General features: G+C 49.0%; 1 protein-coding gene and 1 pseudogene across 1 annotated transcript; both read left to right on the plus strand.

Annotated features, from left to right (window-relative positions):
• The first annotated feature begins 14,792 nt into the window (after positions 1–14,792).
• LOC116969221 lies at positions 14,793–37,111 on the plus strand (annotated as a pseudogene).
• Positions 37,112–39,398: 2,287 nt separating this feature from the next.
• On the plus strand, positions 39,399–40,370 carry LOC116969219 (zinc finger protein 239-like). The gene has a single exon (XM_033016120.1). The coding sequence runs from the start codon at positions 39,457–39,459 to the stop codon at positions 40,270–40,272; it is 816 nt and encodes a 271-aa protein (XP_032872011.1). The 5' UTR covers positions 39,399–39,456; the 3' UTR covers positions 40,273–40,370.
• The last annotated feature ends 31,719 nt before the right edge of the window (positions 40,371–72,089 follow it).

Consider the following 72,089-nt stretch of genomic DNA (forward strand, 5'->3'; position numbering starts at 1 on the left):
CTTTTTAAAATGGTTCAAATGGAAATAATGAATGTAATAAAAATAAACTGATTTCTACACAAACAACAACAAAAGGCGGTGTTTTTGTGTCCCAATGTTGTGATAGTGGGTGTAGATTGGTGACTTATTGCCGTTAGTTAGATAGAAACTTAGACAACAGGTGCAGGAGTAGAGGCCATTCGGCCCTTCGAGCTGCACCGCCATTCAATATGATCATGGTGATCATCCAACTCAGTATAAGAAGGTAGTTGAGGCCAGTTCATTAGCTATATTTAAGAGGGAGTTAGATGTGGCCGTTGTGGCTAAAGGGATCAGGGGGTATGGAGAGACGGCAGGTACAGGATACTGAGTTGGATGATCAGCCATGATCATATTGAATGGCGGTGCAGGCTTCGAAGGGCCGAATGGCCTACTCCTGCACCTATTTTCTATGTTTCTATGATAGTTGATATAGGTGAGAGAGACACAAGAAACTGCAGATGCTGGAATCTTGCATAGAACATAAGTTAGTTAGATGCACAGAATCTCTTGCCCAGAGTAGGGGAATCGTGGACCAGAGGACATGGGTTTAAGGTGAAGGGGAAAAGATATAATAGCAATCTGAGGGGTAACTTTTCAACACAATGGTGGTGGGTGTGTGGACCAAGCTGCCAGAGGAGGTATTTGAGGCTGGGACTATCCCAACGTTTAAGAAACAGTTACTGACAGGTACATGGATAGGACAAGTTTGGAGGGATATGGGCCAAACGCAGGCAGGTGGACTAGTGTAGCCAGGACATGTTGGTCAATGTGCGTAAGTTGGGCCAAAGGTCCTGTTTCCACACTGTTTCACTCTATGACTTTAACATGAAGTGTTGCATTAACTCAGCGGGTCAGGCAGAATCTGTGGAGAACATGGATAGGTGACGTTTCACAGAGTGCTGCATTAACTCAGCGTGTCCGGCAGAATCTGTGTAGAACATGGATAGGTGACATTTCACAGAGTGCTGGAGTAACGCAGCAGGTCAGGCAGCATCTGTGAAGAACATGGAAATGTGACATTTCATAGAGTACTGGAGTAACTCAGCGGGTCAGGCAGCACCTGTGGAGAACATGGATATGTGACAGTTCGGGACGGGACCCTTCTTTAGACTGACACTATGTAACAGTACGAGGGGATGATGAGCAGAGTGAAGTAAGTGACAGAACAATGGAAATTAAGGAGATAAAACGATGTGAGATAAGGAGAGAGGAATGTATATGTGCAGCTTTAAAGGACATTGGTCAGGTAGCATTTGGAGTATTGCATACAGTTCTGGTCACTCCACTGCAGGACTGATGTGGAGGCTTTGGGGAAGGTGCAGAGATGGTTAACCAGAATGTTTTTTTTTTTAAAGGAACTGCAGGAACTGGTTTACAAAAGAGGACACAAAATGCTGGAGTAACTCAGCGGGACAGGTAGCATCTGTGGGGAGCAGGTACTGGATAGACTCGGCTTAGAAGATTGAGGGGTGAACTTATAGAAACGTACAAAATTCTTAAGGGTTTGGGCAGGCTAGATGCAGGAAATTTATTCCCGATGTTGGAGAAGTCCAGAACAAAGGGTCACAGTTTAAGGATAAGAGGGAAGTCTATTAGGAACGAGATGAGAAAATCATTTTTTACACAGAGAGTGGTGAATCTGTGGAATTCTCTGCCACAGAAGGTAGTTGAGGCCAGTTCATTGGCTATATTTAAGAGGGAGTTAGATGTGGCCCTTGTGGCTAAAGGGATCAGGGGGTATGGAGACAAGGCAGATACAGGATACTGAGTTGGATGATCAGCCATTATCATATTGAATGGCGGTGCAGGCTCGAAGGGCCGAATGGCCTACTCCAGCACCTATTTTCTATGTTTCTATGTGCCAAAAATCAGCAATTAGACGACAAAATGCATTAATAAAGGCAAAATATCGCATGATTGTGTTAAATGTCCCTCTCTCTCTCCCCCCTTCCTCTCCCCCTCTTTCTCCCACCCTCTCTCTGTCTCTCCCTCTTTCTCTCAGTTCCCCCTCTCTCCCCTCTCTACACTGTGCCAAACGCTCTAAATCCACACTCTACAAGATAATGCTGCTCTCTCTCTCTTCCCCCCTCACTCCCATTCATTTCTCTTGCCTCTTTCTACCTCCCTCTCTATTTATCTCTCCCCTCACGTGTCCCCACTGTCCCTTTCTCTCTTTCTCACCCCTCTATCTCAGTCTCCCCCTCTCTCCACCCCCTCGCTCTGCCCCCTTTCTCTCTCCACCCACTCTCTCTCCCCCACCTACGGTGATCTCTCCAATATCTCCAACGACGTAACAGAATAGCCAAACCAGCAACTGTAAGTTTTCCTGAATTATGACCACTATTCGAGTTACGATGAGAGAATGGTTTGACAAGTCCATAGGTCTCGTTCGAGGGAGGACATTCTTGCTATTGAGTGAGTGCAGCGTAGGTTCACCAGGTTAATTCCCGGGATGGAGGGACTGACAGACAATGAATGAATGGGTCGACTGGGCTTGTATTCACTTCAATTTAGAAGGTTGAGAGGGTATCTTATAGAAACATATAAAATTATTAAGGGATTGGACAGTGTGAGGAAAGAGTTAATAGACATGGTTGATTTAGACTAGGGATAGTAATATAACTTAGAAAGAAATAAGGTGTCAGCAGAAGCCAGACTGCTGGTAGAATAGAAAGTAACAATATAAAGAACAGAGAGAAATTCTAGATAATAGCAGCAAATACAGATGGTGACATTTCAAGGCTGAGAGTCAAGATAACCACAGTCAGACAAGAACATAACGGGAACTGGGGGAAGGGGGCATGAACTACTCTGTACTGCACTTGCTTGAAAATGTACTCACACCCACTATGACAAGATGCCTAATTTAAATGCACATGCGATGCATGATAGGGGAGGTGCCTTTGACGTTGGGTGGGCGTTCCACGACGTTCTCGTGGGAATCTGGGCTTTATGTTATGATTGGAAGAAGCTCAATGGGGAGAGATGAGAATGTGATAATAATGAAAAGAAATGTATAAAGATAGAAGACATCCCGATCCTCGGTGTGCCTCTAGGGGACATCAGTGGAGAGGCACCTATTCTGCAGAATATGAAATTAATAAAAACACTTCTTTGTCTGAATTTGTCTCAAGAGCATTTGTGATTTTTGAATCTCACAACTTGGGGGCTCGTTTCCGAGATCCAATACTCTAGACAGCTGACGGGAGTATACGGACGAAGGGAAGGTGCACCCTGCTGAGTTCAGCGGTATCAGACTCCTTGCTTGCTGTCAGCTGTTTAAGCAGTAGTATCCGGACCAAACAGAGACTCGGCAAAGAAGTGAGAGTGATAGGAGATCGCGAAAATCGAGTGATTTTGTGCAGAGACCCCGGTAAGAAACTTTTACTATTATAGTATTACCTGTGCAATTTGATAAGAGATCGGAGAGGAATTCCGATCAAGAGAATGGGAAATGTAAATAAAAAACCTAAAAGGGAGGGGAAAGGCCGTAAGCCAAATCCCCGCATTCTGCCCAATAGTCTGTTGGGGCGAATGCTGAACCGCTGGGGGACAGGAAATACCCAGGGGTTGGAGAAGACAACAATCATAAGGTATTGTTATATTGAATGGCCAAAACACCCGATAAAAGGAGCTTCGGTCTGGTGGCCAGAGGATGGGTCAGATGAGTCAGATGAGGATTGGGTACAGCAGGCATTGAATGTATATGTGAAAAATAAACCCAATCCAATGATAGAAGAAACCATGTATGTATGGGAAACAGGATGTAATTTGTTGAAATTAAAAGAAGAGGTTGAAGAGTTAAATTCCTCTGCACCCTCATGGAATTTACTGGAGAACCTAGCTCCTCCCTATGTACATCAATTACCCGCAGTAGCGCCGTCAATTCAACCCCCGCCCCCACTCGTGGCGATGGGAGTGGAAGAGGTGACACCCGAGTCCGCTCTGGTGGTAAAGAGAAAGGTCAGGGTAAAACAAGAATTTAATGATGATGTTACTGACAGTGATGACACCAACAGTGACCTACCGGACCCCAGGAGTGAGAAAGAAAAGGGAATAAAGAGACAGGAGGCGGTCGGGGTAGATGAATTAAATCCCCTGTCACCAGGAGAGGGAGTCAGAAGGTCAGACAGAGTAAAAAGATCGGTAAAAATTAGACCTCTAAGAGAGGTACCCATGGGAGGACCCCAAGGGGGAATGGGGTTTGTTAATGTCCCCTTAACTAGTACTGAAGTGAGGAATTTCAAGAGAGAAATGAAAAGCCTCCTAGGGGATCCTTTAGGTCTGGCAGAACAGTTAGATCAATTCCTTGGGCCAAACTTATACATGGGAGGAGTTGATGGCCATTATGGGGAATCTCTTCACACCAGAGGAGAGGCAAATGATTAGGGCAGCAGCAATGAAAAAGTGGGAACAGGAGAACCCTCCAGGGCAGCAGAATGCAGCGGCAGCAGATAAATTCCCAGTACAAGAGCCAGATTGGGACAAGGGAACAGAAGCAGGACGAAGGAATATGAAGGACCCGCGGGATATAATTATAAAAGGGATAAGAGAGGCAGTACCCAAAGGACAGAATTTCGAACGAGCATTTGAGAATGGACAGCAGAAAGATGAGGCCCTGACAGTGTTCCTTCAGAGACTCAGGAAGAACATGCAACAGTATTCTGGAATAGACCCGGACTCAGGGGCAGGACAACAATTGCTTAGGGCCAATTTCGTGACCAAATCCTGGCCTGATGTAAGGAAGAAATTAGAAAAGATGGCTGACTGGAATGAGAAACCACTACCTCAGTTGCTTACAGAGGCCCAGAATGTGTACGTGCGGAGAGATGAGATAAAACAGAAGGGGAAGGCAATGATTATGTTGCAGGCAGTAGAAAAACAGCAAATAAGGAACAGATAGAGACAGGAAAGTTCCTGAGACAGGATGATAAGGGAGTTAACCCGAAAGTAGCAGATAAGAAGACGGCAGAGGCCGCGAAAGGGGGAAGTGATAGAAAACGGCAAAGGCCGGGGACAACAGTGCAGGCAGGGAGAAAATATAAATTGAATAATCTATTTGAAGTAAGAATGAAACAAAGTGATTTGTTTGAAAACCGGTTGTAAAATTGAACACAGACGCCCCCATGGCGGAGGTGGGAATTCCCACTGTGTTTGGGCCGTAGGGGATTGCGAACAAGCTGCAAAAATTAACTGTTTGTATCCTGGTAACCTGAAAAAGAGAAGTTGTAAAAATCGTTTCTTGATGTTCTTTTAGATTTCTTGTCAGTAAAGTTAACTGGAAATAAGTTAATTGATGAAACATGACCAGCTTTTATGCTGTTTTATGGTAGACATACAAGTTGAGAAACACAGACAGAGAGAGAGAGAGAGACACAGACACAGTACGAATAAGACAGTACCCCATTTCAACCGAGTGACGAAAAGGCTTACAACCAATCATTGAGAATTTATTAGAGGACGGGTTATTGGAACCATGTATGTCCCCCTACAATACTCCGATCCTACCAGTCAGAAAGACCGACAGGACGTTTAGACTCGTACAGGACTTGAGGGAACTGAACAAGGTGGTCCAAGCCCGACACCCGGCAGTGCCTAACCCTTGCACCATCATGGGACGGATACCCCCAAGCCAGAAATGGTTTAGTGTGGTAGATTTAAAGGATGCCTTCTGGAGCTGTCCGCTGGCAAAAGAGAGTAGAGACTTATTCGCCTTCGTCAGGAGGGATAGAGAGAACGGAAAAGGAGGTGGGGTAGCGTTGCTGATTAGAGAGGAGATTAACGCAATGGAAAGGAAGGACATTAGTTTGCAGGATGTGGAATCGGTATGGGTAGAGCTGCGAAACACTAAGGGGCAGAAAACGCTGGTGGGTGTTGTGTACAGGCCACCTAACAGTAGTAGTGAAGTTGGAGATGGTATCAAACAGGAAATTAGAAATGCGTGCGACAAAGGCAAAACCGTTATAATGGGTGACTTCAATCTACATATAGATTGGGTGAATCAAATTGGCAGGGGTGCTGAGGAAGAGGATTTTTTGGAATGTATGCGGGATAGTTATCTAAATCAACATGTAGAGGAACCAATGAGAGAGCAGGCTATTTTAGACTGGGTATTGAGTAATGAGGAAGGGTTAGTTAGCAGTCTTGTTGTACGTGCCCCCTTGGGCAAGAGTGACCATAATATGGTTGAGTTCTTCATTAGGATGGAGAGTGACATTGTTAATTCAGAAACAATGGTTCTGAACTTAAAGAAATGTAACTTTGAGGGTATGAGACGTGAATTGGCCAAGATTGACTGGCAATTAATTCTAAAAGGGTTGACGGTGGATATGCAATGGAAGACATTTAAAGACTGCATGGATGAACTGCAAAAATTGTTCATCCCAGTTTGGCAAAAGAATAAATCAGGGAAGGTGGTGCATCCGTGGATAACAAGGGAAATCAGGGATAGTATCAAAGCGAAGGATGATGCGCACAAATTAGCCAGAAAAAGCAGCATACCGGAGGACTGGGAGAAATTCAGAGACCAGCAGAGGAGGACAAAGGGCTTAATTAGGAAAGGAAAAATAGATTATGAAAGAAAACTGGCAGGGAACATAAAAACTGACTGCAAAAGTTTTTATAGATATGTGAAAAGAAAGAGATTAGTTAAAACAAATGTAGGTCCCTTGCAGTCAGAAACGGGTGAGTTGATCATGGGGAACAAGGATATGGCGGACCAATTGAATAACTACTTTGGTTCCGTCTTCACTAAGGAAGACATAAATAATCTGCCGGAAATAGCAGGGGACCGCGGGTCAAAGGAGTTGGAGGAATTGAGTGAAATGCAGGTTAGCCGGGAAGTGGTGTTGGGTAAATTGAATGGATTAAAGGCCGATAAATCCCCAGGGCCAGATAGGCTGCATCCCAGAGTACTTAAGGAAGTAGCTCCAGAAATAGTGGATGCATTAGTCTTTCAATAATCTTTCAAAACTCTTTAGATTCTGGAGTAGTTCCTGAGGGTTGGCGGGTAGCAAACGTAACCCCACTTTTTAAGAAGGGAGGGAGAGAGAAAACGGGGAATTACAGACCAGTTAGTCTAACATCGGTAGTGGGGAAACTGCTAGAGTCAGTTATTAAAGATGGGATAGCAGCACATTTGGAAAGTGGTGAAATCATTGGACAAAGTCAGCATGGATTTACAAAAGGTAAATCATGTCTGACGAATCTTATAGAATTTTTCGAGGATGTAACTAGTAGTGTGGATAGGGGAGAACCAGTGGATGTGGTGTATCTGGACTTCCAGAAGGCTTTCGACAAGGTCCCACATAAGAGATTAGTTTACAAACTTAAAGCACACGGCATTGAAGGTTCAGTATTGATGTGGATAGAGAACTGGCTGGCAAACAGGAAGCAAAGAGTAGGAGTAAACGGGTCCTTTTCACAATGGCAGGCAGTGACTAGTGGGGTACCGCAAGGCTCAGTGCTGGGACCCCAGCTATTTACAATATATATTAATGATCTGGATGAGGGAATTGAAGGCAATATCTCCAAGTTTGCGGATGACACTAAGCTGGGGGGCAGTGTTAGCTGTGAGGAGGATGCTAGGAGACTGCAAGGTGACTTGGATAGGCTGGGTGAGTGGGCAAATGTTTGGCAGATGCAGTATAATGTGGATAAATGTAAGGTTATCCATTTTGGTGGCAAAAACAGGAAAGCAGACTATTATCTAAATGGTGGCCGACTAGGAAAAGGGGAGATGCAGCGAGACCTGGGTGTCATGGTACACCAGTCATTGAAAGTGGGCATGCAGGTGCAGCAGGCAGTGAAGAAAGCGAATGGTATGTTAGCTTTCATAGCAAAAGGATTTGAGTATAGGAGCAGGGAGGTTCTACTGCAGTTGTACAGGGTCTTGGTGAGACCACACCTGGAGTATTGCGTACAGTTTTGGTCTCCAAATCTGAGGAAGGACATTATTGCCATAGAGGGAGTGCAGAGAAGGTTCACCAGACTGATTCCTGGGATGTCAGGACTGTCTTATGAAGAAAGACTGGATAGACTTGGTTTATACTCTCTAGAATTTAGGAGATTGAGAGGGGATCTTATAGAAACTTACAAAATTCTTAAGGGGTTGGACAGGCTAGGATGCAGGAAGATTGCTCCCGATGTTGGGGAAGTCCAGGACAAGGGGTCACAGCTTAAGGATAAGGGGGAAATCCTTTAAAACCGAGATGAGAAGAACTTTTTTCACACTGAGAGTGGTGAATCTCTGGAACTCCCTGCCACAGAGGGTAGTCGAGGCCAGTTCATTGGCTATATTTAAGAGGGAGTTAGATGTGGCCCTGGTGGCTAAGGGGATCAGAGGGTATGGAGAGAAGGCAGGTACGGGATACTGAGTTGGATGATCAGCCATGATCATATTGAATGGCGGTGCAGGCTCGAAGGGCCGAATGGCCTACTCCTGCACCTAATTTCTATGTTTCTATGTTTCTATGAGTGGGAAAACCTAAAAACCGGGCGAAAGCAACAATTCCGGTGGGCGGTGCTCCCTCAAGGTTTTACAGAATCACCAAATTTATTCGGCCAAATTTTAGAGCAGGTATTGGAGGATTTGCTAGGACACGGGGAAACGCAACTATTACAGTATGTGGATGACCTCCTTTTGTCAGGAGAGAGAGAAGATGAAGTAAGGGACGCCACAATAAGCCTGTTAAACTTCTTGGGAAGGAAGGGGTTAAGAGTGTCCCGTAACAAGCTTCAATTTGTGAAACAAGAGGTAAAATATCTGGGACATCTGATAAGTGGAGGAAAGAGACGAATCAACCCTGAAAGGATAGCTGGGATCACGGGAGTACCACTACCAAAGAATAAGAAAGAGAACCGAAAATTCCTGGGATTGATAGGATACTGTCGACTGTGGATAGATGGATCCTCCAGGTGCATAGATGGAAAAAGACATAGTGGGTACGGTATAGTGAACGGGGAAACTACGGAGGAAATTGAAAGCGGCAGGCTGCCTGGTAGTTGGTCAGCTCAATCTTGTGAATTATATGCATTAATGAGAGCTTTAGAACTATTGGAGGGGAAGGAAGGAACAGTATATACCGATTCAAAATACGCTTTTGAAGTAGTACACACCTTTGGGAAGATCTGGAAAGAGCGAGGAATTATAACAACTCGAGGTAAAGAATTAGCGCATGAGCAATTGGTAGGACAGACACTGGAAGCCTTGCAAAAACCAGAACGAATAGCCATAGCATATGTGGCAGGGCATCAGAAGGGTAACACCCTGGAGGCCAGAGGAAATAGGGCAGTGGATGGGGTTGCAAAAAGAGCAGCCACAGAACAGATGGTAGAAATGAAGTCACTAATACCTTTAAGGGAACCAGAGGAAAAGATACCTATCTTTAGTGAGAAAGAACAGGAAAACATGAAAGAAATGGGGGCTCAGCTTACTTCAAATGGGAAATGGTGGACACCAAATGGAAAGCAGCTATTGAACAAAGAAATAATGAGGGAGTTATTAGGGAGATTACATAGACAAAGCCATTGGGGAACACAAGCCCTCTGTGACACCCTCCTCAGAACCTACGCTTGCTGTGGGATGTTTACCATGGCCAAACAAGTCATAAGGGGCTGTGTAATATGTCAGCGAATTAATAAGAAAATCATGAGAGCAGTCCCAGGAGGAGGACAACCATTAGCAGTTAGGCCCTTCCAAAGAATACAGATAGATTTTACCGAGCTGCCCCGGGTACGAACATGGAAGTACCCGTTAGTGGTAGTGGACCATTTCACCAGATGGGTAGAGGCATTCCCCACGGCAACTGCCACCTCACAGGCGGTAGCCAAGATATTATTAGAACAAATTATACCCAGATATGGGATTGTGGAAACAATAGACTCAGATAGAGGGACCCATTTTGCCTCCAAAACACATGAAATGATATGTGAAGCACTGGGAATAGAATGGAAATTGCATACACCATGGCATCCCCAGAGCTCAGGAAAGGTGGAAAGAATGAATGGCACCTTAAAGACCCAAATCACCAAGTTGATAGAGGAAACGGGTACTCCCCTGGACTAAGTGCCTCCCGATAGCCCTGTTGAGAATCCGAACAGCACCTCGAAAAGACATAGGGATATCACCATATGAAATGTTATTCGGGCTCCCATACTTAGGGAAGATAGAAGGAGTCCCAACAATACAAGGGAACGATGTGTTCCTGAGGAACTATTTACTGGCAGTGTCCCAATCTCTTACAGAACTAAAAATTAAATGATTGCTGGCCCAGAGCCCACCACTGGACTTCCCGATTCACTCAGTCAAGGCTGGAGACTGGGTATTAATAAAAACGTGGAAAGAAGAAAAGCTGCAAGCTAAGTGGACTGGACCCTACCTGGTGTTACTAAACACGGAGACAGCAGTACGATCAAAAGAGAAAGGGTGGACACACGCAAGTCGAGTTAAGGGTCCTGTGGAGGCCCCACCAGACGATATCAGCCCGTGGACTGTGCGCAAAGGAAAAGAACCATTGACTTTAATATTTACCAAGAACCCGCAGGAAAAATGAAGATTTCGTGTTGGTGGGTCGTGTGTTGGGTGGTTACACAACTTGTAAGTAATGTAACATGCATAAAAATCACAATACCACAGAATAGAAGGTCCACCACCATCCCATTTAATGTATGTAAAGGAAAATGGTGGTGCGGCTATAGAATGTATGTATGCACCCATCCCTGTAAAGATTGGCACGCGGTGTTTACTTCATCAAAATATGGGTGGCATCTCAAACCCATATTTGAGAGTATATCAAAACCCGAACGAGAAATTGCCAGGACGCGTATATGTGAGCATACAGAGTGTCCAAATACAGGAAAGTGGTAGGTATTGGATATGTGCAGATACAACAGGGAAGGACGCAGGTCTGAAGTTTGAGATAGAAGTAAAGTGAGATGGGAAGATGGGAAGATACGAGAATAGGGGAGAGGTGTTCAAGATAGATGACAGTCAGAATAGGGATCCCGGGGCAACACCAGCACCACCAGTAGTCAGCAATGTCACCAGGGAAGATGAGTCTAAGGATCTGAAGATAATGATAGTAGCAGGAGAAACAGGATTAAGGCAGTAATATAAGAAAGGAATACCAACAGGGGGAAAAGGAGCCAACACCTGGCTTGCCTGGATGATGTACACAGCCAGAAGTATGCAACGAACCAATGGTTACGCCTGCGCTGGAGCTAGGCCTCAGGTGGTCCCAGTACCATTTCCCCTGAATTGGGATAGAACACCTAGGGCTATGACATGTATACTACAGCTATTCACGAATCCCCTCTTACCAAAGAATGTGATATGCCAGAGTTATCATTACCTATTTCCGGCCAGCAACAACAATACAAAGGGCCGAAGGGAAGACCCTTGACCTCCTCCATTTACCATTCCTTTTGGGGAGGAGTGGTTTGAGTGCTATACAAGAAATAACCCAGAGGGACAGGACATGGGGGAGGTGCTCAACTGCAATAAGACGTATAATATAACGGCTGAGGAACAGGGGCCGCTGTTCAATAGCTCCTGGCTGAAAAAGCAGATAGTCAGTAGAGCCGATGTCTGGTGGTGGTGAGGGGAGAATACCCTGTGGCCCCGGTTACCAGGGTCATGGACGGGAACCTGTACCCTCATACAACTGATGATGCCCTTCACCATAGCAGTAGAACATGCTGTAGAACTCGATAAAGGAAGCCGACGACAAAAGAGAAAGGTGAGAGGATCATTCGACACACACATCTATATAGATGCGATAGGGGTGCCAAGAGGGGTACCTGATGAATTTAAAACCAGAAATCAGATAGCTGTGGGCTTTGAGTCCATACTCTCCTGGTGGTCCACAATTAATAAAAATGTGGACTGGATCAACTACTTATACTACAATCAACAACGCTTTATAAATTACACTCGAGATGCAGTTGAAGGATTAGCGGAACAACTGACAGCTACCAGCCAAATGGCCTGGCAAAATCGCATGGCCTTGGACATGCTACTGGCTGAGAAGGGAGGGGGTGTGTGTAATGTTTGGCGAACAATGTTGCACATACATCCCCAACAACACTGCTCCGGATGGGTCAGTATCAAGAGCCCTAGCAGGTCTCACCTCTCTGTCTATCGAATTGGCTGAGAACTCTGGAGTAGACACCTCCTGGACCGGGTTTCTAGACTCCTGGTTTGGGAAATGGAAGCACATCTTTACCTCAGCCCTAACATCAGTAATAGTCATGGCAGGGTTATTGTGTTTGTTCGGATGTTGTATAATTCCCTGCGTACGGGGATTGGCTCAGCGATTGATAGAAACAGCCCTGACGAAGAACAGTGCTGCCACCATAATGGCCTCCAGAACACAGTATGACCAACGAGAGGAGGATAGGGTGGTGAAGAATCTTCTGCTAGCATTAGAAAAGGAGGAGATAGTATAAATCAAGGGTGCGTAGCAAAAAGAAAAGGATGGATTGTGAGGAAAGAGTTAATAGACATGGTTGATTTAGACTAGGGATGGAAATATAACTTAGAAAGAAATAAGGTGTCAGCAGAAGCCAGACTGCTGGTAGAATAGAAAGTAACAATATAAAGAACAGAGAGAAATTCTAGATAATAGCAGCAAGTACAGATGGTGACATTTCAAGGATGAGAGTCAGAAGATAACCACAGTCAGACAAGAACATAACGGGAACTGGGGGAAGGGGGCATGAACTACTCTGTACTGCTCTTGCTTGAAAATGTACTCACACCCACTATGACAAGATGCCTAATTTAAATGCACATGCGATGCATGATAGGGGAGGTGCCTTTGACGTTGGGTGGGCGTTCCACGACGTACTCGTGGGAATCTGGGCTTTATGTTATGATTGGAAGAAGCTCAATGGGGAGAGATGAGAATGTGATAATAATGAAAAGAAATGTATAAATATAGAAGACATCCCGATCCTCGGTGTGCCTCTAGGGGACATCAGTGGAGAGGCACCTATTCTGCAGAATATGAAATTAATAAAAACACTTCTTTGTCTGAATTTGTCTCAAGAGCATTTGTGATTTTTGAATCTCACAGACAGCCTAGATGCAAGAAACATGTTCCCCATGATGGGGGAGTCCAGAACCAGGGGCCACAGTTTAAGAATAAGGGGTTGGCCATTAAGGATTGAGATGAGGAAAAACATTTTCACCCAGAGAGTTGTGAATCTGTGGGATTCTCGGCCACAGAAGGCGGTGGAGGCCAATTCACTGGATGTTTTCAAGAGAGAGTTGGATTTAGCTCTTGGGGCTAATGGAATCAGGGGATATGGGGAGAAGGCAGGAACGGGGCAATGATTGTGGATGATCAGCCATGATCACATTGAATGGCGGTGCTGGCTCGAAGGGCCGAATGGCAACTCCTGCACCTATTGTCTATGTTTCTATGTAAATGCTTTTCACTCCACATCACCGTCTACATCTCTCCTGCGACTCTCAGCCTGAGGAAGGGTCTCGACCTGGAAACGTCGCCCATTCCTTCTCTCCCGCTGAGTTCCTGCAGCATCTTGTTGTCTGGCCCGGCCGCGTCCTGGCAACTGTTGCTAGGGCGGGATGGGCGGCTCCGATTGGCGGCGGGGGCTGTCCATCCGAGGGGCGGGGCTACGGCCCGACCTATAGGATAAAGGGGCGGGGACACGGCTCCGATTGGTTGGAAACGAGGAGGGGGCGGGAGCTGGTGCTTTGTGACGCCGGCCCTGGATCCGCTCCCATTGGTCGCTGGCGCTGCCCGTCAGTGGTTGGGACAGAGGGAGGGGGCGGGACCTGGTGCCGGTCACGTGAGGCGGGGCCTCCTCTCAGCGCCGGGAGCTCAGGTGGGAAAAGCAGCCGCCGCCGCTGCCGCTCGGCCCCGCGTCCTTTCCCCACCCACCCCCTCCTCCCTCCGTTCCCCAGGGCGATCCCACGGCTTGTGTTAACCTGGCGGCGCCGTCTTTGTGTCTCTGTGGCAGCGCCTCTGGTCCTCCCAGTGCAGCGCCCCCTGGCGGCGGGAGGCCACTCTGCACCTGTCCACGTTCCCCGCTGAGTGACTCCAGCACTCTGTGACCTTCTTCCCATGATGCATGCGGCCTCCCACGTGACTGGAAGCCAATCACTGGCGGGGAGGTGCCTGCAGCCCCCCCTCGGTTTGGGGGTGACGTCGAGGTCGACGGTCGTGCGCGCCGTGCGTGTTGCAGACGTCACAGCGCAGGGCGTCTGGCTGGCGCACGGGCTGGCGGCTCGACTGCGGTGCCACGTTGCTCAGCGCCCCCCCTTTCTCCCACTTGCTTCCTCATCCCCTCCCTCACCCCCTCCCCTCACTTACACCGTCCTCATCCCCCTTCACCACTTCCGCCCTTCCCTCCATACCATCTCTTCCCCATCCCTTCTCCCGCTCCCCCCTCATCCTCACCGCCTCATCTCTCCCCCCTCACTTCCCCCCTCTTCATCCCCTCCTCACCCCCATCTCCCCCCCCCCCCCCGGTCTCCCCCCTGCCCCCTCCCCCCTTCAAGCACGAGTAATGTTCACGCGTTAGTAATGTCCTGTTTGCCAGCTTGTTGACCCTCTGTGTTCCCCTCCTGCAGGGTTTAGGAGTCGTTGCTGTGGACATAGAGACGGGGACGTGAGCGGCCATTGAGGGGCGGCCAGGGTGCCGGTGAGCCCCTGCCCCCATCTGCTGGGTGTGCGGGCTGAGCTTCGAGGGGCTGAGCTTCGATACAGGACTACATGACGGGGCACAACAAGCAGAAGCATTATGAGTGCGACGTGTGTGGCAAGGTCTATCGGAGCCCTTGCCTGCTAGAGACCCACCGGCGGGTGCATACGGGAGAACGCCACTTTGACTGCACAGAGTGCTGCAAGAGCTTCAACCGCTATGACACCCTGCTGCGGCACAACCTCATACACTCCGGTGAGAGGCCATTCGGCTGCTCCACCTGCGGCAAGAGCTTTGCCCAGTTGTGGGGGCTGCGGGAGCACCAGCGGGTGCACAGTAGTGAGCGGCCCTTCACCTGCGCCGACTGTGGCAAAGGCTTCAAGTTGTCCTCGAACCTGAAGGTGCACAGGCGCGTGCACACCGGGGAGCAGCCCTACACCTGCAGCTACTGCTGCAAGAGCTTCACCCACTCCAAGAGCCTGCTGTCCCACGAGCGCACCCACACCGGTGAGCGCCCCTTCACCTGCACCAAGTGCGGCAAGGGCTTCTCCCTGTTCCGACAACCTGCTGGATCACCAGCGGACCCACACCGGCGAGCGCCCCTACACCTGCGCCCAGTGCGGCAAGGGCTTCACCCGCTCCAACAGCCTGCTGGAGCATCAGCGCACCCACACCGGCGAGCGCCCCTACACCTGCGCCCAGTGCGGCAAGGGCTTCATCCGCTCCAAGAGCCTGCTGGAGCACCAGCACACCCACACCGGTGAGCGCCCCTTCACCTGCGTCCAGTGCGGCAAGGGCTTCACCCGCTCCGACAACCTGCTGAAGCACCAGCACACCCACACCGGCGAGCGCCCCTTCACCTGCGCCCATTGCGGCAAGGGCTTCACCCGCTCCAAAAACTTGCTGGAGCACCAGCGGGTGTACACCGGCGAGAGGTCCTTTGGTTGCTCCGACTGCGGCAAGAGCTTCAATACGACATAAAAGCTAAAGATCCATTGGCGGGTGCACACGGGCGAGATGCTCTTCGGCTGCTCCACCTGCGGCAAGAGCTTTGCCGAGTTGTCAGGGCTAAGGCGGCTCCGGCAGGCGCACAACAGTGAGCGGCCCTTCACCTTCTCCGACTGCGGTAAAAGCTTCAAGTCGACGCTGGAACTCAAGGTACACAGGTGCCTGCACTCCGGGGAGCAGCCCTACACATGCAGCGACTGCGGCAAGGGCTTCACCAGTTCTAAAAAGCTGTTGGAGCACCGGCGCACCCACACTGGCGAGCGCCCATTCACCTGCGACCAGAGCGGCAAGGGCTACACCCACTCCAACAGCCTACTGTCCCACGAGAGGGTGCACGCCGTGACCGTCCCTTCCCCAGCGCGGTGTGTGGAGAGCGCTTTGCCATGGCCAACCACACCCTGTCTCACCAGCATGTGCACACCAGTGACCAGCCCTACGACTGCCCGTACTGCGGGGGTTACGGCAACACCAGCGGATATACAGACTATGATGGAGAAGGTGAGGACAGACTCTACGATGGCAGTATAAAACTGGACCACCATTGCCTGTGGCAGATTGTGTTTCCTCAGCTGCCGCAGGAAGTACATCGTCAGTTGGGCCTTTTGAGACATAGAAAACATAGAAAATAGGTGCAGGAGTAGGCCATTCGGCCCTTCGAGCCTGCACCGCCATTCAATATGATGATGGCTGATCATCCAACTCAGTATCCTGTACCTGCCTTCTCTCCATACCCCCTGATCCCTTTAGCCACAAGGGCCACATCTAACTCCCTCTTAAATATAGCCAATGAACTGGCCTCAACTACCTTCTGTGGCCGAGAATTCCAGAGGTTCACCACTCTCTGTGTGAATTTTTTTTTTCTCATCTCGGTTCTAAAAGCTTTCCCCCTTATCCTTAAACTGTGACCCCTTGTTCTGGACTTCCCCAACATCGGGACCAATCTTCCTGCATCTACCCTGTCCAACCCCTTAAGAATTTTGTAAGTTTCTATAAGATCCCCCCTCAATTTTCTAAATTCTAGCGAGTACAAGCCAAGTCTATCCAGTCTTTATTCATATGAAAGTCCTGACACCCCAGTAATCAGTCTGGTGAACCTTCTCTGCACTCCCTCTATGGCAAGAATGTATTTCCTCAGATTAGGAGACCAAAACTGTACGCAATACTCTAGGTGTGGTCTCACCAAGACCCTGTACAACTGCAGTAGAACCTCCCTGCTCCTATACTCAAATCCTTTTGGTGAACCTTCTCTGTACTCCCTCTGCGGCTTTTTGACTGTGGTGTCGATGGTGACCTCCCATTGATGTATCTAACAATGATCTATTCTACATTTTCCTTGAACTCTATTCCTTTTCTCCTTTTCACTCCTTACACTTCCTTATCTCTGCACCTCCCATCAGACTGAAGAAAGGTATTGACCTGAAACGTCATGCATTCCTTCTCTCCACCGACACTGCCCGAACCGTTGATTGACTCCAGCACTGTGTGGCCTCTTCCCATGATGCATGCCGGCCCCCCCCCCCATGTGACTCTACGCAATGGCAGTGGGCGGGGCCAGTAGTCCCCCTCGGATTGGCGGTGATGTCAGGGCATCGTTTGAGCGCCATCCGTGCATGCGGCTGACATCACGGAGCAGGGCGGGCAGACGGTTCAACGCAGTTCCCGCATACTCGGCACCCAGTTCCCCTCTTTCCCCTCACCCTCCTGATCCTCTTACCCCCACCCTCCCTCACCCCATCACCCCCCTCCTCCCCCCCAGACTAACTCTTCCCCCTTCAAGCACTGGTAATGTTCACACCTTAATAATAACCTGTTTGCCAGTTTGTTGACCCTTTGTGTTCCTCTCCTGCAGGGTTTAGGAGCCGTTCCTGTGGGCAGAGAGGCGGGGACGTGAGCGGCCATTGAGGGCGGCCAGGGTGCCGGCGATCCCCCCTCTCATCTGCTCGGTGTGTGGGCTGAGCTTCGAGGGGCTGAGCTTCGATGGAGGACCACATGATGGGGCACAACAAGGAGAAGAGTTATGAGTGCGATGTGTGTGGCAAGGCCTGGCAGAGCATGAGCCAGCTGGAGACCCACCGGTGGGTGCACATGGGAGAGCGCCCCTCAAACTGCCAGAGTGTGGCAAGAGCTTCACTTGCTACGACAGCCTGCTGCGGCACAACTGTGTGCACTCCGGCGAGTGTCCCTGCGGCTGCTCCGACTTCGGAAAGAGCTTCAAGATGACACATGAGCAGAAGATGCACCAGCGGGTGCACTTGGGCTGGAAGCCCTTCGACTGCTCCACCTTTGGCGAGACCTTTGCCCGGTCGTCGGGGCTGTGGGTGCACCGGCGGTGTGGAAGAAATATTAATGTCCTTGGCTTAATTGTGACTGGAATGGATGTTTTGTATGTGACAACTGGCAGCTCTCGCTTGACCAGGTGCAGAAGAGGTTGTGGATATCGACAAAGTAAATTAGACGTATTACCTCTTGTCTGGGAATGTGTTGAAGGGTGGATGGTAAATGTAAACATGAAATGGTAGAGAAGATAATGAAGCTTGTTTTCCCTTCTGTGAGGAATTACAATAGATCACCCGCGTCCCCTTTTGCGAGTAGCGTAGATACATTGCAGTAATTGAGAGGCTTATGATTGGCTTGGAGAGGGGATGGAGGCGTGGGCCACCTGAACGGTGAGATAGCATAATGTCAATATGCCCTTGTATTGTGTTTGACTTGTATTAACCATCTGCTGTTGAATAAGATTAACATAAGATTCACCACTCTCTGTGTGTAAAAGGTTTTTCTCATCTCGGTCCTATTATGAGCATTCATAGCAAAAGGATTTGAGTATAGGAGCAGGGAGGTTCTACTGCAGTTGTACAGGGTCTTGGTGAGACCACATCAGGAGTATTGCATATAGTTTTGGTCTCCTAATCTGAGGAAAGACATTCGGGGATTTAGAAGATTGAGAGGGGATCTTATAGAAACTTACAAAATTCTTAAAGGGTTGGACAGGCTAGATGCAGGAAGATTGTTCCCGATGTTGGGGAAATCCAGATCAAGGGGTCACAGTTTAAGGATAAGAGGGAAGTCTTTTAGGACCGAGATGAGAAAATCATTTTTTACACAGAGAGTGGTGAATCTGTGGAATTCTCTGCCACAGAATGTGGTTGAGGCCAGTTCATTGGCTATATTTAAGAGGGAGTTAGATGTGGCCCTTGTGGCTAAAGGGATCAGGGGGTATGGAGAGAAGGCAGGTACAGGATACTGAGTTGGATGATCAGCCATGATCATATTGAATGGCGGCGCAGGCTTGAAGGCAATCTTCCTGCATCTAGCCTGTCCAACCCTTTAAGAATTTTGTACGTTTCTATAAGATCCCCCTTCAATCTTCTAAATTCTAGCAAGTACAAGCCGAGTCTAGCCAGTCTTTCTTCATATGAAAGTATCCACATCAATACTGAACCACCAATACCGGGTGCTTTAAGTTTGTATACTAATCTCTTATGTGGGACCTTGTCGAAAGCCTTCTGAAATGTAGATATAACACATCCACTGGTTCTACCTTATCCACTCTACTAGTTACATCCTCGAAAAATTCTATAAGATTCGTCAGACATGATTTACCTTTCATAAATCCATGCTGACTTTGTCCAATGTTTTCACCACTTTTCAAATGTGCTGCTATCCCATCTTTAACATCTATCCCATCTATCCCAACCCTAGCAGTTTCCCCACTACCGATGTTAGACTAACCGTTCTATAATTTCCCGTTTTCTCTCTCCCTCCCTTTTTAAAAAGTGGGGTTACATTAGCTACCCTCGAATCCTCAGGATCTACTCCAGAATCTAAAGAGTTTTGAAAAATTATCATTAATGCATCCACTACCTCTGGGGCTACTTCCTTAAGTACACTGGGATGCAGCCTATCTCGCCCTGGGGATTGATCGGCCTTTAATCCATTCAATTTACCTAACACCACATCCCGGCTAACCTGGATTTCACTCAGTTCCTCCATCGCATTTGACCCCCGGTCCCCTGCTATTTCCGGCAGATTATTAAGTGGATAGGGCCGGTATGGGGTAAAAGGAGCAAATCAATTCACCTGTTTCTGATTGCAAGGGACCTACATTTGTTTTAACTAATTTGTACGCTTCATCTTTTGTTTTGATACTATCCCTGATTTCGCTTGTTATCCACGGATGCACTACCTTCCCTGATTTATTCTTTTGCCAAACTGGGATGAACAATTGTTGTAGTTCGTCCATGCAGTCTTTAAATGCCTTCCATTGCATATCCACCATCAACCCCTTAAGAATCAATTGCCAGTCAATCTTGGCCAATTCACGTCTCATACCCGTTATCCACATCAACTCTGTCTATCCCTCTCATCATTTTAAAGACCTCTATCAAGTCCCCCCTTAACCTTCTGCGCTCCAAAGAATAAAGACCTAACGTGTTCAACCTTTCTCTGTAACTTAGGTGCTGAAACCCAGGCAACATTCTAGTAAATCTCCTCTGTACTCTCTATTTTGTTGACATCTTTCCTATAATTTGGCGAGGAGAACTGTACACCATACTCCAGAATTGGCCTCACCAATGCCTTGTACAATTTTAACATCACATCCCAACTTCTATACTCAATGTTCTGATCTATAAAGGCCAGCACACCAAAAGCTTTCTTTACCACCCTATCTACACGAGATTCCACCTTCAGGGAATTATGCACAGTTATTCCTGTCCGTTCGTATTCCGTTCAACTGCATTCCTCAATGCGCTACCATTTACCATGTACGTCCTATTTTGATTTGTCCTACCAAGATGTAGCACCTCACACTTATCAGCATTAAACTCCATCTGCCATCTTTCAGCCCACTCTTCCAAATGGCCTAAATCTCTCTGTAGACTTTGAAAATCTATTTCATTATCCACAACCCCACCTATCTTAGTATCATCTGCATACTTACTAATCCAATTTACCACACCATCATCCAGATCATTGATGTATATGACAAACATATACAATTCTTAAGTGATTGGATCGGATAGATGCAGATTTTTTTGCCGATGTTCGGGGAGTCTAGAACCAGGAGTCATAGTTTAAGAATAAGGGGTAGGCCATTTAGCACTGAGAAGAGGAAAACCTATTTCACCCAGTGAATCTGAGGAATAATCTGCCAGAGAAGGCAGTGGAGGCTAATTCACTGGATGTTTTTCAAGAGAAAGTCAGATTTAGCTCTTCGGGCTAATGGAATGAAGGGCAATGGGGAAAAAGCAGAAACGGGTTACGGATTTTGGATTATCAGTCATGATCATATTGAATGGCGGTGCTGTCTTGAAGTGCCGAAATGGGTACTCCTGCTCCTTTTTCTACGTTTCTATGTTTGTATATCGGTTATCGTGTGTCTGTGCACTGTGGACGGCATCACGAGAATTGCGTATTGTCTATTCATATAACCATATAACCATATAACAATTACAGCACGGAAACAGGCCATCTCGGCCCTACAAGTCCGTGCCGAACAACTTTTTTCCCTTAGTCCCACCTGCCTGCACTCATACCATAACCCTCCATTCCCTTCTCATCCATATGCCTATCCAATTTATTTTTAAATGATACCAACGAACCTGCCGCCACCACTTCCACTGGAAGCTCATTCCACACCGCTACCACTCTCTGAGTAAAGAAGTTCTCCCTCATGTTACCCCTAAACTTCTGTCCCTTAATTCTGAAGTCATGTCCTCTTGTTTGAATCTTCCCTATTCTCAAAGGTAAAAGCTTGATCACAGCAACTCTGTCTATCCCTCTCATCATTTTAAAGACCTCTATCAAGTCCCCCCTTAACCTTCTGCGCTCCAGAGAATAAAGACCTAACTTATTCAACCTATCTCTGTAACTTAGTTGTTGAAACCCAGGCAACATTCTAGTAAATCTCCTCTGTACTCTCTCTATTTTGTTGACATCCTTCCTATAATTGGGCGACCAAAATTGTACACCATACTCCAGATTTGATCTCACCAATGCCTTGTACAATTTTAACATTACATCCCAGCTTCTATACTCAATGCTCTGATTTATAAAGGCTAGCATACCAAAAGCTTTCTTTACCACCCTATCTATATGAGATTCCACCTTCAAGGAACTATGCACGGTTATTCCCAGATCCCTCTGTTCAACTGTATTCTTCAATTCCCTACCATTTATCATGTATGTCCTATTTTGATTTGTCCTGCCAAGGTGTAACACCTCACATTTATCAGCATTAAACTCCATCTGCCATCTTTCAGCCCATTTTTCCAAATGGCCTAAATCACTCTGTAGACTTTGGAAATCCTCTTCATTATCCACAACACCCCCTATCTTGGTATCATCTGCATACTTACTAATCCAATTTACCACCCCTTCATCCAGATCATTGATGTACATGACAAACAACAAAGGACCCAACACAGATCCCTGAGGCACCCCACTAGTCACCTGCCCCAAACCCGACAAACAGCCATCCACCATTACCCTCTGGCTTCTCCCATTCAGCCACTGCTGAATCCATCTTGCTATTCCTGCATTTATACCCAACAGTTTAACCTTCTTAACCAACCTTCCATGAGGAACCTTGTCAAAGGCCTTACTAAAGTCCATATAGACAACATCCACTGCTTTACCCTCGTCAATTTCCCTAGTAACCTCTTCAAAAAATTCAAGAAGATTAGTCAAACATGACCTTCCAGGCACAAATCCATGTTGACTGTTCCTAATCAGACCCTGTTTATCCAGATGCTTATATATATTATCTCTAAGTATCTTTTCCATTAATTTGCCCACCACTGAAGTCAAACTAACAGGTCTATAATTGCTAGGTTTACTCTTAGAACCCTTTTTAAACAATGGAACAACTTGCGCAGTACGCCAATCCTCGGGGACTATTCCCGTTTCTAATGAGATTTGAAATATTTCTGTCATAGCCCCGGCTATTTCTACACTAACTTCCCTCAATGTCCTAGGGAATATCCTGTCAGGACCTGGAGACTTATCCACTTTTATATTTTTCAAAAGTGTCAGTACTTCTTTTACTTTGAAACTCATAGTATCCATAACTACTTTACTCGTTTCCCTTACCTCACATAATTCAATATCCTTCTCCTTGGTAAATACCGAAGAAAATAAATTGTTCAATATCTCCCCCATCTCTTTTGGCTCTGCAGATAGCTGCCCACTCTGTTTCTCCAATGGATCAATTTTATCCCTCGTTATCCTTTTGCTATTAATATAGCTGTAGAAACCCTTTGGATTTACTTTCACCTTACTTGCCAAAGCAACCTCATACCTTCTTTTAGCTTTTCTAATTTCTTTCTTAAGATTCTTTTTACATTCCTTATACTCCACAAGCACCTCATTTACTTCATGCTGCCTATAATTATTGTAGATTTCCCTCTTTTTCCGAACAAGATGTCCAATTTCCCTTGAAAACCAGGGCTCTTTCCAATTTTTACTGTTTCCTTTCAACCGAACAGGAACATAAAGATTCTGTACTCTTAAAATTTCCCCTTTAAATGTCCACCATTTCTCTTCTACATCTTTCCAATAAAACAAAATGTCCCAGTCCACTCCTTTTAAATCATCTCGCATCTCATCAAAGTTAGCCTTTCTCCAATCAAAAATCTCAACCCTAGGTCCAGTTCTGACCTTCTCCATAATTATATTGAAACTAATGGTATTGTGATCACTGGATCCGAAGTGCTCCCCAACGTATACCTCCGCCACCTGTCCCGTCTCATTTCCCAACAGGAGGTCCAGCACTGCCCCTCCTCTAGTAGGTACCTCTATGTATTGCTGCAAAATACTATCCTGCACACATTTTACAAACTCCAAACCATCCAGCCGATTTACAGAATGTGTTTCCCAGTCTATGTGTGGAAAGTTGAATTCTCCCACAATCACTACCTTGTGCTTACTACTAATATCTGCTATCTCCTTACATATTTGCTCTTCCAATTCTCGTTCCCCATTTGGCGGTCTATAAAACACCCTTATAAGTGTTGCTACACCTTTCCCACTTCTCAGTTCCACCCAAATAGCCTCCCTAGATGAGCCCTCCAATCTATCCTGCCAAAGCACTGCTGTAATATCTTCCCTGACTAGCAATGCAACACCTCCACCTCTTGCCCCTCCAATTCTATCACACCTGAAGCAACGAAATCCTGGAATATTTAGTTTCCAATCACAGCCCTCCTGCAACCATGTTTCACTGATCGCCACAACATCATACTTCCAGGTGTCTATTCAGACTCTAAGCTCATCCACCTTTCTTACAATGCTCCTAGCATTAAAATATGCACATTTAAGAAACCCCCCGTCTCTTCTTCTCTGTTTATTTCCTTTTTTCTTTCTCCTCTTGTGTCTGAGTGCTTCCCTTTTCTGCTTCCTGCCTCCCATTCTGTCTACTTTCTCTATTTGAGTCCCTCGCCCCAACCATTCTAGTTTAAAGTCTCCCCAGTGACCTTTGCAAATTTCCCCGCCAGGATATTGGTCCCCCTCGGGTTCAAGTGCAACCCATCCTTTCTGTACAAGTCCCACCTTCCCCAAAAGAAGTCCCAATGATCCAGAAACTTGAATCCCTGCCCTCTACACCAGTCTTTCAGCCACGCATTTATCCTCCACCTCGCTCCATTCCTACTCTCACTGTCGCGTGGTACAGGCAGTAATCCTGAGATTGTTACCTTTTTGGTCCTTTTCCTTAACACTCCTCCCAACTCCCTAAATCCTCCCTTCAGGACCTCTTCACTTTTTTTACCTATGTCATTTGTACCAATATGTACCACGACCTCAGGCTCCTCTCCCTCTGATTTCAGGATATCTTGGATGTGTTGAGACACGTCCGAGACCTTGGTACCAGGGAGGCAGACCACCATCTTGGTCTCCCGACTGCGTCCACAGAAACGCCTATCCGACCCCCTAACAATAGAGTCCCCAATTACAATTTCCCTCTTGTTTTTTTCCCTACATTTCGGAGCAACAGGGCCGGTCTCTGTGCTGGAGGCCCGTCCGCTGTTGCTATCCCCGGGTAGGCTGTCACCCCCATCCGTACTCAAACAGGAGTACTTATTTGCAAGGTGTACTGACATTGGAGTACTCCCTCGTTCCTGCCTCTGCCCCTTGCCCTTCCTTAGCGTGACCCACATGTCTCTCTCCTGTGGTTTTGGAGTGACCACCTCCCTATAACTCCCCTCTATGACCTCGTCACTCTCCTTGACCAGACAGAGGTCATCGAGCTGCTGCTCCAGGAACCTAATACGGTCCCTTAGGAGCCCCATCTCTCTGCACCTGGTGCAGATGTGGACGTCTGGAGGGCCATCCGACACCATGACCTCCCACATCTGACATCCAGAACAGTACACTGCTCTGACTGTCATTCTCTCGCCTTACCCTGGATCCGATACCAGTATAATACAATAGAAACTGCTGGGAGAAATCAGCAGGTATCTGACACATACAGCTGCTCCCTCTTGCCCTTTAAACTGCACCTTTATTATATAAACAAAAAGCACTGTACCTTTAGCCCACTGTACCTTCACTAAAGCACTGTACCTTTAGCCCACTGTACCCTTAGCTCACTGTACCCTTGGCTCACTGTACCTTTAACCAGAAAGCAGAAATGCTAACCTGAGGTTGCACCCAATCAGCTGCTTCCTCTAGTCTGCTTCCACCAATCAGCGGCTTCCACCAGAAACCCTCCCTATGGAGTGTGGAACGTTACAGACTTTGGTAAAAGCCCTGACCCTCCTCCACTGTCTCCAACGGTCCCGGGCCTCTATGAAAACAAGACCCGCGCCCGATTTAAGTACTCACCGCCCTGACCCTCCTCCACTGTCTCCAACGGTCCCGGGCCTCTATGAAAACAAGACCCGCGCCCGATTTAAGTACTCACCGCCCTGACCCTCCTCCACTGTCTCCAACGGTCCCGGGCCTCTGTGAAAACAAGCCCCGCGCCCGATTTAAGTACTCACCGCCCTGACCCTCCTCCACTGAATATTCGTTGACTATTTGTTAAGTGTACCGAGGTAATAGAAAACTAAACTAAATTGATCTAAACTGAATCATCTGATTTCTTATCCTTGGTATTTGATGGCAACGGCTTATTTTTTCTATATTTCTGCATTAATTTGCGGTAATTTTGATTAGTTTGGTATCTTCCTTTTTACCGACGTACAACATTTTTAACGGTATCTCTTAGGCGCCTTTTCAATCAACGTCTTAGGGACACATGCCCTTCAGCCCACTTAGTACAGGCCCGATCAAGTGGGCCTGCTGAGCTAGTGTCATTTACCAATCACTGCAATTATCCACAGTCTTCTTAACTCTTCACAACCTGCATCTGACCAACTGACTTTTAAAAATAGGAAACTAGACTGGCATCCTCTTCAGTAACTTCCTCTGAAAACTCATTCCAGATTTGGTTCAATCTCCGAAATGAGATGTTGGTCTGAGATTCATTTTAAATCTCAAACTGATCACCATAATCCTATGCACTGGTTTTAGGGGGAAATCTTTTAGGACCGAGATGAGAAAAACATTTTTCACAGAGATTGGTGAATCTGTGGAATTCTCTGCCACATAAGGTAGTTGAGGCCAGTTCATTGGCTACATTTAAGAGGGAGTTAGATGTGGCCATTGTGGCTAAAGGGATCAGGGGGTATGGAGAAAAGGCAGGTACAGGATACTGAGTTGGATGATCAGCCATGATCATATTGAATGGCGGTGCAGGCACGAAGGGCCGAATGGCCTACTCCTGCACCTATTTCCTATGTTTATAATACTACTAGACTAAGTGGGACCCGTTGGGTCCCAGTCACACGGGAGGCCTGGTCCACCAGTACAACCCATGGGGAAGGGGGATGTGGAAGGGTGTGTGTGTGGGGAGGAGGGGAGTGGGGAGGGGGAAAGGGCGTATGGGGTGTGGTGTGAGGGGGTGGGGTGGTGTGGGGGGAAGGGAGGAGGAATGGGGAGGGGCAAAGTGGGTGTGGGGGGCGTGGGGCTGTGTGGGGGAAGACAGATATTTCATTTTGTGTTTATTTCTTCACCTAATCACGCATTTGCCCCTAATGTACCTCTAAATTACATTCGGATTTATCTGAATCCCACCAGTGATTGACAACTTCTTCACTCCCCTTGTCCCTGGTTTTATTTTACGATGAACCGGGCAGTCATTTATGGTCTTCCCCTCTTCTACAGCGAATGATGTGTCTTTGTCCCAAACATTATGGAGGGCACTGTATGTGGATAAATGTAAGGTTATCAATTTTGGTGGCAATAACAGGGAGGCAGATAATTATCTGGGGGTATGGAGAGAAGGCAGGTATGAAAGGGTTATTGGGAAGAAAGAGCTACTTTAAATTTAGTTGCATCTGGTTGGGTAACTATAGTAGGGTGGATATTATTCCATGCTTTAATTGTGCGGGGGGAGAACGAATTGCTGTACACATCTGTCTTTGTAGCTGGGATCACAAATTGGATCGAATGCCCTCGTCTGCTCCTAATAGGTTTCGGTTTGGTGCAGGTCTTGTAATCTATGTCAAGCTGACCATTTAACATTTTGTAAAAACAGGTCAAACGGTGAGCTTCGCGTCTGTCTTGGAGAGGGTTCCACCCCAGAGTGGGGAGGGAGGTGGAGAGGGGTAGGGGGAGTGATGGAAGAGGGACAGAGGGGTAGGAGGAAGGGGGCGGGTGCAGAGAGGGAAGGGGGTGGCGTAGAGAGGGAAGGGGGGTGGGGGAGAGAGGGATGGGTGGGAGAGGGAGAGGGGTGAGGAGAGGGAAACATAGAACCATTGAAATTAAGTGCAGGAGTAGGCCATTCGGCCCTTCGAGCCTGCACCACGATTCAATATGATCGTGGCTGATCATCCAACTCAGTATCCTGTACCTGCCTTCTCTCCATACCCCCTGATCCCTTTAGCCACAAGGGCCACATCTAACTCCCTCTTAAATACAGCCAATGAACAGGCCTCAACTACCTTCTGTGCCAGTGAATTCCAGAGATTCACCACTCTCTGTGTGAAAAATGTTTTTCTCATCTCGGTCCTAAAAGATTTACCCCTTATTCTTAAACTGTGACCCCTTGTTCTGGACTTCCCCAACATCTGGAACAATCTTCCTGCATCTAGCCTGTCCAACCCCTTAAGAATTGTGTACGTTTCTATAAGATACCACCTCAATCTTCTAAATTCTAGCATGTACAAGCCGAGTCTATCCAGTCTTTCGTCATATGAAAGTCCTGACATCCCAGGAATCAGTCTGGTGAACCTTCTCTGTACTCCATCTATGGCAACAATGTATTTGAGCATTGGGCATTGTGACATCACACAATGGAACGTTCACCAAGTGCTTGTGCTCCTGCAAAGGCATATGTAAATGAATCCATTCCGATTGGACATCTGTGAGCATCGGGCATTGTGACATCACACGATGGAACGTTCACCAGGGGCTGGGGCTGGTGCTGCTTCTATGGGTGAGAAGCCAGTTTATTTTTGAAATATTGGGGGGGGGGGGGGGGAAGGATTTGATTAAAAACGTGTACTTAAACACGACGAAATGTAATGAGGTGCGGATACTTAGAAAGAAACGTGAAATCTCTACCGAAATGGAAAAGATGTCGGCGATTCTGCGTCTGGTTTCGGAGTTGCAGGGAATCAAAGGAAGAAATGCGGCCGGAAGCCGTACATGTAAATCGATCCATTCCGATTGGACGTCTGCGAGCGTCGGGCATTGCGATTGGACATCTGCGAGCATCGGGCATTGTGACATCGCACGGCGGGAACGAATCGAAAGGCAGAAAGGGTGCCGGACGCCAGCCGGTCGGATGGGACGAGAGTTTTATATATTAACTAGACCATGTGCAGACCCGTTGGGTCTGTTTGCCCAACGGCGTTTGCGGGGGGGGGGGGGGGGGGAAGAGGGGGGGGGGGGGGGGGGGGGAGGAGGAAACGGGATAGATTTGGGAGAGAGGAGAGCGGGGAAGGGGGTGAGAGAGGGGGATGGGGCGAGAGATGTGGGGGAGGGGGGAGGGTGGGGAGGGAGGGGAGGAGGGAGGGAGGGGGAGGGGTGGGGGGAGAGAGGGCAAAGAGTGGGGAGGAAGAGTGGAGGGGGAAGGGGGAGAGGGAAGAGTGGGGAGGGAGGTGGAGAGGGGTAGGGGGAGTGATGGAAGAGGGACAGAGGGGTAGGAGGAAGGGGGCGGGTGGAGAGAGGGAAGGGGTGACGTAGAGAGGGAAGGGGGTGGGGGAGTGAGGGATGGGTGGGAGAGGGAGATGGGTGAGGAGAGGGAAACAGAACCATAGAAATTAAGTGCAGGAGTAGGCCATTCGGCCCTTCGAGCCTGCACCACCATTCAATATGATCGTGGAGGAGGAGGAGGAGGAGGAGGAGGAGGAGGGATACAGGGGAACAGCATCTGCAGCACCTTCTTAAACAAAAGAGGCCCAGGGGTGGAGAGAGAGAGGGAGAGATAAAGGGAGGGAGACACGCACACACACACAGACACACACACACACACACAGACACACAGACACACACACACACACAGACACACACACACACAGACACACAGACACACACACACACAGACACACACACACACACACACACACAGACACACACACACACACACACACACTCACACACACACACACTCACACTCACACCCACACACAGACACACACACACTCACACACACACACACAGACACACACACACACACACACACAGACACACACACACACACAGACACACACACACACAGAGGGATAGAGAGAAATGGACAGGGAGGGAGAGAGAGGAGGCAGAGAGAGAGGAAGGGAGACAGAGAGAGAGAGAGAGAGAGGAAGGGAGACAGAAAAATACAGAGAGAGATAGAGAGAGAGAGAGATACAAGGGGAGAGAGAGACACACACAGACAGAGAGAGAAAACGAGAGAGAGGGAGAGACAGACAGACAGAGAGAGAGAGAGATAAGGGGAGAGAGAGACACACAGAGAGGGAAGGAGTGGGAGTGAGAGGAAAGGGGAGAGAGATGGACAGGGAGACAGAGTGGGATAAGGGGGGGAGAGAGACACACACACACCGACACAAAGAGACAGAGAGAAGGGGAGAAAGAGAGAGAGGGATAGAGAGAAATGGTCAGAGAGGGAGACAGAAAAAGACAGAGAGGGAGACAGAAAAAGACAGAGAGGGAAAGAGAGACACACAGAGATAGAAGGGGAGAGAGGGGGGTAGAGAGAAATGGACAGGAGGGAGGGATAGAGAGAGAGAGATAGAGAGACAGAGAGAGAGATATAAGGGGAGAAGAGAGACACACACAGACAGAGACATAAAGAGACATAGAGAGAGAAGGGGATAGAGAGGGAGGCAGACAAAGAGGGATAGAGAGAGAGAGAGAGGCAGAGAGATAGAGAGATAGAGACACAGAGAGAGCGGGAGGCAGAGAGAGAGAGATAATGGGGGAGAGAGAGAGAGATACACACACACACAGACAGATAGGCCCAGGGGTAGAGAGAGAGGGAGAAACACACACAGAGACAGAGGGAGAAGGGGAGAAAGAGAGAGAGGGATAGAGAGAAATGGAAAGAGCGGGAGGGAGGGAGAGGGAGACAAATAAAGACAGAGAGGGGTAGAGAGAGACACACACACAGACGGGGGAGGAGAGGGAGAGATACAGAGAGAGAGAGAAGGGGAGAGAAACACACACACATACACACAAAGAGACAGAGAGAGAAGGGGAGAAAGAGAGAGAGGGATAGAGAGAAATGGAAAGAGGGAGGGGGAGAGGGAGACAGAGAGAGAGAGAGGGGAAAAGAGAGGTAGATAAGGGGAGAGAGAGAGACACACACACAGACACACAGACAGAGAGAGAAGGGGATAGAGAGGGATGCAGAAAAAGACAGGGACAGACACAGAGAGGGAGTGAGAGATAGAGACGGAGAGAGAGAGAGGGGGGGAAGGGGAGAGAGAGAGAGGGAGACAGAGAGATAAGAGAGAGAGAGGGAGGGAGAGAGATACGAGGAGACACACACACACACACACAAAGAGACGGAGAGAAGGTGACAGAGGGAGAGAGGGATAGAGCGAGAGAGACAGAGACACAGAGAGAGACACACACACACTCATACAGAGGGAGAGAGAGACATAGTGAAGGGGAGAGATAGGGAGGGAGGGAGACAGATAGAGGGGGAGGGAGGGAGAGAGGGGGGGAGGCAGAGAGATGGAGAGAGACACATGGGGAGGCAGAGAGAGAGAGAGAGAGATTGGGAGACATACACAGACACACAAAGAGACAGAGAGAGAAGGTGACAGAGGGAGACAGAAAAAGAGAGAGGGATAGAGAGAGAGACAGAGACCCACACACACACAGGGAGGGAGAGAGGCAGAGAGAGAGATAAGGGGAGAGAGAGAGACACACACACTGACAGGGAGAGAGAGACAGAGAGTGAAGGGGAGAGAGAGGGAGGGAGGGAGATAAGGGGAGAGAGAGACATACAGAGACAGAGCGAAGGGGAGAGAGAGAAGGAGAGGGAGGGAGAGAGGCAGAGAGAGAGGAGAGAGAGAGACACACACAACAGAGGGAGAGAGACGGAGCAAAGGGAAGAGAGAGAGAGAGAGGGACGGAGAGGCAGAGAGAGAGAGAGAGGGAGAGAGAGGAGAGATAAGAGAGAGGAGGAAGGGAGAGAGGGAGACAAACATAGAAAACAGGTGCAGGATTAGAGGCCATTCGGCCCTTCGAGCCTGCACCGCCATTCAGTACGATCATGGCTGATCATCCAACTCAGTATCCTGTACCTGCATTCTCTCCATACCCCCTGATCCCTTTAGCCACAAGAGCCACATCTAACTCCCTCTTAAATATAGCCAATTAACTTGCCTCAACTACCTTCTGTGGCAGAGAATTCCAGAGATTCACCACTCTCTGTGTGTGAAGAAAAATGTTTTTCTCATCTCGGTCCTAAAATATTTCCCCCTTATCCTTAAACTGTGTGACCCCTTGTTCTGGACTTCCCCAACATCGGGAACAATCTTCCTGCATCTAGCCTGTCCAACCCCTTAAGAATGTTGTAAGTTTCTATAAGAACCCCCCTCAATCTTCTAAATCCTAGCGAGTACAAGCCGAGTCTATCCAGTCTTTCTTCATATGAAAGTCCTGACAACCCAGGAATCAGTCTGGTGAACCTTTGCTGTACTCCCTCGATGGCAAGAATGTATTTCTTCACATTAGGAGACCAAAACTGTATGCAATACTCCAGGTATGGTCTCACCAAGACCCTGTACAACTGCAGTAGAACCTCCCTGCTCCTATACTCAAATCCTTTGGCTATGAATGCTAACATACCATTCGCCTTCTTCACTGCCTGCTGCACCTGCATGCCTACTTTTAATGACTGGTGTACCATGACACCCAGGTCTCGTTGCATCTCCCCCTTTCCTAATTGGCCACCATTCAGATAATAGTCTACTTTCCTGTTTTTGCCACCAAAGTGGATAACCTCACATTTATCCACATTATACTGCATCTGCCATGCATTTGCCCACTCACCCAACCTATCCAAGTCACCTTGCAGCCTCCTAGCATCCTCCTCACAGCTAACACTGCCCCCCAGCTTCGTGTCATCCGCAAACTTGGAGAAGTTGCATTCAATTCCCTCGTCCACATCATTCATATATATCGTAAATAGCTGGGGTCCCAGCACTGAGCCTTGCGGTACCACACTAGTCACTGCCTGCCATTGTGAAAATGACCTGTTTGCTCCTACTCTTTGCAGAGAGTGAGACACACACACACACGGGGGAGACAGAGGGGGAGAAGGAGAGAGAGAGAGAGTGTGGAGCGGGGAGGCAGAGAGCTGAGATGGAGGGACAGGAATAAGGGGAGAGAGTCAGAGAAAGAGAGTGGGGAGGGTGTGGAGAGAGTGACAGTGAGAGGAGGGGGAGAGAGCGGAACGAGTAGGCGGGAAGGGTCAAGAGAGTTTACTGTCATTTGTCCCAGACAGAACAATGAAATTCCTACTTGCTGCAGCACAACAGAATCAGTAAACATAATAAATAATATAACAGAAACTTAGAGAAAAAAGAACAAACAATCACAGTGCAATAATAATAACAATAGTCTATTGTAGTTCAGAGCTTATGAGGTTGTAGTTTTTATGTGCTATATTTACATGTTCATATGTTCTGTTGTGCTGCACCAAGTAAGAAATTAATTGTCCCATCCGGGACATTGGACAATAAAAGGGTGACCTGGACATGTTGAGTGAGTGGGCAGATGCGTGGCAGACGCAGTATAATGTAGATAAATGAAAGGTTATCCACTTTGGCGGCAAAAACAACGGGGCAGATTATTATTTCAATGGGGTTAGGTTAGGTAAGGGGGAGGTACAGCGAGACCTTGATGTCCTTGTACACCGGTCACTGACAGTTGGCTTTCAGGTACAGCAGGCAGTGAAGAAAGCTAATGGAATGTTGGCCTTCATAACAAGAAGATTTCAGTATAGGAGTAAAGAGGTTCTTCTGCAGATTGAAAAGACTAGGCTTGTATTCACTGGAGTTTAGAAGGATGAGGGGCTATCTTATAGAAACATATACAATTACAAAACGACTGGACAAGCTAGATGCAGGAAAAGTGTTCCCAATGTTCGGCGAGTCCAGAACCAGGGGCCACACAGTCTTAGAATAAAGGGGAGGTCATTTAAGACTGAGGTGAGAAAAAACGTTTTCACCCAGAGAGTTGTGAATTTGTGGCATTCCCTGCCACAGTGGAGGCCAAATCACTGGAGGGAATGAAGAGAGCATTAGATAAAGCTCTAGGGGCTAGTGGAGTCAAGGGATATGGGGAGAAGGCAGGCACGGGTTAATGATAGGGGACGATCAGCCATGATCACAATGAATGGCGGTGCTGGCTCAAAGGGCTGAATGGCCTCCTGCACCGATTTTCTATGTTTCTAATAAGGGGAGAGGGTCAGAGAGAGGGGGAGTGGGGAGGGGTGCAGTGTGAAAGAGTCAGGAGGGGTGAGAGAAGAGACAGAGAGAGAGAGAGAGAGAGAGAGAGAGAGAGAGAGAGATGAGGGGGGGGTGGAGGCTGAGGGGCAGGAATAAGGGGAGAGTCAGACAGAGGAGAGAGTTGGGAGGGAGGGAGGGGGCGAGAGTCTGGGGGTTGGAAAAAGGGTGAAGTGAGTAGCGGGGGGAAGCAGGGAGCAAAGGGAGGAGGGAGGGATTCAAGGGTAAGTGGGTTTATTGCCGAGGGGGATGAATGGGGGGTGGCAGGGAACGGGGGGAGAGAGAGGGGTCAAGTGAGTCAAGGAAAGGGGTAGGGAGCCTGGTGGAGGTTCAAATTGTTTCAGGGTGGGGAGGAGGGGGAGGGAGCAAAGGGGTAAGGAGCAGTAGGCGGCAGCGGTAAGGGGCAGGGAGCCACAGGGAGGAGGTCACATTGTTTGGGGTTGGGGAGCATGTTGCAGTTTAGGAAGTCAAACCAGGGCAGGATCTTCACTGTGAATGGCAGGGTGCTGGGGAATGTGTGGAGCCGGAGGGATCTAGGAGTGCAGATACGAGTTGGGCCGAAGGGCCTGTTTCCAACGCTGTATCACTCTATGACTCTTATGACAAAGTGTTGGAGTAACTCAGCGGATCAGGCAGCATCTGTGGAGAAGATAGGCACAAAGTGCTGGAGTAACTCAGCGGGTCAGGGAGCATCTGTGGAGAGGTGTGAGGTGCTACATCTTGGCAGGACAAATCAAAATAGGACGTACATGGTAAATGGTAGGGAATTGAAGAATGCTGGTGAACAGAGGGATCTGGGAATAACTGTGCACAGTTCCCTGAAAGTGGAATCTCATGTAGATAGGGTGGTAAAGAAAGCTTTTGGTGTGCTGGCCTTTATAAATCAGAGCATTGAGTATAGAAGTTGGGATGTAATGTTAAAATTGTACAAGACATTGGTGAGGCCAATTCTGGAGTATGGGGTACAATTTTGGTCGCCTAATTATAGGAAGGATGTCAACAAAATAGAGAGAGTACAGAGGAGATTTACTAGAATGTTGCCTGGGTTTCAGCAAATAAGTTACAGAGAAAGGTTGAACAAGTTAGGGCTTTATTCTTTGGAGCGCAGAAGGTTAAGGGGGGACGATAGAGATCTTTAAAATGATGAGAGGGATAGACGTGGATAAGCTTTTCCCACTGAGAGTAGGGAAGATTCAAACAAGGGGACATGACTTGAGAATTAAGGGACAGAAGTTTAGGGGTAACATGAGGGGGAACTTCTTTACTCAGAGAGTGGTGGCTGTGTGGAATGAGCTTCCAGTGAAGGTGGTGGAGGCAGGTTCGTTTTTATCATTTAAAAATAAATTGGATAGTTATATGGACGGGAAAGGAATGGAGGGTTATGATCTGAGCGCAGGTATATGGGAATAGGGGAGAATACGTGTTCGGCACGGACTAGAAGGGTCGAGATGGCCTGTTTCCGTGCTGTAATTGTTATATGGTTATATGGAGAGAAGGAATGGGTGGCGTTTTGGGTCGACACCCTTCTTTGGTTTAGTTTAGTATAGAGATGCAGTGCGGAAACAACAGGTTTTTCGGCCCGCGGAGTCCGTGCCGACCAGCGATCACCCCGTACACTAGCACTATCCCACGCACATTAGGGAAAATTCAGCAATTTTGCTGAGGCCGATTAATCTACAACCCTGAACGTCTATGAAATGTTGGAGGAAAGCGGAACATCCGGAGTAAAAACCCACGCAGGGCAAGGGGAGAATGTACAATCTCCGCACAGACAGCACCCGTAGTCAGGATCAGCCCCGGGTCTCTGGCGGTGAGGCAGCATCTGTACCGGTGCGACAGTGTGCCGCGCAGAATTATATAACGTTTTCCTCCGCCATAAACACACTCAATATGTGCTTGTAATGTCCTGTTTGCCAGCTTGATGACCCTCTGTGTTCCCCTCCTGCAGGGTTTAGGAGCCATTGATGTGGACGGAGAGACAGGGACGTGAGCCGCCATTGAGGGCAGCCAGGGTGCCGGTGAGCCCCCCATCTGCTCGGTGTGTGGGCTGAGCTTCGAGGGGCTGAGCTTCGATGGAGGACCACATGACGTGGCACAACAAGGAGAAGCAACATGAGTGCGACGTGTGTGGCATGGCCTGGCAGTACCCAAGCGAGCTGGAGACCCACCGGCGGGTGCACACGGGGGAACGCCCCTTCGTCTGTTCGGAGTGCAAAAAGAGTTTCAAGACAGCCAATGTCCTGGAGGCCCACCGACGGATTCACACGAGCGAGATGCCCTATGGCTGCTCCACATGTGGCAAGAGCTTTACCCATTTGTCGGGGCTGTGGGAGCACCAGCACGTGCACAGCAGTGAGCGGCCCTTCACCTGCTCCGACTGCGGCAAAGGCTTCAAGTCGTCCAAGGACCTGAAGGTGCACTGGCGCCTGCACACTGCGGAGCGCCCTTACACCTGCAGCGACTGCGGCAAGTGCTTCACCCAGTCCAGCCGCCTGCTGAAGCACCTGCGCACGCACACCGGCGAGCGCCCCTACACATGCGCCCAGTGCGGCAAGGGCTTCGCCCAATACAGCAACTTGCGAGAGCACCAACGCACCCACACCGGCGAGCGCCCCTACACCTGTGCCCAGTGCGGCAAGTGCTTCACCCAGTCCAGCAGCCTGCTGACGCACCAGCGCACCCACACCGACGAGCGCCCCTACACCTGCGCCCAGTGCGGCAAGGGTTTCACCCAACACAGCAACTTGCTGGAGCACCAACGCACCCACACCGGCGAGCGCCCCTATACTTGTGCCCAGTGCGGCAAGGCTTTCATCAATTCCAGCAACCTGCGGAATCACCAGCGCACCCACACCGGCGAGCGTCCCGTACACCTGTGCCCTGTGCGGCAAGTGCTTCATCCAGTCCGGTCACCTGCTGGTGCACGAGCGTGCCCACACCGGCGAGCGCCCCTACACCTGTGCCCAGTGTGGCAAGGGCTTCACCTGCTCCTCCAAACTGCTGTCCCACCAGCGGGTGCACGCCGGCAACAGTCCTGTCCCCAGCCCGCCGTGTGGAGAGCGCTTTGCCATGGCCTCGCACACCCTGTCTCACCAGCACGTGCACCCAAGTGGCCCGCCCTACGACTGCCCGGACTGTGGTGAGTCGTTTGACAGCTCGCGGGGGTTGCAGCAGCACCGGCGGGCCCACGTCGGCGAGCAGCTGCTCCCACTGTGACAAGAGAGCATGGGGGTGGCGTGAGCAACAGTGGAGAGAGATCCTTTGTGTGCGCTGCGTGTGGCAAGAGTTTCACTCGCACGTCCAGCCTGTGGCAGCACCGGCGTACCCACAGCGGTGAGCGTCCCTTCCCCTGCCCGTCCTGTGGTAAGGGCAACACACGCCTTGACCACCTGCTGAGCGAGTCCACACCGGCCAGCGCCCCTTCATCTGCCCGCTCTGTGGCAAGGCCTTTGCCCGCTCCTCCAGCCTGCTGGCACACTGCCACGTGGATAGATAGGCGCTGTTTAGGTAAACACAATGCTGGAAAGAATGGGTAATGTTTCTGATCGAGACCACCCTCAGTCTCGACCCGAAATGTCATCCAGTCCTTCTCTCCAGAGATGCTGCCTGTCCCTCTGAGTTACTCCAGCATTTTGTGTGTTTTTTTGTAAACCAGCATCTGCAGTTCCTTGTTTTTAAACCATTCTGGGTAACCATCTCTGCACCTTCCCCAAAGCCTCCACATCAGTCCTGTAATGGATTCACCAGAACTGTATGCAATACTCCAAATGCTACCTGAACAATGTCCCTTAAAGCTGCACATATACATTCCTCTCTCCTTATCTCACATCCTTTTCTCTCATTATTTTCCCTCGCCTCTGTCACTTACTTCACTCATCTGCCGATCACCCACTCAACTGTCAACATAGTGTCAGTCTGAAGAAGGCTCCTGACCCGAAATGTCACCTATCCATGTTCTCCACAGATGCTGCCTGACCCACTGAGTTACTCCAGCACTCTGTGAAACGTCACCTATCCATGTTCTCCACAGATGCTGCCTGACCCGCTGAGTTACTCCAGCATTCTGTGAAATGTCACCTATCCATGTTCTCCACAAATGCTGCCTGACCCGGTAAGTTACTCCAGCACTCTGTGAAACGTCACCTATCCATGTTCTCCACAGATGCTGCCTGACCCGCTGAGTTACTGCAGCACTTTGTGTTATAAACATAGAGTGATACAGTGTGGAAACAGGACCTTCGGCCCAACTTGCCCACACCGACCAACATGTTCCGGCTACACTAGAGCCACCTGCCTGCATTTGGTCAATATCCCTCCAAACTTGGCCTATCTATGTACCTGACTATAACTGTTTCTTAAACGTTGGGATAGTCCCAGCCTCAACTACCTCCACCGGCAGCTTCTGCAGTTTCTTGTGTCTCCCTCACCCATATCCACCTATCACTTCTGAAGAAGGGTCTTAACCTGAAACATCACCCATTCCTTCTCTCTAGAGATGCTGCCTGTCCCGCTGAGTTACTCCAGCATTTTGTATCCACCTATCACTTGCCAGGCTTTGTCCAGCCCCCATCTCTCTTTTCCAGCTTCCTCCCCCCACCCTCTCCAATCAGTCTGAAGAAGGGTCGTGACTCAAAACGTCGTCTGTCCATCATAGAAACATAGACAATAGGTGCAGGAGTAGGCCATTCGGCCCTTCGAGCCTGCACCGCCATTCAATATGATCATGGCTGATCATCCAACTCAGTATCCTTTACCTGCCTTCTGATCATATTGAATGGCGGTGCTGGCTCGAAGGGCCGAATGACCTACTCCTGCACCTATTTTCTATGTTTCTTACCCCATAAAAATTTTGTAAGTTTCTAAAGCGGTGGAGGAACTCAGTGGGTCAGGCTGCATCTGTAGAGCAGTGTGAAGAAGGGTCCTGACTTAGAATGTTGCCTGTCCATGCTCTCCAGAGGTGCAAGTTACTCCAGGAGATTGTGTCTCTTTTTGTAAACCAGCATCTGCTGCTCCATGTATCTAGACTAGGTGTGCATTACACCCTACACTTGCGCTCGGTCCACCAAGACCTGCTGGATCTCCCAGTTGCCAACCATTTTAACCAAAGATTATAGAGGAGCAAGATAGACCGTGTGCTTTAAGTTTGTATACACGTCGCGCAGAGCGGGCGTTCGTCATGACGCAGGGCGACTCGCTGGCGGGCGAGTGGCTCGATGCAGTGCTCGTCGCCCCAAGTCGGCGCGACCTCACCCCCTCTCCCACTTGCCTCCTCCCCTCCCCTATCCCCTCACCCCCTCCTCACGCCCCCTCTCCCCTCACTCTCCTCATCCATTCTCCCCCTCCCCTCACTTCCGCTGTCCTCACCCCCCTTCCTCACTTCCCCCCCTTGCCTCCTCACCATCTCTTCCCTCCTTCCCCCTTCCCTTCTCACCCACAATTCCTCCTCTCCGTCCCCTCTCTCCCCTTCACTGTCTGCTCCACTCCCTCTCCCTCCCCCCACTCTCACTCCATCCCCCTGTTCCCCTTCCTCCCCCTTTCAAGCACTAGTAGTGTTCACACGTTAGTAATGTCCTGTTTTCCAGCTTGTTGACCCTCTGTGTTCCCCTCCTGCAGGGTTTAGGAGCTGTTGCTGTGGACGGAGAGACGGGGACGTAAGCGGCCATTGAGGGCGTCCAGGTGAGCCCCCCTCCCTCCCCCATCTGCTCAGTGTGTGGGCTGAGCATCGAGGGGCTGAGCTTCGGTGGAGGACCACATGGCGGAGCACAACAAGCAGAAGCGTTATGTGAGTGACGTGTGTGGCAAGGCCTGGCAGCTCCCTAGCCTGCTGGAGATCCACCGGCGGGTGCACATGGGAGAACGCCCCTTCGACTGCTCGGAGTGTGGCAAGAACTTCACCCGCTACGACAGACTGCTGCGGCACAACCACGTGCACTCCAGCGAGAGGCCCTTCACCTGCTCCGATTGCAGCAATAGCTTCAAGACGACGCATGACCTGAAGTCCCACCAGCGAATACACACGCGCGAGAAGCCCTATGGCTGCTCCACCTGTGGCGAGAGCTTTGCCTGGTTGTCGGGGCTACATCGGCACCGGCGGACTCACAGCAGTGAGCGGCCCTTCACCTGCACCGACTGCTGCAAAGGCTTCAAGTCGTCCACGGACCTGAAGATGCACAGGCGTCTGCACACCGGGGAGCGGCCCTACAGCTGCAGTGACTGCGGCAAGGGCTTCACCTGCTCCAACGACCGGCTGGTGCACCAGCGCACCCACACCGGCGAGCGCCCCTTCATCTGCGCCGAGTGCGGCAAGCGCTTCATATGCTCCACCAGGCTGCTGTCCCACAAACAGGAGCACTCCGGCGAGAAGCCCTTTAGCTGCCCCGACTGTGGCAAGGGTTTCAAGGGGGCGAAAGAGCTGAAGAACCACCGGTGGGTGCACACGGGCGAGAAGGCCTTTGGCTGCTCCACCTGTGGCAAGAGCTTTGCCTGGGTGTCGGCACTACAACGGCACCGGCGGGTGCACAGCAGTGAGCTGTCCTTCACCTGTTCCGACTGTGGCAAAGGCTTCTAGTCATCTATCAACCTGAAGGGGCACAGGTGCCTGCACACCGGGGAGCGGCCCTACACCTGCAGTGACTCCGGCCCTACACATGCAGCGACTCCGGCACCCTCTCCAGCAACCTGCTGTCGCAGCAGCGCACCCACACCGGCGAGCGCCCCTTCACCTGTTCCCAGTGCGGCAAGGGCTTCACCCGCTCCGGGGTTGCGGAGCACCAGCGTATGCACGCCGGCGACCGTCCTGTCCCTAGCCCAGTGTGTGGAGGCCCTGTCTCACCAGCGCATGCACACCAGTGGCCAGCCCTACGACTGCCCGTACTGCAGAGAAGCGTTTGTCTGCTTGCGGGGTCGCGGCAGCACCAGCGGGCCCACGCCGGCAAGCAGCTGCTCCCACTGCGGCAAGCATTTCAAGAGAGCACCGGGGCTGCGGGAACACCAGCAGTTACACACCGGAGAGAGACGCTTTGTGTACACTGAGTGTGCAAGGGTTTCAATAACTGAAATATCACATGTACATTAGTATTCAGACCCTTTACTCAGTACTTTGTTGAGGCACCTTTCGCAGTAATTACAGCCTCAAGTCTTCTTGGGTGTGACGCTACACCTGTATTTGGGTAATTTCTCCCTTACCGCAGACCCTCTCAAGCTCGGGTTGGATGGGGAGTGTTGATGCACAGCTATTTTCAGGTCCCTCCAGAGATATTCAATCGGGTTCAACTCCAGGCTCTGCCTGGGCCACTCAAGGACATTCACAGACTTGTCGACCCCACTCCTGCATTATCTTGGCTGTGTGCTTAGGGTCGTTGTCCTGTTGGAAGGTGAACCTCCGCCCCACTCTGAGGTCCTGAACGCTCTGGAGCAGGTTTTCATCAGGGACCTCTCTGTGCCCCGTTCATCTTTCCTTCGATCCTGCCTAGTCTCCCAGTTCCTGCCGCTGAAAAACATCCCCACAGCATGATGCTGCCACCACCATGCTTCACCGTAGGTTTGATATTTGCCAGGTGATGAGCGGTGCCTGGTTTCCTCCAGGCGTGACACTTGGCATTCAGGCCAAAGAGTTTAATCTTGGTTTCATCAGACCAGAGAATCTTGATTAGGTGTCTTTTGGAAAACTCCAGGCGGGCTGTCATGGGCCTTTTACTGAGGAATGGCTTCCAACTTGCCACTCTAACATAAAGACCTGATTGGTGGAGTGCTGCAGACCTTCTGTGATGCAGTGCTGCTGTTGTCCTTCTGGAAGGTTCTCCCATCTCCACAGAGGAACTCTGGAGCTCTGTCAGAGTGACCATCGGGTTCTTGGTCACCTCCCTCACCAAGGCCCTTTCCCCCCGATTGCTCAGTTTTGGCCGGGCGGCCAGCTCTATGAAGTCCTGGTGGTTTCAAAGTTCCTCCATTTAAGAATGACGGAGGCCACTGTGCTCTTCGGGACCTGCAATGCTGCAGAAATTGTTTTATACCCTTCCCCAGATCCGTGTCGCGACACAATCCTGTCTCGGAGCTTTTCGGACAATTACTTTGTCTTCATGGCTTGGTTTTTGCTCGGACATGCACTGTCAACTGCGGGACCTTATATAGACAGGTGTGAGCCTTTCCAAATCACGTACAATCAATTTAATTTGTGGACTCCAATCAAGTTGTAGAAACTTCTCGAGGATAATCAATGGAAACAGGATGCAATGAAGCTCAATTTTGAGTGTCATAGCAAAGGGTCTGAATACTTATGTAAATGTGATATTTCAATTATTTCTTTTCAATTGCAAAACTTTCTAAACACCTGTTTTCGCTTTTATATTATGAGGCATTGTGTGCAGATGGATGATAAAAAAATGAATTTAATCCAATTTAGAATAAGGCTGTAACGTAACAAAATGTGAAAAAAATGAAGGGGTCTCAAAACTTTCTGAATGCACTGTAAAATGGAAGGAATTGATGATATTTCAGGTCAAGACCCTCTTCATTTTCGACCTAAAACGTCACCCATTCCTTCTCTCCAGAGATGCTGCCTGTCCTGCTATGTTACTCCAGCATTTTCTGTCCTTTTTTTATAAACCAGCATTTGCAGTTCCTTTCAATTCTGTTTAACCATCTCTGCACCTTCCCCAAAGCCTCCACATCAGTCCTGTAATGGAGTGACCAGAACTGTATGCAATACTCCAAATGCTACCTGACCAATGTGCCATAAAGCTGCACATATACTGTACATTCCTCTCTCCTTATCTCACACCCTTTTCTTATCTTAATTTTCTCTCACCTCTGTCACTTACTCCACTCATCTGCCGATCACCCCCTCATCTGTTAACATAGTGTCAGTCTGAAGAAGGGTCCTGACCCGAAATGTCACCTATCCATGTTCTCCATAGATGCTGCCTGATCCGCTGAGTTACTCCAGTACTCTGAATCGCACCTATCCATTTTCTCCACAGATGCTGCCTAACTCGCCAAGTTCCTGCAGCACTTTGTGTTAAAGTCATTCAGTGTATTAGAGTGATACAGTGTGGCAACAGACCCTTCTGCCCAACGTGCCCACACTGACCAACATGTCCCAACTACACTAGTCCCACCTGCCTGCATTTGGTCCATATCCCTCGAAACTTGTCCTATCCATGTACCTGTCTGACCTTTTCTGAAATATTGGGATAGTCGCAGCCTCAACTATCACCTCTGGCAGCTTGTTCCATACATCCAGCACCCTCCGTGTGGAAAAGTTACCCCACAGATTCCTAGTCAATCATTTCCCCTTCACCTTGAACCTCTGTCCTCTGGTCCTCGATTTCCCCAACTCTGGGCAAGAGATTCTATGCATCTAACTAAATTGGGTTCTATGTAAGATTCCAGCATCTGCAATTTCTTGTGTCTCCCTCACCTATATCCACCTATCACTTCTGAGAAAGGGTCTCAACCTGAAACATCACCCATTCCTTCTCTCTAGAGATGCTGCCTGTCCCGCTGGGATACTCCAGCATTTTGTGTCCACCTATCTCTGGAGCTTTAGCAAGGGGGGATAAAGACTTTCCTCCAGCAGCCGCACAAGTTGCCCACCAGAAGCCTTATCCATCAGTGGAGAAACTGCCTGTTTCACATCAGGTCAATCATTCCATCCACCAACCTCGCAAGTAGAGAGCCCAACCCTTGAAATGAATGTACAGATGTTGGTGCCGATCAGTAACCCTATGGGAGATATCAAACCATTAAGTGGTTTCCTAACGTCGAAGATATTTGAAGCAATTTTCTTTCTCTTTAATTTTGCATCACAGCCCCATCTCTCGTTTCTAGCTTCCTCCAATCAGTCTGAAGAAGGGTCACTTGGTTACTTTACTTACTAACCAATGTGGTGCTGTATTATTATAAGCTCCGCCTACTACTACTACTAATAATAATAATAATAATATATTGTATTGCCATTGCACATAAGTGCAACGAGATTTGGTATGCAGCTTCCATCCGATGTCATGACTTAAGTAACTAATACAATTTAGATTTGGATACCCCGAGAACATAGTTTGTAAAAAGAACATTACAACAGTAAAATAGTTAAAACAGTTCAGACAGACTAAAGTGCAGGTGTGTCAGTGCGACGTGACCATGAGAGGGAGACAGTCCATAGGGGTGGGGGGCACTCAGCAGGGCCGGTTTAGAGCCGCTATAGCTCTGGGAAAGAAGCTGTTCCTGAGCTGGAGGTGCGGGAGAAGAAGGCCTTGTAACGTCTGCCGGAGGGAAGTACTTTGAACAGTCTATTACAAGGGTGTGAGGAGTCTTTATGGATGCTAACGGCCTTCCTGAGGCACCGTGTGTGGTAGATGCCCTCCAAGGTTGGTAGCGGTGGCCCAATAATCTACGCTCTGTGGACGACGCGCTGAGGAGCTCTCCTCGCTGCCTCCGTGCAGCTGAGATACCACACAGAGATGCCATACGTTAATATGCTCTCTGTGGTGCAGCGGTAGAAGGTTGTCAGCAGCTGTTGGGGCAGACCAGTATGTTTTAATGTCCTCAGGGAGAACAGTCGTTGCTGTGCCTTCTTGACCAGTGCAGCGGTGTTGGTGGACCATGTGGTGGTGGACCACACCATTCATATTATGGCAACTCGCCATGTGCTGACAGTCAGTAGTGCTGCATGGCAGGAGTAACATTATGTTGTGTGTTTAAGAATGAACTGCAGATGCTGGAAAATCGAAGGTAGACAAAAGTGCTGGAGAAACTCAGCGGGTGCAGCAGCATCTACGGTGTGAAGGAAATAGAGAACGTTTCGGGCCGAAACCCTTCTTCAACAAACCATTCTGTGGTGTGTTGTAACTGTTACTGAATAAATATTGTTATACCAGATCAATGTGTGATGGACTCAACATGGTGTCAGAAGTGGTCAACACCCTACGCTCTTTTTAATTTTATTTCCAGTGTTTTATTTCACCCGTTTTGTCCCTTTTCTCATGTTGCTAAGGCCAACTCATTCCATAAACCTGATCCTCTGATTTTCGAGCATGATTTCGACCATTACATCCGTGCTGTTCATCGCAATGTTCCACCATAACTCTATACGTCTCAACGTCGCTGGCCCAGAAGCTGTCAAACGAGCAGAGCATGATGACCTTGCTCCTGCGGTTCTGGGTCACAACAATCAGATCATGGTACCTGCTGAAACTATTGATGATGCGGCTACAGAGCTTCGATTTGACCCTCGTCAACAAAAGGGGCAAGGACATGCATCTGGCTAACACGCTATCAAGAGCCCCATGAACAACCTGCGAACAAAAGCCGTCTGAAAATGACCAGTTCACAGTAATGGGTGTCATGGTACACCAGTCATTGAAAGTAGGCATGCAGGTGCAACAGGCAGTGAGGAAAGCGAATGGTATGTTAGCATTCATAGCAAAAGGATTTGAGTATAGGAGCAGGGAGGTTCTACTGCAGTTTTACTGGTTCTTGGTGAGACCACACCTGGACAATTGCGTACAGTTTTGGTCTCCTAATCTGAGGAAAGACATTCTTGCCATAGAGGGAGTACGGAGAAGGTTCACCAGACTGATTCCTGGGATGGCAGGACTTTCATATGAAGAAAGACTGAATAGAAACGGCTTTTACTCGCTAGAATTTATAAGTTTGAGGGTGGATCTTATAGAAAAATTCTTAAGGGGTTGGACAGGCTAGAGGCAGGAAGATTTTTCCCAATGTTGGGGAAGTCCAGGACAAGGGGTCACAGTTTAAGGATAAGGGGGAAATCTTTTAGGACCGAGATGAGAAAAACATTTTTCACACAGAGAGTGATGATTCTGTGGAATTCTCTGCCACCGAAGTTAGTTGAGGCCAGTTCATTGGCTATATGTAAGGGGGAGTTAGCTGTGGCCCTTGTGGCTAAAGGGATCAGGAGGTATGGAGAGAAGGCATGTACAGGATACTGAGTTGGATGATCAGCCATGATCATATCGAATGGCGGTGCAGGCTCGAAGGGCCGAATGGCCTACTCCTGCACCTATTTTCTATGTCTGTGTCTAATGCTGGTGCCGTACGTACCTACAGAATGCCCAAGCGACCTGGCTGCGGATACAACTTTACAGCTGCTGTCTTCAGTCATCCGGCGTGACTGGCCGGATAAACAATAACTCGCTCCACTTCCTATTCGCCCAAACTACCTGGTCCGCGAGGAACTGGTGATGCAGGATCGTGTCATAAACAAGGGACACAAAGCAGTCATCCCAATTGCTCCATGGGACAAAGTGTATCGCTTGCAGACAATCATGCACTCGTACTATTCGGCGGCATATGTGTCCTCCTAAAACATTCTCTGGGGCTCTGCTGCCATTTACAGTGTAAGTCCTACTGCTGCTGCTGCTGCTGCACTGATTTAACTTTCCACTTTGCACTTGTCCAAGTTCAATTCATTCTGCCATTGTTCCTCGGCCCACATTTCCAATTGATCTAGATACTGCTGCAATTTCAGAGAGTAAGTCAGTCGCTTGCTTTTAAAGTCCTGTACGTCACCAACTTTGGGGGGAGGAGATAGAAAACAGTACGTGCATAATTTTCCGAATCGCTAACACACAGATAGACAGACAGACGGGGTGATGAAGAAGCAGCAGCAGCAGTTTGTCAAGTTGGTTAGTTTGTTAGTTGGGACATACTTCATGTTAGGGCGGGCATACGAAAGATGTTGGTTTTTGTAGGGCAATACTTGGGGAGTGTGGTGTGCTATTCTGGTCCCCATAACTACAAGAAGCATTTATTGTGAGAAGTGAAAGGATTCATTTATTAGTGCTGGAGTGAGCAAGCAGTTCTGTGTGAGTTTTTTAGCACCGAACCTGATTCCTTCGCAACTGAAGCCTGCTGGCAATAGGCCTTCATTGACAACAGACTAGGCCTTCTCTAGCAACAGGAGCCTGACTTCAGTAAGCCTTAACTTGGTAGGTTCCGAGACCCATAACTTAGGCCAAAGCCCAGAGGTTAAGCTTGGAGCCTGTAACATTGCCATGAGGCATACAAAGCACAGGCTCTGAGGCCCAGAACTTAGGCCAAAGCCCACAACACAGGCCCGCAGTCTATAACACAGTCCAGGGGCCCACAATACAGGCTCGGAAGCCCAAAATTTAGGCCTGGAGCCTATAAGACAGGTTCGGAGCCTACAACACAACACTAAGGCTTACTAAACACAGGCTTGGAGGCTCAGAACATAGGCCAAAGCCCATAACAAGCTCTGGAGCCTACAACACAGCCCTGAGATGCACAACAAAGATTCTGAGGCCCAGAAGTTAGACCAAAGCTCAGTTAGGCCAAAGCATAAAATACACAGCTGGAGCCTATAATACAGCCCTGTGGCCTACAAAACACAGGCTTAGGGTGCCAGAAGTTAGACCCGGAAACAATAACACAGGCCCAGAGCCTATAATACAGCACTGAGAGCCTATAATAGTCCTGTGACCCAGAACTTAGGCCAAAACCCAGAATTTAGGCCTGGAGCCTACAACACAGGCCCAGAGCCTTACATCGCCCGGCGCAGCTTTAACGGCCGCGGGACTTGCCATCGCCCGCCGGGGGTTCCAACATCAAGACCCGGAGCAGGGCCTTACATTGCTGGGGGCTTTAACATCGGGAGAAGAATAGGAAACAGGGGAGGTACAATGACTTTGTCTTTTGTTTTTGCAAATTGTGTTTATTGTGTGCCTTGGGTTTTTTTCTTGTTGTATGTCTGCAGAAACCAAATTTCGTTTGAACTTCATTTGTGGTTAAGATAAACGGTATAGTATTGTATTGTATATCTGTCACTAAGCACCCACAACAATATCTCACAATAATCAGTGCTGCCAACTCTCAAGCTTTGAGCGTGAAAATCACGCATTTGAGCACATTCTCACGCCCTCACGCTGATGACAGAATTCTCACGCTGTCTTCAGTCCCTGCACAGCAAAGCTCCTTTAGCGGAGCTATAGGATCTTTGCAGCACAGTTTGTTTCTTTGCGCCACGTGACAGCAATCTCTGCGGTCTGGCGAAGCGCGTCGGTCCAGAGGCAGCGGTAGTCACCGCCTCTGTGCGCCGGCTGCGAGAGCTGCGCTGCCGGCCGCCGCTGCAGCCTCGCTCCCTCCCTTCCTCCTGCCCTTCAACTCACACGGCAGTGCCAGCGCCGCCAATCCACGCTACACCGTGCCCGCTAGTCTCCCCATTGGGCGGCCGGGGAGAGAGAGGGAGGGGGAGGAAAGAGGGAGGAATGGGGAGGAAAGAGGGCGGTGAGGAAAGAGGGAGGGAGGGAGGGGGAAGGAAAGGTATGTGATTGCGTGTCTCTCTCTGTGTGTGTCTCCTTTGTGTGTGTGTGTGTGTGTGTGTGTGTGTGTGTGTGTGTGTGTGTGTGTGTGTGTGTGTGTGTGTGTGAGTGTGCCTCCCTGTGTGTGTCTCCTTGTGTGTGTGTGTCCCTGTGTGTGTGTGTGTTTCATTGTGTGCTTCTCCCTGTGTGTGTGTGTGTCTGTTTGTCTCCCTGTGTGTGTGTGTCTGTCTCCCTGTGTGTGTGTGTGTGTGTGTCTGCCTGTGTGCATGGGTGTTTCCCCGTGTGTGTCTCCCTGTGTGTGTGTGTGTTTCCCCGTGTGTGTGTCTGTTTGTCTCCCTATGTGCGTGTGTCTGTCTCCCTGTGTGTGTGTGTGTGTGTGTGTGTGTGTGCGTGCGTGCGTGCGTGCGTGCGTGCGTGTGTGTGTGTGTGTGTGTGTGTGTGTGTGTATGTCTGTCTCTTTGTGCATGTCAGTATTCAGTATTTATTTAATATCATTTTCACTGAGTACTTGCATATACAGAGGTAACGAAAAATACGTTACTCGATCAGTTTCCATTCAGTGTAGTTAATATACAAAGGATAAATACAAAGGGCTTTAAAAACAAATTAAAATTAACATGTCTAAAAACAAAAAGTAGGCCGAAAATTTACAATAGAATAAAAACAGACATTCCGATCGACAGTGGCTTTACTTTGACAGGTGCCTAGCTGTCAAAGTATGGACGAGGTTGAATGTGTTTGTGAACGATATTTGGGGAGGGGACACAGTCTCCCAATGTATCTCCCTGTGTGTGTGTCTGTCTGTCACGCTGTGGGTTGTGTGTCTTCCTTTGTGTATGTGTCTCCATGTGTGTGTGTGTTGTCACATCCTGGCATTAGACAGGGCTGCCAACTCGCATGCTTTAAACGTGAGAGTCATGTATTTCAGCCAATTCTCACGCCCTCACGCTGATGACAGATTTCTCACACTGTCTTCAGTCCCTGCACAGTTTGTCTCTTAGCGCCACATCAGAGCGATCTGTGCGGTCTGGGGCAGCGCGCCGGTTGACGGCTCTTAGTGACATCACGTTTCTTCTCTTCTCTTCTTTCTTGGTTGGATGTGCTGCCGCTGACAACATGAAGCAGCCGGAGATGGAACTAACCAGGTGAATCAGTTGTAAAACATGGGGGGGGACCACAATGAGGCCAAACATCTGGGACTGGGTTCGGCAACCGAATCCGGCCCGTAACCCGAAAAACCACGTTTTGTTTAAATTCGTGTTTGCGGGTTTGGGGCAGGCAGCCAACTTGAGAACTTCAGCCATTTCCTGGGACGCGATCTGATCTGGGAACTGCAACCAGTCCCGGGGCATGCAGAATGCCAACTTGATTATTATGGGCAAATTGGGCCAGCCATGTACTTGTTGTATAACTCTGACTCTATGCAGATCCGAATGGGCCTAGCATTATAATTTAAACAAAATTGCCCCCAGTTTCACCATTTTGATTCTTGAGATTAATATCCCTTTGCTCTGTTAACAGCATTAACGTACTTATGAGATAGAGACAATAGGCAATAGGTGCAGGAGTAGACCATTCAGCCCTTCGAGCCAGCACCGCCATTCAATGTGATCATGGCTTGTCACACCCAATCAGTACCCCGTTCCTGCCTTCTCCCCATTTCCCCTGACTCCACCATCTTTAAGAGCCCTATCAAGCTCTCTCTTGAAAGCATCCAGAGAACCTGTCTTCACCTACCTCTGAGGCAGATTATTCCACAGACTCGCCACTCTCTGTGAGAAAAAGTGTTTCCTCGTCTCCGTTCTAAATGGCTTACCCTTTATCCTTAAACTGTGGCCCCTGTTTCTGGACTCCCCCAACATCACTTACGTGTTTCCAACCTCTAGCGTATCCAACCCCTTAACAATCTTATATGTTTCAGAGAACAGCTCCACGGTGTTAGAGTCGGCAGGCCCAACACTCCGGAGCTCCAACACGGCGATCCCGGTAAGGCATCGCCCGTTCCGCGATGGAATTCAGTGCTGCGCCGCCGCTGAAGCTCTGGCCAGTCTCCGGCAGGAAGTCCCGCACCAATCCAGATGGTAGGCCGCGAGGGGGGGGGGGGGGGGGGGGTTGGTGCGGCTCGGAGAAAAGATGCATCCTCGACCAGGTAGTGAGTGAGAAGATGGTTTCCCCCTAACCCCCCCCAACCCCCCACATAGAAAAGTAAAAGATTTCGACAAACAAACCTTTAGACAAACTAATAATATCAAAAAGGATGAAAGGACAGACAGCTGCTGGCGAGGCTACCACACTCGATGGCGCCACCACTCGACCTAGATAGGGCTCTGAAAGATAGGGCATATGGGGAGAAGGCAGAAACGGAGTACTGATTGTGGATGATCAGCCATGATCACACTGAATAGCGGTGCTGGATCGAAGGGCCGAATGGCAACTCCTGCACCCATTGTCTATGTTTCTATGTTAATGCTTTTCACTCCACATCACCGTCTACATCTCTCCTGCGATTCTCAGTCTGAGGAAGGGTCTCGACCTGCAAACGTCGCCCATTCCTTCTCTCCAGAGATGCTGCCCGTCCCGCTGAGTTACTGCAGCATTTTGTAGTTTGGCCCCCCTTGAGGTTTTATCTCAGGTTTGCAGCCTCTGCAGCTGCTGTCATTGTTTCCCCTCCCCACCACGTGGTTTAGGAGCCGCAGAGGCGGGGCCGGCCTCGCCTTGACAACCGTCCGCCATTTCCGCCACCTCCTCCGCCGATCCTCCGCCGTTTCCGACACCTCCAACGTGACCCCACCACTCGCCACATCTTCCCATCTCCCCCTATGTCTGCTTTCCGCAAAGACCGCTCCCTCCGCAACTCCCTTGTCAATTCTTCCCTTCCCTCCCGTACCACCCCCTCCCCGGGCACTTTCCGTTGCAACCGCAAGAAATGCAACAACTGTCCCTTCACCTCCCCCCTCGACTCCATTCAAGGACCCAAGCAGTCGTTCCAGGTGCGACAAAGGTTCACCTGTATCTCCTCCAACCTCATCTACTGCATCCGCTGCTCTAGATGTCAGCTGATTTACATCGGGGAGACTAAACGGAGGTTGGGCGATCGTTTCGCCGAACACCTCCGCTCAGTCCGCTATAACCTACCTGAACTACCGGTGGCTCAGCACTTCAACTTCCCCTCCCATTCCCAATCCGACCTCTCTGTCCTGAGTCTCCTCCATTGCCAGAGTGAGCAACACCGGAAATTGGAGGAACAGCACCTCATATTCCGCCTGGGTTGCTTGCGTCCGGCTGGCATGAACGTTGAATTCTCCCAATTTTGCTAGCCCTTGCTGTCTCCTCCCCTTCCTTAACCCTCGAGCTGTCTCCTCCCATCCCCCCGCCCTCGGGCTCCTCCTCCTCCCTTTTTCCTTCCTTCTCCCCCCCACCCCCCATCAGTCTGAAGAAGGGTTTCCGCCCTAAACGTCGCCCATTTCCTTCGCTCCATAGATGCTGCTGCACCCGCTGAGTTTCTCCAGCATTTTGTGTACCTTCGCCGTGACAACCGTTGCTCCGATTGGTGAAGGGCGCTGTCAGTCAGAGGGGCGGGGCTACCTGGTCCTTCGTGACATCGGGGCCGGGGGAGGCGTGACGTGACGCTGCCCGTCATTGAGGGAGTGGGTAGGGACCTGGTCCTTTGTGACGTCGGGGCCGGTAGGCAGGCGTGACGTGCTGCTGTCCGTCAATGGCGTGCGGTGAGGGGGCGGGACCTGGTCCTTTGTGACGTCAGAGCCGGGGGAGATGTGACGTATGCTGCCCGTCATTGGTGGGGAGTGAGGGGCGGGACCTGGTGCATTGTGACGCAAGGAGGGCGCGTGACCTGGCCCTTTGTGACGCATTAGGGGGCAGGTCCAGGTCGCCGCGATGGTCGACGGGAGGAGGCATCTGCTCATCGCCGGGAGCTCATGTGGGAACAGCCGCCGCCGCCGCCGCTCGGCCCCGCGTCCTTTCCCCACCCACCCCCCTCCTCCCCTCTCCAAGGACGATCCTGCGGCCGGCGCCCCGAGGCGTGCGAGCGGCGTGGGGGGGGGGGGATTTTCGATCACTGGTCTCCGAGTGTAGCGCCCCCTGTCTGCGATAGGTGGTAATGCAGCGTCTCTGGTTTACCAACTATAGCGCCCCCCACTCGGCGGGAGGCGATGGTGCAGCGTCCCTGGTCCTCCGAGTATAATGCCCCACCTGTCGGCGGGAGGCCGAGCTGCACCTGTCCACGTTCCCCACAGACGCTGCCCGACCCCCTGAGTGACTCCAGCACTTTGTCACCTTCCTCCCATGATGCACGTCGCCCCCCACCCAGGTGACTCAGCGCCAAATACCGGCGCCCCCCTCGGTTTTGGGGATTACGTCAGGGCGCCGGTTAGAAAACAGACAATAGGTGCAGGAGTTGCCATTCGGCCCTTCAAGCCAGCACCGCCATTCAATGTGATCATGGCTGATCATCCCCAATCAGTTCCTGCCTTCTCCCCATATCCCCTGACTCCGCTATCTTTAAGAGCCCTATCTAGCTCTCTCTTGAAAGCATCCAAAGAACTGGCCTCCAACACCCTCTGAGGCAGGGAATTCCACAGACTCACCACTCTCTGTGTGAAAAAGTGTTTCCTCGGTTCTAAATGGCTTACTCCTTATTATTAAACTGTGGCCCCTGGTTCTGGACTCCCCCAAAAGCGGGAACAAGTTTCCTGCCTCTAGTGTGTCCAAGCCCTTAACAATGTTATATTTCAATGAGATTCCCTCTCATATTTCTAAACTCCAGAGTATACAAGCCCATCTGCTCAATTTTCTCAGCATATGACAGTCCCACCATCCCGCGAATTAATCTTGTAAACCTAGGCTGCACTCCCTCAATAGCAAGAATGTCCTTCCTCAAATTAGGGGACCAAAATTGCTCACAATACTCCAGGTGTGGTTGTGGGTGTGGCAGATGCTGGAACATTGTTCCCGATGTCGGGGAAGTCCAGAACAAGGGGTCACACAGTTTAAAGATAAGGGGGAAATGTTTTGGGACCGAGCTGAGAAAAATATTTTTCACACAGAGAGTGGTGAATCTATGGAATTCTCTGCCACAGAAGGTAGTTGAGGCCACAATTCATTGGCTATATTTATGAGGGGGTTAGATGTGGCCCTTGTGGCTAGCGGGATCAGGGGGTACGGAGAGAAGGCAGGTACAGGATACTGAGTTAGATGATCATATTGAATGGTGGTGCAGGCTCGAATGGCCGAATGGCCTACTCCTGCACCTATTTTCTATGTTTATATCTACCAATCAGCAGGTATTTGAGATGTTTGACGGAACAGGAACATCTAGGAGAAACGCATCTTCTCACAAAGATAAATTGCAAACTCCACAAGGGCACCAGCCGAAGTCAATACTGAACAGGGTCAGTGTTGCCGTGAGGCAGCAGCTCTAGGAGCCGTGAGGCTGTGGTAGACAGCAGAGGTCAGTTTGCAGCCGGCGCTGATGGTCCGGGCTTTAAGTGTAAACAAACTCTCTGGCCCATCAGTGGCAGTGGACACCTCTGTACAGTACCGAGAGAGAAATGCTGGCAGATAGAAACACAGAAAATAGGTGCAGGAGTAGGCCATTCGGCCCTTTGAACCTGCACCGCCATTCAATATGATCATGGCTGATCATCCAACTCAGTAACTTGTACCGGCCTTCTCTACATACCCCCTGATCCCTTTAGCCACAAGGGCCACCTCTAACTCCCTCTTAAATATAGCCAATGAACTGGCCTCAACTACCTTCTGTGGCAGAGAATTCCACAGATTCACCACTCTCTGTGTGAAAAATGTTTTTCTCATCTCAGTCCTAAAAGACTTCCTCCTTATCCTTAAACTGTGACCCCTTGTTCTGGACGTCCCCAGCATTGGGAACAATCTTCCTGCATCCAGCCTGTCCAACCCCTTAAGAATTTTGTAAGTTTCTATAAGATTCCACCTCAACCTTCTAAATTCTAGCGAGTACAAGCCGAGTCCATCCAGTCTCTCTTCATATGAAAGTCCTGACATCCCAGGAATCAGTCTGGTATTCTGGATCAGATGGCACGCCATCTGTCAGCCCAGATGGATGAGAAGGATCCCAAAGTACACAGTATCAAAAACGTGAAGTTCCTCTCAGTAAAGACGGGAAAATATAATCTGCTCTGCATTTCCCGACATCACCCTTTTCCACCAACGAGATGATGCGAGTGTGAAGAGAGTAAACATATGATCCATGAAAGGCGCGGCATTTTGCCGGCACTAGCAAAGTTGGATGATGCAACATCTCTTTCATTTTTTGAAACTTCATATCTCTCTGCTACACATATATATATTTCTGATTGTTGTTTTATCAAACATGGTCTTTGGTAAAAATTACGATCCCAATTTCCTAATTTGATGGAGCAAACTTCTATTAATAAATCACCGCTGATCATTTGCATCTTTTCACCCCAAACAGCAGCATCGCATATATATATTGTTATTGCACCTCTAGAGTTCCCCTTGCTGTGCACAACGTGTATCCTATAACCATATAACCATATGACAATTACAGCACGGAAACAGGCCATTTCGGCCCTTCTAGTCCGTGCCGAACACTTATTCTCACCTAATCGCATTTACATTCACTCAGACCATACTCCCCATTCCTTTCCCGTCCATATACCTATCCAATTTATTTTTAAATTATAAAATCGAACCTGCCTCCACCACTTCCACTGGAAGCTCATTTCACACAGCTACCACTCTCTGAGTAAAGAAGTTCCCCCTCATGTTACCCCTAAACTTCTGTCCCTTAATTCTCAAATCATGTACTCTTGTTTGCATCTTCCCTACTCTCAATGGAAAAAGCTTAGCCACGTCAACTCTGTCTATCCCTCTCATAATTTTAAAGACATCTATCAAGTCCCCATTAACCTTCTGCGCTCCAATGAATAAAGACTTATCTTGTTCAACCTTTCTCTGTAACTTAGGTTCTGAAACCCAGGCAACATTCTAGTAAATCTCCTCTAGTACTCTCACTAGAACTCTCACTATTTTGTTGACATCTTTCCTAAAATTTGGCGACCAAAATTGTACACCATGTTCCAGAATTGGCCTCACCAATGCCCTGTACAATTTTAACATTACATCCCAACTTCTATACTCAATGCTACCCCTCGGCTTGTACTCGCTAGAATTTAGAAGATTGAAGGGGGATCTTATAGAAACTTACAACATTCTTAAGGGGTTGGACAGGCTAGATGCAGGAAGATTGTTCCCGATGTTGGGGAAGTCCAGAACAAGGGGTCACAGTTTAAGGATAAAGGGGAAATCTTTTAGGACTGAGATGAGAAAAACATTTTTCACACAGAGAGTGGTGAATCTCATGAATTCTCTTCTACAGAATGTAGTTGAGGCCAGTTCATTGGCTATATTTAAGAGGGCGTTAGATGTGGCCCTTGTGGCTAATGGGATCAGGGGATATGGAGAGAAGGCATGTACAGGATACTGGGTTGGATGATCAGCCATGATCATATTGAATGGCGATGCAGGCTCGAAGGGCCGAATGGCCTACTCCTGCACCTATTTTCTATGGTTCTATCTTTCTATGCTCTGATGTATAATAATAATAATAATAATAATAATAATAATAATAATAAACTTTATTTATAAAGCGCTTTAAACAACCGCAGTTGCCACAAAGTGCTGTACATGAGAACTCATGGACAAAAAGTTATTACAAATCATTAAAAACCGTAAAACGAAGGACTAAAAACAGTAAAAAATTAAAAGACATTAAAAGCACTAAGAACAGGAGCAATGTCGAAAGCCAGAGAATAAAAATGAGTTTTTAGGGAGGATTTGAAGATGGACAGTGAGGGGGCCTGTCTGATGTGCAACGGCAAGGTGTTCCAAAGTGCCGGAGCAGCAACAGAAAAGGCTCTATCCCCTCTGAGCTTCCGCTTAGACCGTGGTACCTCAAGGAGCAGCTGATCAGCTGACCTGAGGCACCGGGCAGGAGCATATAGGTGGAGCAGCTCAGAGAGGTAAGGCGGGGCGAGCCCATTCAATGATTTGAAAACAAATAAAATAATTTTAAAATGAACTCGAAAGTGCACTGGGAGCCAGTGAAGGGAGGCCAACATTGGCGTAATGTGCTCCCTCTTTCGAGTTCCGGTCAAAAGGCGAGCGGCAGCATTTTGAACCAGCTGGAGACGAGCCAATGAAGCTCGTGCGACTCCAGAGTAGAGTGCGTTACAGTAATCCAGCCTAGTAATAAAGGCATGGATTACTGTTTCAAAATGCTGCCGCTCGAGGATAGGCTTCACCTTTGCCAGCTTCCTTAGGTGAAAGAAGCTGGATTTAACCACCTTTGTTTATCTAGTTTAAAATCACCGTCCATCCTAAAACCCAGATTTAAAACTGTTGGCTTTACGGACAATGCCAGTGGACCCAAGTCAACAAAGGGAGGTTCACGGCAGCCATTGGGTCCAAACAAAATCACCTCTGTCTTTTTTTCATTAAGTCCCAGAAAGTTTAAGGTCATCCAGGACTTAATGTCCTCAAGACAAGACAGAAGTGATTTTAGAGAATAGTCGTCTTCTTTCGTGAGTGGCATATATAACTGGCTATCATCTGCGTAAAAGTGAAAGGAGATGCCATGCCTTCTTAAAATTGAGCCCAGAGGAAGTAGGTATAGAGAGAAGAACAGGGGCCCTAAAATTGAGCCCTGTGGAACCCCATATGCCAAGGGAGTGGAGGAGGATTCAAAGCCAGCAAGGCTTACACGCATGGTTCTGTCTGCCAGCATAAAGGCCAGCACACCAAAAAACTTTCTTTACCACCCTATCTACACGAGATTCCACTTTCAGCATGCACCTACTGGAAATCACTTCATCAGAATACCGATGATTTGTAGTCGACATTCTCATCAACAGACCACAATCTGTTTGAATTGGCGAAACACGTCTTCCGTAATAACCATCAGTACGGAGGCACCTCGAGGCTGTGTGCGCAGCCCCCATGCCCTATCCACTCTAAGTTCATGACTGTGAAGGTTGACACAGTGCTAAATCCATCTTCAAGTTCGCCGACGATACTACCCTTGTTGGACGAATTACAGATGATGATCAGTCAGAGTATTGAGATGAGATCGATCGACTGGCCAAGCAGTGCCAGCACAACAACCTGGTTCTCAATGTCAGTAAGACCAATGAACTGATTGTGGATGAGGAAGGATGAGGTCCCACAAATCTGTCTATATCGACAGGACAATGGTGGAGAGAGTCAAAAGCATCAAATTCCTTGGCGTGCATATGTTTGAAGATCTTTCCGGGACCCAACACTTAAAATGAATGTTATGCCTCTGTCCCACTTAGGAAACCCGAACGGAAACCTCTGGAGACTTTGCGCCCCACCCAAGGTTTCCATGCGGTTCCCTGAGGTTGCAGGTAGTGGAAGCAGGTGGGGAGACTGACAAAAACCTCCGGGAACATCCGGGAACCGCACGGAAACCTTTGGTGGGGCGCAAAGTCTCCAGAGGTTTCCGTTCAGGTTTCCTAAGCGGGACAAGGGCATAAGCATGCAGGTACAGCAGGCGACGAAGAAAGGAAATGGCATGTTGGCCTTCATAACAAGAGGGTGTTGAGTATCGGAGCAAAGAGGTTCTTCTGCAGTTGTACAGGACCCTAGTGAGACCACACCTGGAATATTGTGTGCAGTTTTGGTCTCCCAATTTGAGGAACGACATTCTTGCTATTGAGGGAGTGCCGCGTAGATTCAACAGGATAATACCCGGGATGACGAGAATGCCATTTGTTGATAAAATGGAGCGGCTGGGCTTGTACACTCTTGAATTTAGAAAGATGAGAGGTGATCTTATTGAAACATATACGATTATAAATGCTTTGGATCTGCTAGAGGCAGGAAACATGTTCCCCATGTTGGGCGAGTCCCAAACCAGGGGGCACATTTTAAGAATAAGGAGTAAAGCATTAGAAATGAGATGATGCAAAACTTTTCAACACAGAGAGTGGTGAGTCTGTGGAATTCTCTGCCGTCTGCTTCTCTGGATGCTTTCAAGATAGAGGTAGACAGAGCTCTTAAAGACAGAGGCGAAGAAGACTGCAAAAAGTTGTGAACACTGTCCAGTGCATCACTAGTTCCTTGCCTCCCCACCATCGAGTGGATTTAGAAGAGTCGGTGCCACACATTCATTTCACCGCTGTCACCGGGAAAAAGATATATGAGCTTGAAAACTCTCACGTCAGGAACAGCCTATCTAATACCCGCCAGTAGTGTATTAAACTCCACAACCTCCATTAACCTCTGAAATTCATTGACTATTAATATTATTGTTGCATTATCATTGTTGTTTGTTTTTTATAATTACGTTTGTGTGCATGTGTGTATGTGTGTGTGGGGGGGGGGGGGCTATGTGTATGTGTGTGTGTGTAGGGGGGGGGGTGTATGTGTGTGTGTGTGTAGGGGGTGTGTGTATGTGTGTGTGTGTAGGGGGGGGGGTGTGATTATGTGTATACACACACTTTTTTTGCTTGTTTATTTCATTGTTTACAGGAGACTATGTTTACATATTCTGTTGTGCTGCTGCAAGTAAGGATTTCAATGTTCTGTCTGTTACATATGTCAATTTGACTCTTGACACTTGACTCTTAAGAACACCCTTCACTGACTTCTGGTAGGGAATTAATGTATCTTACATGAGGGAATAATGAAGCATAAAGTGTAGGGGGCGGCGTCGAGCATGGCTGCCCTGCCAGCAGCTGTTAGTATTTTCAGCACCCCCCTTTTTTTTAGTTAGTTAAAAGTGTTTCTGTTGGAGTTCTTTTAGTCTTTTTATGTGGGGGGTGGGGGGGAAAGGGGGGAAACTATTTTTCTCAGTCCCCATCTGGTCGGAGATGCGGCTTTTCGCCGAGCCGTGTTTCCGCCCCTTCCTCGCGGCCTCCGGGCAACCTGGAGCGGCGTTTTCATTCCGGGACCGGCCAGGACTTCAGCTTCGGCGGCGCACAGCGCTGAGACAGCATCGTGGAGCGGGCAATGCCTAACCCGGGTCGCCGTGCAGTAAGCTCCGGCGTGCTGTGACCGCCGACTCCAACATCGCGGAGCTGCGGTCTGTGGAGCTTCCAGCTGCGGGCGGCGCTGAGCTATAAAAACCGCGGAGCCTGGGATCTCACGACGAGGTCGTCAGGGTCGGAGCTCCGACCAGCGCGTCCCGTGGACTTTGGGAGCCACGGTCTCCGGGGAGGAAGAGGCCGGGCTCCACACACTCCGAGCCGCTGAGAGTGTTCCCCCGACGCCAAAAATTCCTTCCTCCATCATCCGGCGAGACGGCCTGAAGCATCGGGCTGCCGTATCGGCGGCTGCAGAGGCCTCAATAGGCCCGACTATGGGTGACCAGGTGACGGGACTGAACTTTTGCTGCCTTCCACCACAGTGGGAAACATTGTGGGGGGGGGGGGAGTTTATGTTTACTGTTAAATTCTTTGATGTTGTGTCTTATCTTTATTTGTGTGCTGCAATGGCAAGTCAAATTTCACCACACCATTTGGTGTATGTGATAATAAATGTACTATGTATCCTTTGTATCCTTTGTATATAGGTACGGAGACGCTGTGATACGGAACGATAACTGATGATCATAAGGTATATCCATCTATAGTCAGTGGCAAACTCCTCGCCCTCACTTGACACTAGAGATGGGGCATATAAAACAGTATAACTCGGGCACAGGTCGGCCGGCACCCAAAATACATGCCGAGTATGGCTCCTACACAAACAAGATTAATGTAGTCAGGGACACCGCTGGAACGTCTGGAATCTACAACTGCAGAAAACCTGTCCGGGTGAGGATCCACCGTTATCACTCATCTTGCACAGCATTTCCAAAAAATACTCAAAACTATGTGTGCAGCTGCGTAGAAATGAAACAATAAAATATACATTGTATGCCCCTCTGGATCCCACAAATCTCTTCAAGGTGACTCTCCACATCTCGTAGATAATCTTCGCCATCACCGGCCACATATTTCGTCATGGATAGTCTCCGTCACACACACATCTCGTCAATGGAGATAATAGAAAGGTTCAAATGAAACATGGGGTTGAGACGGATATATCAGCCATAATTGAATGGCGGTGTAGACAATGGGCCGAATGGCCGAATGCTGGTTCTACAACTTATGAACATGAATTCTGAACTCATGAAAAGGCCATAAAGACGCCTAACAATGCAGGGGAAGAAGCTGTGCTCGGGTCTAATTCATTGCGTTTTCAAGCTTTTTTGCACAGTTTTTTACACAGAGAGTGGTGGATCTGTGGAATTCTCTGCCACAGAATGTAGTTGAGGCCACAGTTCATTGACTATATTTAAGAGGGAGTTAGACGTGGCCCTTGTGGCTAAAGGGATCAGGGGTATGGAGTGAAGGCAGGTACAGGATACTGAGTTGGACGATCAGCCATGATCATATTGAATGGCGGTGCAGGCTCGAAGGGCCGAATGGCCTACTCCTGCACCTATTTTCTATGTTTCTATATTTCTAGGTTCAGGATATTGGCGATAAGATTGGATGTGATAATGGCATTGAAGGCGGAGCAATATCCGATCAATAAGCAGGAATCCTTGTTATCTAAGTGTTCGAAAGATGTTTAGTTGTCAAGGAAGTGGCGGCGTTCTCTGTCGACCTGTTGGGACTGTAGGTAAATGCAACGGGTCTTGTTGTCTGGGAGGCTGGAGAGACTGGGCGCCATCACCAACATCTGGAAGTACTTGCCGGTGCTGGATGTCAGAGTAAAAGGAGGATAGCAATGAAGGCACGCTGCCTTTGCTTTCCCTTGCATTAGGGTGAAGGCCGTCTTCTTCAAGTAGGTTATACTCATAATCGAGTGGAGAGTAAAGATGCATTTAATGCATTGATCCCATCCCGTGCAAGCCTTACCGCAAATCACCGACATCCGTGCAGTTGACTCGGGACTTCATCCTTGTCCGCAATAGCCTCGGGTTATTCTTAATAACTCTGCGAAGAACGTAAGTAGACATCTTGTACCGCTCAGGATCACTTGGCCTGAACGTTGCAGACATGAACATCACGTGGGAGTCGAGCTCGCGCTTTATCCGAATATTCTGTTATGGAACCAACTATCGCGGTTTGTGATGCACCATCCCCAATACACTTGCTGACGAGGTCTGTGACAACTGAGGCTTATTCATATAGGTCAGCCGCAAAGTCCTGGCATATGGACACGTCCATCGACTCATAACTATCTGCTATATATACCTTGCATACCTATAGAGTGCTCGTACTCAAAAGCAAACCCGTATCCCCCCCTCACATATCCCCGCGTCGTCATCCGCACCGGGACATGCATAACACTCGCAGTGTCCTAGCAACTTGAGGACTCGCATGTCTTTGCAAAATACATGCAGAAGACATGTATGTAAGACATGTTGGTAGATGTGGGAGAGTTGGGCCGAATACTCTGTTTTCACAATGTATGGCTCTATGATTCTATGACTCTACGACTACATTTGCTGCCATCCACTCCCAATATTGTAATTTACTGAACTCGCAATACTGTCCCGGCTTTACATGTATCGTTATTGTTCTATTAGCCTCTAGCGAGTCGAAACTCATATTGATTCGAATCTAGTTGTATCACTGCGAGTCTAGCGAAACTTTGAAAATTTCTTACAGCTTGTTGAATTTCGTTTGAGCTTCGGCAGAGAAGCAGCGTTTTACAGAATAAGAGAACCGAGGCCGCACTTGATCAACGTGTTACAGTATAGCATTCAAATTTCGCAATTGGAATCAGAGTTAGAGGGAAATTACGTAAATATATAATCTTAAATTCAGTAACTTCCACTTAGATAAAAACATCATTAGTGGTTATAGATCGTGTGGTGAAATCATAGCTGTGAATATTGTTGATACAATGTTCAGATACCATGAAGTGATGTTAATGTTCTTGTTTGTGTCTTCGTGATCCCAGGGGAAGACGATTTTGAGTAGATATGAAGCCTTTCTCTGCAACGCGCTGTCAGTTGCATTCCAGCATCGAACTTTGAGCTTCTCTCTCACGTCTCTCCAGGATGAAAATTATATTCACCGATTATCCGTTTTTTCTGCTGCCTCCCATAGTCCAGGCAGAAATGATTTATTACCCGATTATAGCAGTGCTTGGAATTCTTGGTAAGTAATTGGATCTATGCTACGCATCGTCAATAAAAGCATTTTTTCCTACTCCATTCTTGGCAGATATGTGGCGTTTAGATGTCCCCAATCCATTGAAAGACGACTACAGCCGTGTTTCTGAAGGGCTGAACTCAGTAATACCTCGTTTCGGTCACCTGAAATGTACATTTTCAACAGCAACTGCTGCAGTTGTTTGAAATGATTTAATATCTTTCATTAATTGTCTGTTTGACTGAAACTTACTGCCGTCAATAAAATATTTTGTGTTTACATTATAGTTTCCATTCATCAGCTAGACACCGCTTCTATCCGGTGACACCAGGTAACGTCTCGTCATTTACATGTGTAACAAACCTCGCTTCCTCATCGCCTCTGTGCACACATATGTCGTGAGCTGTTCGGTTCCATAGATACACTCTGGTTTTTGCGCAAACATGACCCCGGCTGCGGTGCCGTTGGCCAGAATATCTCCACTGCTTCAGACCCAGGTGAAGGATAGAAACATAGAAATATAGACAATAGGTGCAGGAGTAGAGGCCTTTCGGCCCTTCGAGCCTGCGCCGCCATTCGATATGATCATGGCTGATCAACCCACTCAGTATTCTGTACCTGCCTTCTCTCCATACCCCCCTGATCCCTTTAGCCACAAGGGCCACATCCAACTCCCTCTTAAATATAGCCAATGAACTGGCCTCAACTACCTTCTGTGGCAGAGAATTCCAGAGTTTCACCACTCTCTGTGTGAAAAATGTTTTCCTCGTCTCGGTCCTAATAGATTTTCCCATATCCTTAAACTGTGACCCCTTGTTCTGGACTTCCCCAACATCGGGAACAATCTTCCTGCATCTAGCCTGTCCAACCCCTTAAGAATGTTGTAAGTTTCTATAAGATTCCCCCTCAATATTCTAAATGCTAGCGAGAACAAGCCGAGTCTATCCCGCCTTTCTTCATATGAAAGTCCTGACATCCCAGGAATCAGTCAGGCGAACCTTCTCTGTACTCCCTCTATGACGTTTGAGCTTCGGCAGAGAAGCAGCGTTTTACAGAATAAGAGAATCCAGAAATAGTGGATGCATTAGTAATAATCTTTCAAAACTCTTTAGATTCTGGAGTAGTTCCTGAGGATTGGCGGGTAGCAAACGTAACCCCACTTTTTAAGAAGGGAGGGAGAGAGAAAACGGGGAATTACAGACCAGTTAGTCTAACATCGGTAGTGGGGAAACTGCTAGAGTCAGTTATTAAAGATGGGATAGCAGCACATTTGGAAAGTGGTGAAATCATTGGACAAAGTCAGCATGGATTTACAAAAGGTAAATCATGTCTGACGAATCTTATAGAATTTTTCGAGGATGTAACTAGTAGCGTGGATAGGGGAGAACCAGTGGATGTGGTGTATCTGGACTTCCAGAAGGCTTTCGACAAGGTCCCACATAAGAGATTAGTTTACAAACTTAAAGCACACGGCATTGGGGGTTCAGTATTGATGTGGATAGAGAACTGGCTGGCAAACAGGAAGCAAAGAGTAGGAGTAAACGGGTCCTTTTCACAATGGCAGGCAGTGACTAGTGGGGTACCGCAAGGCTCAGTGCTGGGACCCCAGCTATTTACAATATATATTAATGATCTGGATGAGGGAATTGAAGGCAATATCTCCAAGTTTGCGGATGACACTAAGCTGGGGGGCAGTGTTAGCTGTGAGGAGGATGCTAGGAGACTGCAAGGTGACTTGGATAGGCTGGGTGAGTGGGCAAATGTTTGGCAGATGCAGTATAATGTGGATAAATGTGAGGTTATCCATTTTGGTGGCAAAAACAGGAAAGCAGACTATTATCTAAATGGTGGCCGACTAGGAAAAGGGGAGATGCAGCGAGACCTGGGTGTCATGGTACACCAGTCATTGAACGTGGGCATGCAGGTGCAGCAGGCAGTGAAGAAAGCGAATGGTATGTTAGCTTTCATAGCAAAAGGATTTGAGTATAGGAGCAGGGAGGTTCTACTGCAGTTGTACAGGGTCTTGGTGAGACCACACCTGGAGTATTGCGTATAGTTTTGGTCTCCAAATCTGAGGAAGGACATTATTGCCATAGAGGGAGTGCAGAGAAGGTTCACCAGACTGATTCCTGGGATGTCAGGACTGTCTTATGAAGAAAGACTGGATAGACTTGGTTTATACTCTCTAGAATTTAGGAGATTGAGAGGGGATCTTATAGAAACTTAGAAAATTCTTAAGGGGTTGGACAGGCTAGATGCAGGAAGATTGCTCCCGATGTTGGGGAAGTCCAGGACAAGGGGTCACAGCTTAAGGATAAGGGGGAAATCCTTTAAAACCGAGATGAGAAGAACTTTTTTCACACAAGGAGTGGTGAATCTCTGGAACTCTCTGCCACAGAGGTTAGTCGAGGCCAGTTCATTGGCTATATTTAAGAGGGAGTTAGATGTGGCCCTTGTGGCTAAGGGGATCAGAGGGTATGGAGAGAAGGCAGGTACGGGATACTGAGTTGGATGATCAGCCATGATCATATTGAATGGCGGTGCAGGCTCGAAGGGCCGAATGGCCTACTCCTGCACCTAATTTCTATGTTTCTATGTTTCTATGACAAGAATGTCTTTCCTCAGATTAAGGGATTATTCATCAACATTACAATGTCTGCCATGGGTGGATATCCACTCTTAGCAGGAACAAACATAGTTTACTCAACGGGGAAGCTCAATGTTTCATTCTCTACGCATTGTTCTGCCCTTGCGCGTGAGAAGCAGTTGCCTTCTGTAGCATCTGTGACAGCAGCAACATCGCTGCCGCAGGGAATCCATTGCACCGAGTAAACGGCTGAAGGAAGGTCCCGTCTCTGTGCGACTCTGGTCAGAATCTCAGGTACGTGTGTGGCGGTTCCGGTATCCTGACAATGTGTGTGGAAACAGCAATAGGGAAAATGTGACATTTCTACAATTTACAACTGGCGAGATGTTACCGAGAGTGATCGGACAAGAGCGGTGACTGACTGATGAATTGAAATGATGAAGTGAAAATAATTGATTTTATTGATTGACTGCGGGACGTTTCAGTCAAATAGAAAATGAAGAACATAACTGCAATAACTACATCGATGTAATTCGATGCAAATAACTGTATCGTTTAGTGTAAGCATGTCATGTTAATGAAACGAAGCGTAAATGAGTTAAAGACGTAGAAAATCACGGCTAAATTTTCAGCCATCCATTATATGTTGTCTGATGTCATTTGATTTCACTATCTCCACAAATAAAACGCCGTGGCGTCTCGCTTCATTTTCAGATCACATATTTGTTCTATAATACAGCCCCTGCCGCGAACATCATGTTTATCCGACCTGATAAAATATTATTCCGTGTAAATTCATTGTAAAATTATCATTATTTTAATTCACGTATCTATTGCGATTCCATTCGCCCGTCAACATTGGCGACAGTCCTAACAGTGGAAATGCTTTTCTTTCTCGTCGCCCAAACTCAAGTCGCTGCCTCAAAAAGGCTGGCAGTTTATCAAAGACCCACACCATCCTGGCCACGCACTCATCTCCCTGCTACCTTCAGGTAGAAGGTACAGGAGCCTGAAGACTGCAACAACCAGGTTCAGGAATAGCTACTTCCCCGCAGCTATCAGGCTATTAAACCTGGCTCGGACAAAATTCTGATTATTAATAACCCATCATCTGTAATTTGCATTTGATCAGTTTATTTATGCATGTGTGTATAAATTTATATAATGGTATATGGACACACTGATCTGTTTTGTAGCAAATACCTACTATGTTCTGTTGTGCTGAAGCAAGGGAATAATTTCATTGGCCTATCAGGGACACATGACAATAAACTCACTTGAACTCAATGTCTATGCTCAACTCTAATCTTAATGTGAAATCGCGTGTTATATGGGGGGACCCTGTAACACACACTGATCATGCACCTTGTCGATGTTTGATTCTTCCCTAACACAGCTAATGTAATATCCATTGCGATCCTGTCCCGAAGAAAGTGCGGTCTCTCCAAATGTGTATCACGCTATCTTGTGGCCATGGCTGCGGCGGATCTGTTGGTTGCTTCATTGACGTTTTATTTTGTCGTATCAATGATCTATATTTCCCCACAACTTTTCTCATCATTACTCAAGTCTGCTCCTTCCACCGGGTCCTTAACCACGCCGTCACAGACATCTCCGTGTGGTTAACCGTCTCGTTCACATTTGATCGATATTTGATGATTGGTTTCCACAAGCTGAGATCCAGATTTTGCACCGAGAAAACTGCAGCCAGGGTTATAGCAACTGTGTGTCCGCTGTTCTGCTGCAAACACATCCCCTGGTACTTTGCATTCGAACCTTATATATCAGTACACAATGTAGGCTGGGGCTGTAATGTAAAACAAGAATGGTTCATTGAACCTACATGGATATTATTCACCTGGATTCACCGATGTTTCAGCCTTCTGCTCCCAATGTTCCTGATATTACTGCTCAACGCTCTAACAGTCGGGCACATTTTAATGGCCAGTCAAGTCCGCAGGAATCTGAGAGGCAGCAAGAATGGTGCGAATCAGAATGATGCCGAGCTGGAAAGCAGAAGGAAATCAATCATTTTGCTCTTTGCAATTTCCGGCAACTTCATTATGCTGTGGATGACGTATTTTATATATTTCCTCTGGACACAGATAACAAAGCGGTTTTATTTTTTCCGTTTCAGTGACCCGTTGCTTATCGCGGACGAAACCAGCTACATGCTCCTGCTTTTGAGTTGCTGCACAAACACGTGTATTTACACGGTAACTCAGTCTAAATTCAGAGAGGAACTGAAGAGCGGGATAACATATCTGCGGAGAATTATGTCTAAATGTGTTAAGGGAGGAATCTAATGTAGAAACTATAATAAATAAATCACAGCAGCATTGTCTCTCCCATTTCATCGATGCCCGCAATATTCTCGTGTATATCTGACCTATCTCAGTGCAACATCCAAAATATCCTGAAGATTTCTACATTTTGCTTTAGTGAACAAGTCGGCAGTTTTAGGCTGGGTTGGATACTGAGCGAGCTGATGGTCACGGGCTAAATCGTAATCACGCATGCACACAACTTAATTTAAAACCTTGTTTGTCGGGACGTTTGTTTTAGAAAGCAAAATATCTCTCCTCTCAACTTGTACATAATAAGGTGTGTTCCGTCTTCAAATCTCCACAAAAGAACCTGTGCACAGAACGACGGGTAATTATCAAGCTTCGGTTGGCGTTCAGCTTCTTGCACTCGCATTCCTCGTAGGAGCGCCCGTTGTTCAGCCACGCTGGTCATAGCCAGAAACTAGACATTACTGTGAAGCTGGGAGCAATTACATCAATGTTGAATGCCGCATGTGAGTTACAACAAGCCCTGTTCCACGGTATGAGTTAATTCCTAAAATTCTCCCGAGTTTGCCCTGATTCGAACTCGGAGATTTACGGTAATGGCCACTCGTCGTTACTCGGAGCTCTCGTGGACATTTTTCATCACGTTGAAAAATCTTTACGAGTCTTCCCGTGCTTACCTTCCGTTGGAGAGTCTTCCCGAATACCTGCCGTTAGCGCTCAGGATCGGCCCCGAGCACCGACGCACCCGCTACGTTCATTCTCCGTGCTTACCACGAGTTGATTTTATTTTTAAACTCGGGAGAGCTCTTGGAATGAACTCGCACCGTGGGACAGGGATAGGCTGCAGGAGTGCAGTCCAGGGATTTAGGTCAGGAATAATATCTCAGCCTGGATCCGCTCCGACTGTCAAAGGTCATGTCCACACATCTGACATCAACTCACTGTTATATTCCCGCTTTCAAATCAATCGTCCCAGATTCTCCCGCTTATCTGTACAGTGGGGGAAAAGCCAATGGACAATTCACTGATCGGCAGGTTCACATGATTCCAGGTCACCCGTGGAACCAATTTGTGATTATTAGCCTCATTCTAAAAATAGAGGAAACCGAAAGTTCTGGGTAGGATTGGGAAGGAAAATTAAAGGATGCAGCAAGCTGGAGATCAGGTTGGTTCACGCGGGCTGAGCGAAGGTGTTCCGCCAATCGATCGCCCAGTGACGGGTTCTTATAGAAACGTACAAAATTCTTGAGGGGTTGGACAGGCTAGATGTAGGAAGATTGTTCCAGATGTTGGGGAAGTCCAGAACAAGGTGTCACCGTTTAAGGATAAGGGGGAACTCTTTTACGAACGAGATGAGAAAAAACATTTTTCACACAGAGAGTGGTGAATCTCGGGAATTCTCTGCCACAGGAGGTAGTTGAGGCATCCGCCAGAAGATCCACCTCTTCAATCAAAAATTCCTGGCCTACCTTAATTCCACCAAGGACCTTAAATTATCCCGCCTCCAGGCCGCACCCGACGCCCCGCGACACCCGCAGACTCCGGGCCCCAACTCTGGCCCGCATCGCCTGCTCGAATCCCGCGACGCCATCTTGGCCACGAGGAACGACTTCAATACTCACCAGGACGCCGCCTTCACCGACCTCCACATCGATGCTGCCGCCGCCGACCCTCACCTGCCTACCGATGACGCCCAGCCTCGCCGCTTCTAAGGTAACTTGGACCCCCTCTCATCGCTGATTCCTCCGACCCTCGCCGCCCTCCGGGACCGCCCAGCCTCATCGTCGCACCGGGCCTACCCGACATCGCCGCCGCACTGGGCCCGCCTAACATCGCCGCCGGACCGGGGCGACCCCAACATGGCCGCCGCAACGCACCCGACTCAACTCGCCGCCGCCCCGCCGACCATCCGCCCACCGGGACCTCCCACACATCGCCGCGGACCCCGACTAAACTGCCACTGGACTCCGACCACCGGGTCCGGTGATCCGCGCCACTGGACTCCGCCCATCGGGTCCGGTGACCCGCGCCACTCCACCCCCCTCCAGCAACCCACAGCCGTCGCCTTACCGGGAGCCTGGACTCTGCACTGGGCCTGAAGCCTCCACGCTGCTCACTCCCTCTCTCCTGGGCTCAACTCCACTGGGTCCTAGTGCCCGTCTGCCCAGCCTTGCTAACCTCAGTGGCTGTTCCATTGACTCTCCCCCATCCCCCTCCAACCATGTCACCCCCGCTCTTCCCCACCAACATTACAGCCCTCTCACCCCTCTGACCACCCCCCCCTAACACCCACAGCCCCACCCCCCCCCCCCGACACATCGCCGCGTCCCCAGTCCACCCAACTGCCTTCCTCTGGCCCCAACTCCCATCCCTGCCGGGTGTTCACCATCCCCCCCGACCTCCCCCTCTCCCACACCGAACGGTCTGTCCTCAGCAGAGGTCTTACCTTTGTCCCCATCCGTCCCCATCTCAATGAGTTCCGCGCCCACCATGACTTGGAGCGCTTCTACCGTCGCCTCCGCCTCACAGCGCACTCCTATGGGAAGGAGTCCTCGCCCCCCAATGATGCCCCCTTTTCCCGTCTCCAACGCACCCCCTCATTGTGGAACCCCCCTCGTAACGTCCCGGCTCTGGAACTCTTTATCCAGAACTGCCGCCGCGACGTCAACCGCCTCAACTTCTCCACTCCGCTGTCTCACTCCAATCTCTCCCACTCTGAACGCACTGCCGTTGAATCACTCCGCAAAAACCCAGATTGGGTCATCAAACCAGCCGACAAGGGAGGTGCCGTGGTAGTCTGGCGCGTCGATCTCTACAAAGCTGAGGCCACGCGCCAACTCTCGGACACCTCCTCCTACTTACCCTTGGACCATGACCCCACTGACACGCACCAGGCCACCATATCTAGCACCATCACCGACTTCATCAATTCCCACGCCCTGCCCGACCACGTTCCCCAGCCCCGCACGGCCCGTTTTTACCTTCTCCCCAAAATCCACAAATCCGGCTCTCCCGGCAGACCCATTGTCTCTGCCTGTTCGTGCCCCACCGAACTCATCTCCACATACCTTGACTCCACACTATCCCCCTTGGTCAAATCCCTTCCCACCTATGTTCTAGACACCTCAGACACTCTCCGCCGCCTCCACGCATTCCACTCTCTAGGCCCTCACCCCCCCATCTTCACCATGGATGTCCAGTCACTCTACACCTCCACCCCCCACCAGGATGGCCTCAAAGCCCTCCGGTTCTTCCTCGACCAGAGGAGCAACCTATACCCAGCCACTGACACTCTCCTCCGCGTAGCGGAGTTGGTCCTCATCCTCAACAACTTTACGTTTGACTCCTCCCATTTCCTCCAAACACAATGCGTAGCTATGGGCACACGCATGGGCCCCTGCTACGCCTGCCTCTTTGTCAGGTACGTTGAACCATCCTTGTTCAATACGTACCAGGGCCCCATCCCCGACCTCTACCTCCGTTACATTGACGACTGCTTTGGGGCCACCTCCTGCACCTACACACAACTGACTGACTTCATCCACTTCACCACCAAATTCCATCCGGCACTCCAATACACCTGGACCATTTCCGACACTTCCCTACCATTCATTGACCTCACCATCTCCATCGCAAGGGACAGACTTCTGACCGACATACACTACAAACCAACTGACTCACATGGCTATCTGGACTACACGTCTTCCCACCCTGCTCCCTGTAAAGACTCCATCCCCTACTCCCAATTCTTCCGCCTACGCCGCATCTGTTCCCAGGATGAGACATTCCATACCAGGGCATCGGAAATGTCCTCGTTCTTCAGGGAACGGGGATTCCCCTCCGCCACCATAGATGAGGCTCGAACCAGGGTCTCATCCATACCCCGTAACACTGCTCTCTCTCCCCATCCCCGCACTCGCAACAAGGTCAGAGTCCCCCTGGTCCTCCCTTTCACCCCACCAGCCGGCAAATACAACACATAATCCTCCGCCATTTCAGCCACCTCCAACGTGACCCCACCACTCGCCACATCTTCCCATCTCCCCCCATGTCTGCCTTCCGCAAGAAATGCAACACCTGTCCCTTCACCCCCCCCCCCCCCCTCGACTCCATTCAAGGACCCAAGCAGTCGTTCCAGGTGCGACAAAGGTTCACCTGTATCTCCTCCAACCTCATCTACTGCATCCGCTGCTCTAGATGTCAGCTGATTTACATCGGGGAGAGTAAGCGGAGGTTGGGCGATCGTTTCGCCGAACACCTCCGCTCAGTCCGCAATAACCTACCTGAACTCCCGGTGGCTCAGCACTTGAACTCCCCCTCCCATTCCCAATCCGACCTCTCTGTCCTGGGTCTCCTCCATTGCCAGAGTGAGCAACACCGGAAATTGGAGGAACAGCACCTCATATTCCGCCTGGGTAGCTTGCGTCCTGATGGCATGAACGTTGAATTCTCCCAATTTTGCTAGCCCTTGCTGTCTCCTCCCATTCCTTAACCTTCGAGCTGTCTCCTCCCACCCCCCCGCCCCCGGGCTCCTCCTCCTCCCTTTTTCCTTCCTTCTCCCCCCCCCCCCACCCCTATCAGTCTGAAGAAGGGTTTCGGCCCGAAACGACTCCTATTTCCTTCGCTCCATAGATGCTGCTGCACCCGCTGAGTTTCTCCAGCAATTTTGTGTACCTGCCTACTTTCAATGACTAGTGTACCATGACATTCCATGCGCCGTTTTTACCACTATTGATATATTGTTGTAAATTGCTGTGTGCTTGGGTTTGAACCCCATGATTTTACTTCGGAGTCACTTGAGTGACTACGTGAAGAAGCGCCGTCCGTCCGCATGCGCGTCATAATGTCTGAAAGCAATGCGGTAAGTTTAAAACACGGCAGGTAAGTGTTTTTAAAACTACTCTGCGGTCTTTTGGCGGGTGCAGAAAATTTGTATTTTCAGAAATTGGACCCAGCTATGTCGAAAGTGAAGAGACGGTCTGCGGGGAAGCCGGCTACCGAAGACCGCGGCA

The sequence above is a fragment of the Amblyraja radiata genome, unplaced genomic scaffold, assembly GCF_010909765.2.
Source record: "Amblyraja radiata isolate CabotCenter1 unplaced genomic scaffold, sAmbRad1.1.pri S127, whole genome shotgun sequence".
Classification (NCBI taxonomy): domain Eukaryota; kingdom Metazoa; phylum Chordata; class Chondrichthyes; order Rajiformes; family Rajidae; genus Amblyraja; species Amblyraja radiata.

What these genes read in the sequence shown, in the direction of transcription:
- LOC116969219 (XM_033016120.1), top strand. Translation starts at nt 39,457, where the DNA reads ATGGCGGAGCACAACAAGCAGAAGCGTTATGTGAGTGACGTGTGTGGC.